Below are 72,089 nucleotides of genomic sequence, written 5' to 3'. Positions count from 1 at the left end.
GCCTGGGGGAGTAACAGAAATTCCCAGAGAACAGGGCAAGAACTGGCACCTCCCAAATGTGACCAGGATGATTACCTAATTGGAGAGTAATTTAAATGCCAAATTGGAGATGAGTTCAAATGGCTAAGCTATATATATTAAACAATGATTTTTGTAACCACATATAACAATAAATTTTATTAAAACATGTGCCTCTAAAGTTAATTTTCACAGGCATTTGGGGGTCCTTATAATTTTTAATGTGGTTCTTTGTGTTGATCTTTAAGTCCTTGATAATCACTTCTTAACATTTTTCTAGAAATATATGAAGTAATACGCCACCTAAGGCCTATATTACTTATTTTATATGAAGTGTGGTAACTGTGGGTGTCTGGTATTCTTAGAACTGTTTGTTAAAGCTCTCACTTAAAAATTCATGGAAAACCTTCAAGCCAGGTCACTGCGCGATATTGGTTGTGATAGAAGACAACACAAGGACTTTATTGACACACTGATTTTCAGCTAATTTTTAAAGGAAAACAGTATGTCTTTGTCCACAAATTATGTTTTCATTTTCTTTCCAAATCTGTTATTCTATGGATTCCCACAAAGTGTAATCCCTGTCTAAAAGATGGCAGTTTTAATCTTTGTTCTCTGGAGGTTGGGGGACTGAGTGTATATTAACAATTGCGGATAGGATATCACAAAGCCTTCTGGGTCTGTGGCCTCGAATCGCAGTGTGCTTGGAGATGTTTGGACAATCTCCCAACTAGTGAAAATGATACTTTCACAAATAGAAGGGCTGTAATAAAAGGTGAGATGGGATCATCTATTGAGAGGTTTTCTTTTGGAACTTAGCCTTGCTGTATGTAGCTGAATGAAGCAGTAAATAAACAATTATATACCTTCAACCTCTGTTATTTTTGAATACTATCAGTGGATGTCCATTGTTCTTCAATGATGGATACTGGATTTTCAAAGTAATATTGTCTTACATGTAATTCTCCATTATAAGCATAATTATTATTTACAACTCGCCAGAAACAGGACTGGGAATAGACCTAGTACGTAAGTGTTGTTGATGCTTCTGTTATTGGTTCACAATACAAAGAATGGTAACAACAACAACAACAATATTAACAATGACAACTATGCATTTCCAATAGTGCTTTATACTTTGGAGATCGTCCTAATGATATAATGAATGTGAAAGCACTTTGTAATTCTACAAATCCTAGTCTTCTATATTACTATCACTGATCTTTTGCTTCATTTAGGTCATTTGTATGTTACAGATGATGTTGTAGGAAATTTGGAAGGCAACGAAAACATTGGTCTTTGCTTTCAAGGAAGTTCAGTTTTACCTAAGGATGTAGGAAAAATAGAAAAAGTATAAAAACATCAGGAACTTGTGAGATATAATCTATATGTTTGGCGTGTGTTCAGAAGAGATGAGGGATCAGGAGAGATCTAGAATATAAGTTCCATGAGGTCAGGGAATTTTTTTACTCACTCCCATATCCTTATCACCTAAAACAATTTGTGGAGTAAAATAGGCGCTCAATAAACATTTGATGATTGTTTAATGAATGAGGAAAGACTTAAGCATTGAAAGATGGATATACTTTGTATATGTGGAGAATAGAGGGGAGGGAATCTAAGTAGTAAGAGAAAACCATATATAGAAAAATAGTAATCCCAGCACTTTGGGAGGCTGGGGTGAGTGGACACTAGATCTCAGTAGTTCAAGACCAGCCTGGGCAACATGGTGAAAACCCATATCTAAAAAAAAAAAAAAAAAAAAAAAGAAGAAGAAAAATTAGCCAGGTGTTGTGGCACATGCCTATGGTTCCAGCTGCTTGGAAAGCTGAGATGGGAGGATCACTTGAGCCTTGGAGGCAGAGGTTGCAGTGAGCCGAGATGATGCCACTGCACTCTAGCCTAGGTAATAGAGTGAGACTGTTAAAAAAAAAAAAGGAAAAATGGGCAATGAATAATATCTGGAGGAAAATCAGTATTGAAGGAGCAATTGTTTTGCAGTGACGCATGGAATGGCTCATAGACTGGAAAGAGCAGACAGTGGAAGAACAGTTGGGAGCCTGTCAAAATAATCCCACATCGAATCCACTACTATATCCTTTTAATTTATCCTCTCATATACCTCCAGGTTGCACCAGCGTCTCTCCATCACTACTGCCAACCTAGCTTTGTTAGTTTTCTCTCACCCGCAAACTGCAAACGTTTCCTAACCAGACCATTAGCATCCACCCTTGCCCTTCCCCCATCCATCTTTCAGACACTGCAGTTGGAATGTCATTTGCAAAATTAACATCTGATCATGTCACCCTTCTGCTTCTCATTGTTCTTATGATAAAAACAAAGCAGCTTGATGTTGAATCACGTTACCCCTTGCTTTTGTAGTTTCAATTGTAATGACCGTCTCTGAGTCTTCTAAATGTGCCACACTTCCGCCCACCTCAGGGCCTTTGCACACACTGTTCATTCTGTGTGGCAGACTCTCCCTCCACCTCATTCTTTGAAACTTTCCTAACAGTCATTTCCTCAGGGAAACATTCACTGACTTCTCCAATTTAGCCTGATTTCTGTTATGTGTGTTCAGAATCCTACATGTATCTTATTACCATTCTTTAAATCTAATATTTATTTCCATGATTATCTAATTAACATCTGCCTCCTCTACTGGACTATAAACTCTATGAGGGAAGAAATAAATCTTTTTAGCTTACCATTGTATTCTCAGTATATATATCTGCCTGGCACTCAATACATACCCTTTTTTTTTTAGATGAAGTCTTGCTGTGTCGCCAAGGCTGGAGTGCTGTGGTGTGATCTCAGTTTACTGCAACCTCTACCTCCCAGGTTCAAGTGATTCTCCTGCCTCAGACTCTGGAGTAGCTGGGACTACAGGTGTGTGCCACCATGCCTGGCTAATTTTTGTATTTTTAGTACAGATGGGGTTTCACCATGTTGGTCAGGCTGGTCTCAAACTCCTGACCTCAAGTGATCCACCTGCTTCAGCCTCCCAATCAATACATATCTGCTGAATGAGCAAATGAATGGATGGCTGACTGAGGGTTGGATCAGTGACGGTGACACTAGGAACGTGAAGGATGAGATGGTTGCATGCAGCTTTGGGAAGATGATCAGTGCTGTGCACAGGAAGGAATGTGGTTTTGGTGTCAGAAAACCAGGATTTGAGTCCTCACTTTTCTACCAGTTGACATAAATTATTTTGAATCATTTCCTTAGCTATTTTTAGTCTCCATGTCCTAACTTTTAAATGGAAACAATACCTACCCCCAAAAGCAGTGAAAATGAATGAATGTACACAAAAATGCTTTTTAAAAATATAAAGCTCTTTAAAAATGTATCATTTTATAGCCAGAAATGATATTAGAGAGAATTTTGTCAGAACTCTGGCTTTATGGATCAAGAAGACGAGACTAAGTGAAATTAAATGACTTGTCCGAACTCACCTCCCTGCTTAATAAAAATACGAATAATGATAATGATATTAACATTTGTGAACACTTATTATATACCAGTTGCTTCACCAATATGTTCCTACCTTACCTAATTTTTGCAACAACTGATGAAGCAGAAATTATTTCTATTTTATAATTAAGGAAACTTGTTAAGGAGCTCAGGGAAGAATAGAGTTGGGACCAGAGCTTAGCTGTTCTGGCTTCCTGTTTTGTGACAGACTGTTCAATTCCCTCACTGCGGGGAGAGGGAAGAACCAGGCACGCCTTCAAGTTTCCAAGCTTGGATTGGCCACTGTCGGAGTTAGCTGAGGAACTCAAGGTGGGAAGAATCAGTTTTATCTTTGTGAAGATAAAACTGTGATATTTTAATAGAACTAATTTTTGATGAAATGATTGAAGTTTTCAGAGAAGGAAAGACAACCCTTGGGAGTTATTTAACTGGCATTTCTAGTTCTTGTGTGGGTTTTACTTCCACTTATGGATGAGAAGAATAGAAGTGTTTATTATTGTGAGGTTCCTATAACAAGGCATTTTACAATATGAAATTTATAATTGTATTGCCATATTCAGTATAAAATGCAAGTAAATCTTGATTGTGAGTGAAGGAAAGGATAGTATGTTATTTTAAGAAGTACCACCTTTTTATCACAATACTGCAAGTATAGTTTCTAGCTTCCTCAATGATAGGACCCTATGTTCCTGCTCTCTCCCTTTTTCTCGTTCCTTCCTCCCTCTCTCCTTTCTTTTTTCTTCTATTTCTTCTTTATGTATCTTATCCAGTATGATTTTCTTCACCCAAAATGTGCCAGGCTGGTGCTAGGAGTAGCTATGAGCATTTCACTCATGTTGCCTTTCGGGGATATGGTGGGTGTTTCACAGCAGGAAGTGTTGCTGGGGGTTAGTAGCCTGGGAGTTCACTCACGCAACAGATATTTACTGGACTCAAATATTCTGTACAGTGATTAAAGAGGAAGGCAAAGCACAAGGTGAATAAAGGAGATGAGGGCAGATGAAGGGGTGGAATGGGAAATGGATGATAACCTTTTCCGCCCTGCAAACTACCACTGTGCAGTGCAGTGCAAGAAGCCCTGCTCTCTGGTTTTCTAGTAGTAACCTCTATAACAATAGCTAAAACTTACTCCCATGGGCGAGGCATTGTACCATGTGCATTTTAATTATCATAATGACTTTATATCATGGGTCTGATTTACTACTATAATGTGTCAAATGAACACATGAGGAAATGGAGGCACAGAGAGATTAAGCCCAGTTGGCCCAACTAATAAGCGTTGCAGGGAGAGATTTGAACCTAGGTAATCTGACACCTGAGCCCATGCTTGTAACCCTGTTCTATGTTGCCCTGGGTACAAACCACATCTCTAAGCATCAAGAATATACTGGTCCTGGCCAGGCACCATGGCTCACGCCTGTAATCCCAGAACTTTGGGAGGCCCAGGTGGGCAGATCACTTGAGGCCAGGAGTTTGAGACCAGCCTGGCCAACATGGCAAAACGCCGTCTCTACTAAAAATACAAAAAAATAGCTGGTTGTGGTGGCACGTGCCTGTAATCGCAGCTACTCGGGAGGCTGAGGCAGGGGAATCGCTTGAATCTGGGAGGTGGAGGTTGCAGTGGGCCAATATCGCGCCACTGCACTCCAGCCTGGGGGACAGAGTGAGACTCTGTTTCAAAAAAAAAAAGAATATAGTCACCCTTTTTCAAAGAGAGTCCAGGGAAAGCAGGAGAGGTTAGGAGGCCAAACTCTGTCTGAATAAAACTGCTAACCCAGGCCTGTTTTCTGAAATGGCTGTCATTCTTAGCAGCCCTCCCTTCCCAGGATTTGAGATGGCCTGTCACGATCCACCTGTACTTTCGACCTGGAAATGGGTATGTTCATTATTCACCCAGCCTTTGATTTGAGAGAGTGATGTGTAGAGGGGGCTGTTGGGTGGCTTCCTCCTGCCAGATTGTCTGGCTATATTTAAAGCCATGTTTGTGCATTAATATTTTATACTTAGCTAAATTGCGTACATTGCATTTAAGGCCAGGTTTGCCTTGTTTAAAAACATCCAAATTGGGATTAAGTATTCAAGCTGTAATCTCTTTAGTGGGCGTCTGTCTACTGGATTTGTATGACATAAAGAGGGTTATTGAAATACTGTAACTTTAATATTTTTTATCCTGTAGATAGAAATGAGTTCTAAATGAATTTAGAAACTAGGAAAGACATTGTACAGATACCAAAGAACAGAGCAGCCTGCATTATTTTTCAGACTAGTTATAGTAGAGACCACATCTGTGTAAGCTTCTCCATCCAGATTCTTCCTTTCAAGCAGTCTTATGCTATGCTCCTTGGTGCAGGACAGTAACTGCCCTTGAGGTCTCTGATATCTCCCTTCTCCCTGTTGTAATGGTGTTGTTCGAAGCTGACAAAGTTTCCCTTACTCTTTACCCCTGGGCTGCCAGAGAATTTGATTCATCCAAATTTAGACTATTTCCAGGAATGAGGCAGGGGTAGGGTGGAGTGGGGGTTAGGATGAGTGTCACGAAATTTACATATTTGTATCTAATTGAAGAGTGTGCAGCTCTAGTTAGTATTCTGTAAATATTGAATATGAATAATCAGATAAGACATGTAATAGTATAAAGAAACCAATAAATTTTATTTTTGTGGTACATTAAAATAAAATTCAGATAAAAATTTTAAATCATAGCATATCCAGAATAACCATTTGATAGCTATATATAAATCTATTTTAGAGATGTGCAAGCACAAATTATGGAATGCCACGGCAAGTTGATTTAGGCTGCTTTTTCTCTAATATAAATAATGCAGAGTGCCGCAAATATTCAAGTACACTTAACTGAACATAATTAAAATATTGGAATATATTTTAAAAATAAATAATTAAGTAGTTAGAAGTATCTGCAATACTAATTCAAAGTGATAGTCATATGGTGATTATATTATGCAGTTTACCCAGCACTTTTGCTTTAAAGTGCAATAATAAAACTTGCATTTAATAAAAATTATGATTCTGTAATATTTGAGGATATGGGCAGATTATATGTCAAGTACAAAACACCACCCTTGTCTCTCTGATCCACCAACAGATGGACTGAGAACAATTTTCAGCTAAGCTGAGCAGCTTGCCTGCTGAGACATTGTTTTCACCCATTATCACGTTTTTTAATGCCATGGGGGAATTTTTGTTTGCCTGTCTCCCTTTCTAAATAGTCAGCTCCTTGAGGGTAGAGACCTCTATGTATCTTTGTATACTCATTGCTGAGTACAATGCTGGTGAGTAGTAGGTGCTTAATAAATATTGCTAAATTAATGAATCCAAGGGTGAATGTTTGTGCCCTTCAGCTCCAGGTATTTGCCTCTTGCTCTTCCCTCTGTCTGGAAAGCTCTTTTCTCTTACCTCCTGCAGTCTTTGTTCAAATGCCACCTTCTCCATGAGGCTTTCTCTGACCATTCTATTGTAAATAAAATTGATCCCCCTCCCATTCCCCGCCACCACATACTCTCAAACTCCAATGGAATCACTACAGAAGATACTTGTTATTTACTTGCTGGTTTTGTATATTACCTATCACTCTCACTAAAAAATGTAAGTTCCATGGAGGTAAAGGAGAGGAGGGCCAGGATGTGAAAGGAGAGGTTCTGGGGAAAGAATGTGCCTTCCTGTAGCCCGCTCGTTAGACTTGGGAAGACATAGCCCAACTGAAGACTCCATTCTCAAGCTAAGGGAAAGCTTATCTTTCCTTCTGCCCAGCAACCGCATCAGTTTACTATCAGTCATCTCAACTGCTCTTGCTTTCTTCAGCTTTAAACCCTCCGCAGTCTGTTTGCTGCTGTATCCCCAGCCCTCAGCACAGTGTTTGATTTAGTAGATGTTCAATAGTACTTTGTTGTGGGAACAAATAAATAAATGAATGAGTTGAAGGTGGGGAAAAGGGCATTGCCTTGAAGGTATAAGTTGAATAAATGTGACTGTAGCCTATGTTTAGTGATTTGGGTTTCACAGAATAGATGAGGCACACTTGCATAGCTTTCTGCCTCACCTGCCAAATGGCTCCTCAAGTGGAGATGGGCATTTTTATTTACTCAAAATGCTTGTGCAATGTTCCATTGACTCTATGATCTCCTCTGGAGATCTGAGTCTGCACTGAAGCCTTGGCCCAGATGAATAACACTTAATTCATCTATTCAGGACAGTATGGAGCCTTCCTGGGGACTTCATTCACTAGCCTCCTCCTCTAGCTGTTTATTGTCCCTGCCCTTGTCTTGTAACCCTCCCCACACCCGTAACTCCCTTATAGCCTTGAGTCCTCATTGCAGCATTATCCTTGTCCCACACCCACAGATCTGGAAGCATTAAGTCCTGCCAAAAATTCTGAGTCTGTTGCCCTTGTGTGACCTTAAGCAACAGGGTAGATTAGAGATGGTTGCAAGTTTCTAGTTACTCTCTTTTTTTCAGAGGTGCTGTTGCATTTAGGCTGGTTTTGTGACTGGCTTTGACCAATAGAATATGGTGGACGTGCTGTCATGCCAGTTCCAGGACTAGGCTTTAAGACGACTGGCAGCTTCTGCTTCCTTCTCTTCACAGCCCTGATCCCCCATGTAAGAAGTCTGGCTTTTCTGCTGGAGAGAGAGGGGCCTTACAACTACATAAAAAGAGAGTTAAGTCCTGGACTTCAGCATCCCAGCTGCACCCAGCCTAGTGGCTGTCCCTTGCACCAGTCACGTGAGTGACATCTAAGCGATTCAAGTGAGACCGTTGGGAAGAAATGTCTAGCTGAGTCCTAGTCAATCCACAAAATTGTAAGAAATAATCAATTATTGTTTTAAGCCACTAAGTTCTGGGGTAGTTTTTTATACAGTAACAGACAACTGAAATAGGCAAGTTATACATCCTCTTTGAGCCTTTATGTTCTTCTCTAGAAAATGAAAACAGTTATCTCTACTTTGAGGCGCTGCTATGAGGCTGTAGGTAAGGTACCTAAGACAGCACCTGGAAAACATAATCATTAGTAAATATCAGTTTCCTTCCTTTTCCCTTGCCTGCGCAGGGCTGTAAGCTCCGGGCTTATCCTTCCAATTTTACTACTCATCAAAAACTTCCCTCTCCCTGCCCAGCCCATTTCCTTTTACAATTTATTCTGGGGAAGACAACTTGAAAAACTCATCCCAGAGGATAACGGACAACAGCTTCATTTGTTAGTGCTTCAGGGCAATCTGTACTTAGGAGAAAGCCTGGTAAAGCACAGATCTTTTTCCCAAGGATTGAAACTTTCAGCAGATTCCAGGCACAGTGACAGGGAGGAGGGCTGGAATGTGAGAGGAGAGGTTTTGGGGAAAGAATATACCTTCTTGTAGCCCCTCATTAGCCTTAGGAAGAGATAGCCCAGTTTAAGACTCAAGCTAAGGAAAGCTTATCCTTCCTTCTACCCAGTAACCACATCAGTTTACTATCAGTCATCTCAACTGCTCTTGCTCTTTCCTTAGCTTTAAACCCTCCACAATCTGTGCATTTTTGCAAAGTGTTGCAGAACCGGAAAGGAAGACAAACTTCATTTTACAGCTAGCCCTCAAGTCTTCAGCTGTGAAGCTGAGAATTTTTTTTTTTTTCCCAGAGTGAAACGGAGGAAGAAATGGAAGAGGCTTGGGGTTGAAAATGACCCACCAAGCCACAACTGATTTGTTTATTTTTTTCCCCAGGCAGATTTTCTCTGATGTATGGCTGAGGAGGACTTTGGGAGAGCATGCACAGGGACATATCTTGTCTACTTGGTAACCACTGACTTTTTTTTTTTTTTTTTAATTGTTCAGGGATACTGTTTCTGCTTCGGAGAATATACATAATATTTTTTCAATTCCCACCCCCATTTTTATAAAACTGATAGAAAAATATTAAAGAAAACTTTCCCATACCCCCAAAAGAAAAATAATTCCCTTGATAAGGATCAAGATTTATTTTCAAGTTAAGTCAATGGTATTCAAATCTGATATGAAACAGGTTGTTTCCAACATTGATTCTTTCTTCTGCTAGTGGGAGGGATGCATAACATGGAGAGATGAAATTCCCAGCAAATACCACAAACTTAGTGTACTTTTTTTTTTCAGTCAAAACTCTTAACAGGACGTATAGTAATGATGATCGAGGAAATTGGGAATAGTAAAAGAGTGGAAAACAAAAGGAAACATTAAAATCATTATGTAAAAGAACAGATTGTAAAAGGTCTGGATAATGCACCAACTACATAATTGGTCACTAAATAATAGTAAACTGGTTATTTCTAAAAGCATGTTTTTATAACTGTTCATAGTAGAGAAAGGAGTACAAAAGATAATTGTTTAAGATCTCTTCAGATTACAGAAGAGTATTTTTGTTTTTGAACTCATAGTTCAGATCAAGCTATCAGGCTAAGAAAAAGGGATATTTTATTGGTTTCTTCCAAACTTTGATTAATCGAATTTATAATGGTTTGGGGATATGTGTGTGGTGAAGGTTGATGGCTTTCTCATTAACCTTATGGTCATTGAGTAAATAGAAGCTGCAGCCTTTTCATTTCCTTGCCTTCAGCAATGTAAAAATCCTGTCCTCTTATCTGAGTGTGATAAGGGAGTTAGGGTAACTGGGTTTAAGTCCTGGGACTTTTCCACTTAATTTTTTGGTGTGCCCATTTGATCATCTATGATGTGGAAATAATAATAATTCTGTCCACACCTACCCCAGGGAGATAATGTCTGCATAAAAACGCAACACACTTGAAAGGGGTGAGTCTCGCCATAAGAACCATCCTGTGACTAGTGTCTGTCCCTGTCACCAATTAATATGGAAAGATGCTAGGTGGAAGCTGGCCACATAAAGTAGCCTTTCTACTTTCAACTGGGCCTTCTAAGAGCTTTCATTCTGCCACATGGCCTAGTTAGAACAGCCTGCCCAGTCAACGATGAGTTTTCCTTAGAACTACAGTGATTAATTCTAATTGGGTGGATGGCTCAATTTTTGTCAAAAAGAGATATTTCAAAATAAATCATTTCTTTTGGTCTTTGGAGATTGTGAAGGCACATAATCCAAAGCTTGAAAGATATTAATTTTAAATTAGAAAAATAATACAAATGCATGTAAAGAATGGTAAAGTGGGGAGTGCTATAAGATAACAAGCCACTCATAGGTAATAACTGTTAAAAGTGTTTAACTCTTTAGTTCTTGTCATAGTTACTGTTACAACTTCAAGTAGTGTACTTCTACCCACTAATTTATCAACTTTAGATCTATTGATTCCTTGCTATGCAACATGAAGTTAGATTAATTTACTTACACTTTCTTGTAATTCTTCTCTTTTTCTCCCAATTTTGATTAATTTTGTCATTTTCACATTGTTAAAGTTTACATTTACATTTTTGGTGATTATATGTTTTCTGTACTGAGTTCATAGTTTGACTTAAAAAATTAAAAAACAGTCCTATGGTTATGCAAATATTATTCACTACACAACCCATGAGTCTGTGTTTGGGTCTAAAGAACAAAAAACGAATCCTGGGTCACCATCGTATTTCCCTCAAGTGAGAATTCTGAGTGTTAAGGTCAAAGGGATTCTTTTAAAATGCCTTTTTAGCTGTATTCATGTCTTCTGGCTAAACTGGACTCTTTTTAAAAAATCTCTCATGTTGTCTATCTTTGACTTCTTTGTTTGTTTGCTTTTCTGAGTAATTTTTCACATAGAATTGATAATGGCAAACTTTTTAGCCTTTGCAGTTTTTCAGATATCTTTATTTTATCCCATTTCTCTCTCTCTCTCTCTCACACACACACACACATGCACACACACACCATTTAGTTGTTTCAGGGCTCAGAACACAATATCTCAAAATGTGGCGCTGTGGCATGCTGAGTACTTTGAACTGAAAGAGAAAGGAGAACTTCAGAAGCAAGGCCTTCCTGATCTCCCCACTCCCTTTTCTCCTTCTCTCATTCTCCCCAGAGACGGGTCATAAGAAACTAGAATTCCTCTTCCCCAAAGCAAGCCATAAAACCTAGAAAAATCACTCTCCAAAGTACCTCTTCTGAAAGTAGGTCATAAGGCCTTCATGTGACACATATCCTACTCCATACCTGGAGGTAAGAAATGCTACACAGGCAGGCCAAGAAGAATCTGAACAAACAGGCCTTGTGGGGTTCCTCTCTCAGTTTGTTACCATTTGATCATACCCTTTTTGTCCAGTCATGTTTCTCCACAACTAGCCACTTCTTTTATCAGACTCAGCATAAAAAAAATACAGTTTTCCCTGAATTTTTGGGGAAGATTCAGGGAAAATCTGGAGGCTCCTATACCACATAAAACTTTGTTGAATAAATTTGTTATGTTTTCCTCCTGCTAACCTGTCTTTTGTTATAGGAGTGTCTGCCATGATCCTTGCGATGGGTGAAGAAAAATATTACCTTTCCCTCCCACAGTTGAATACAGAATTCTAATTTTGAAATACTTTTTCTTAGGACTTTGAATGCACTACTCTACTTACTTTTTAGCATCAAGTATTGTTAAGAAATCTGTCAATCTACCCTTTATTGTGAATAGTCTATTTTTTCTCTATGGTAGTGTAAGATTTTCTCTTTATCCTTGGCTTCCTGAAATTTCATCAGGATATATCTTGAAATGGATCTTTCTTTTTCTTTCTTTCTTTTTTTTTTTTAATTCACACTGCTCATCATCTGGTCTGGCTTTTAAATCTGAAGACTTGTGTCTTCCACCAGAGCAAAAACTTCTCTTGTATTATGTCTTTGGTTATTTCTTTTCTTCTGTAGATTTTGTCCTATGTTTCTAGAATTCTGATTAGCCAGTTACTGACTCCATAATCTCTATTTTTTATCACATTTACTATCTTGTCAGTTTGTGCCATATTTTGACAGATTTCTTGGAGTTTTCCAGATCTCCATTTGTCATCCATAGTGTATTCATTCAGATTGTCCATTAAATTTCTTATTTAGATATTATGTTTTTCTATTTCCAATAATTCCTTTTTGTTCTCTGAACAATTTAAGAAAAACAGCACCTTGTTTTTGGTTATTGAATATGTTGTCTTCTTGAATCTCTTCTGAAATTAATTGAATTTTTAAACAATGTTATTTTATTTTTTGAATAATCTCTGTTCCCTATAAGGTAAATTGTTCCTCCTTCTTTGCTTTCATCATTTCCTTAAATGTTTAGTAATTCTTGGAATGTGTCTCTACTATATATTCTTAGGAGTTGACGAGTCCTAAAATTTAAGAGAATTTAAAATTTGGTTTTCATTTTAGTGACAATCTTTTAAAATATCAATTGCACATTCTGAAGTACCTAATATGACAAACATGTAAGAACCCACATTTGCATTTGTGTTTACTATGGCATCCAAGTCTTGTGTTGGACAAATGATGTGAGAACCCAATGTATGGATGATGATTTGAACAGACAGACAAGTCTGGGAAGGATCGAATCCTTATACAGTGCCTGGGCTTGGGTTTGAAAAATGTGGCTTCATTGTTTTTCACTCATGGATAAAGTGACTACATAACTTATAACTCAAGCTAGGATATATCTGAGAGTGAAAGGAAAAATGTTAATTGTGTGGAGATTATAACATAAACTGGAGCAATCTGAGTCACCCAGGATAACTGGTTATCTAATATTTAAGGCTGAGCCACCTTACATTTTACAGTTTTCTTCTTGGCAGCTGTTGCAGGAGTCCAGAATTCTCTCCAGCTCTACTCTGCTTCTACCTCAGTGCCCAGCCCCAATACAGGACCCCCATCTAGGCAGAATACTCCCCTTCTCTAGGGAGAAATTCTTCTGGCTTTAACTGGAAGGCAAAAGCCACTAAATTGTTAACTGATCTGCAGGCACGGGCGAGGGGTGTGGGGAACATTTGCCTCATTGGTTCAGCTGTTCCAAATGCAGTTCTTTTAATTAATTGCTCCATGGTTTCTCACTCCCCACCCTGCTACCTCTCCCTTCCCCTCCAGCTTTGCATTTGTTGAGCTTGGAACTTGTCCAGGACTTCCTTGCAGCTTCCTCAGTTCTCATTTCACTGTCATTCTAGTGTCATGTGCTTTGTGTTGTCCAGGAATTCCTCCATTTCTAGGCTACGTTGCATTCTACTTTTCTGGAACAGTTTTGGTTTCATTATTTTCAAAGACATCTTTTCTATAATTTCTATAGGATCTTTGGAGGAAGGGAAGGCAGATATCTGTGCTCAGAACATCATCATGAACCAGAGCTCTTTGTTCTATAATTTTGAATTTGTCTCTGAATATGGATGTATCTGCTCTCCTGGGTGTATGCACTACCTCAAAGTAAACAGCAGGAAAGACCCATGCAGGAGACTCCCGCCTTATAGTCTGTCCTCCCCTTTCCTAAATAAATTCCTAACCCTATACTCTATGAGGAAGTCAATTCTCAGGAGACACCTTTCTTAATTAGAACTCCACTCACTTTTTAGTTAACTGTCTTTTTAGCTCATACTTATCCTGTATTCAAGAAGGAATAGTTAAGTGGTTTAAAATAGAAGACTTTTTTCTTCTAATGTTCTTTGGGTATATCAGAAAACAGCCAGAATTTTTTTTTTAATTAAACATTTGTTGAGAGACTATTACAATGTTGGGCTGAGTAACAAAGGGAAGTATAACAAACTAATTTCTGTGCTCATTATGTTAATTACCCAATGGAGTTGCAAATATATGCAGGGAAAATTAGGGGAAAACAGAGATAAGGTAGATGTCAGTACCTAAGTGCCAGGTCAGAGGCCAGACCTTCAGAGTCATGAATTCACAGGTTGGGAACTCTAGGATTAGGGGCTCAAGGAAGCCTTCTTATGTCTGTAGGACATAATTTGTCCTTTGAAGAAAAAATAGAATTTTGACTGGTGAATAAGAGAGGCCAAATAATTGAGGCAAAGAATATATTATGGCCAAGAGTATATTATGGCCAAGAGGCAGAGCCTGCTGTATTCAGTGTTTGGTGGGTGAGTCGGAAAGCCAAGTGCAGAGTGTCCATGTGGTAACAGTGCAGGAAGTGGTCAGTTAGCAAGAGAGCTGGGAGCTTAGGGAAGTTCTGGAATACCAGCCAAGATAGTTGAATTATAGACTTGCCAGGAGATTAGGAGAATAAATACATAATTAGAGTTCTCCTTAAGAGGCTACAATGTGTTTAAGAAGCGTTTGTGAATCCAAGTTGTGAAGGAGGAAGAAAGAATGATGGTGCAAAGACCAGATAGAAGATTATTAGTTAATTATATCTTTGGTATTTATTACAAAGTTACCATTTTTTGTTATAAAGTTAACAGAAGTCTTTGGAAAATAAATTAGATGACAATATCACCAATTGTTTTACACCAAGGTGTACTTATTAATTGATAGGGTTTGGCTATGTGTCTCCACCCAAATCTTATCTTGTAGCTTCTATAATTCCCACATGTTGTGGGAGGGACCTGGTGGGCAATAACTGAATCATGGGGATGGGCCTTTCCCATGCTGTGCTCGTGATAGTGAATAAGTCTCACAAGATCTGATGGTTTTAAAAACAGGAGTTTCCATGCACAAGCTCTCTCTCTTTTTGCCTGACACCATCCCCATAAAATGTGACTTGCTCCTCCTTGCCTTCTGCCGTGATTATGAGGCCTCCCCAGCCATGTGGAACTGTAAGCCCACTAAACCTCTTTCTTTTGTAAATTGCCCAGTCTTGAGTATGTCTTTATCAGCAGTGTAAAAACACACTAATACAGTAATAAACCAAAAATTTTAATGAATTTAAGGTTTAAAATAAGCCTTCTTAAAGTTTGTTCCAAAATTTTTTGTAATGCCTGGGCATCCTGAGACTAAGGAATATAGCTTTCTCATATCATACCCCATAGGGATTCCAAAGGAACTTATTATTTAAAGATGTGTGTGTGTGTGTATGTGTGTGTGTGTGCGCACACACATGCATTTGGCCAAAATTATGTAAAGATGGACCAGTGGGTATGAGCACCACATTTATTGTATGTTGTGGTGCCTAATTCATTAGAAAAACTACAGGCATTTGGCAGATGACAAGAAAATGGGTAAGACGCACATTTTAAGATAGATTTTAAAAGCATTTTTGTTTATGTTAATGATAGGGCCTAAGAAGAAATACAAGAACTCCATCATTATAAATAAAGTTCTTCTGGAAGCAACGAGACAATCAAGGTGATGGCACTGTCTCTGAAATTCAGTAGCATATCAGATTTGGGTTTGCAGAATTAGATTTATAAAAACTCCAGATAGATTGAGGTACTTTAGTTCCAGCCTCTCTGTGCATCTTTGTTGTGCCAATCACTTTGGGAATAACAAAGTAGTTAAAGATAGGGTCCTTGTGCTCTAAGAGCTTGCCATTGAGTAGGGGCATAGAAGCCAAATTTTGTTATAATCTCAGAGTGGAATATTCTTAGGTTGTTAGCATATACTAACCGAATGGTCAAATAAAGCAACTCACTTACCATATTTCTTTACTTCCATCTGGTGAGAAACACAGGCATCTTGTTGATTTTCTGAAGCATCTCTCCTGTTGTCCTCTGCCTTGATAGAGTCCTGCTTTGTATATTTTTGCAATCACAGCATTGGATTGATTCAGGCCTAAGGAGGTAGGTGAGTGACCTTAGGCTCACATCTTGCCAGATCTAAGGTAAATTTAGGGTCCTTCTTTGGACACTTTATGGATTTGTTGAGCAGTCAACGTGGGTTCTCCAAAAACCCACTGGTAGCCACTACTGCATTGGCTGGGAAAGCAAAACAGCAGTGGCCAGTGGACACTGTATGAACTCTTAGGCTTTTTAAAACAGGACATTGTGTTCCCTTGTCTAGAACTTAGGGTATTTGATTGGCACTCAGAGAATCCATTCATTCATATATTTAACAAATATTCATTGGGCATTCCCATGTGCCAGGTACCAAGGACAGATAATGACCAAAGCTCAGTTATATCCACAAGTAGCTTTCAGCAGATGCAAGAGGCAGACATGTCGTATAGTGAATATATATTGTTTTTGTTTATCTACTATCTTTTTTTTTTGGTAATAAGATTCTCTTTCCTATGGAGAACTTCTCTTTTTCAATTCCAAGTGGCTTTGGGAAGGGTGGCAATCATAGTAGTTCACCTCTACTCCTCATGACACTGTGGTGGGGGACAGGTTACAGACTTCATCTCCATACCTGCGGCCACAGTGATTAGCCCAGGAATAAACCTGCAAACTGAAGCAAGCTCAATGAGAGTAGTTCCCTGGGGTTTACTGTGTGGCTGCTGGGAGAAGGCAGCTCCATTTCCTTGGAGGCTGTTGTGGTGATTAAACCCAGTATCCTCAAAGTCAGACTGTCCTCTAGCACTCTCTTCCCCCTTCTAGTTTCTGCTGCATAGAGGATAAGAAGCAGAACCACTAGGTAGAGAAAAAGTGAAAGAGAATGAGGAGAAACCAAGAGAGAATGTAAACTGGCCACATACTTTGAGTCCAGCTTTGCCCTGGCCATTGCAGATACCTGAGCCAATAGATTACCTACTTTTCTTAGCTTGAGTTGCTTCTCCATCACACATAATCAAAAGGGTCTTAACGAACACATAGTATAACTATCACTGATTGGAGTTAACATAGCTGCTGGGGGATCCAACCCTCATCTGGTCTCATGGAGGTAAGGGAGGACTCACTGAAAGCAGTGATATCTAAGCTGAGGCCAAGTAGTTTTCCAGGAAAACCAGAGCTGGAGGAATGGGGAGTGTGAAAGTTGAAGAGTTCCAGGTAAAAGGAACATCTCATGCAAATACCTGGAAATAAGAGATAAAATGGTACATTTGTGGTATTACAGGGACTCTGGGATGCCTGGAATGGATTGTGCACAGTCTAGCTAAATGGCATTGAACAATCACTAAAACACTGCCTGTTCTAGGTCCTCATGGGGCAGAGATAGGTGAGAAAGATGGTCTCCACCCACAAGGAACCTATGATTTCCCTAGGAATATTGTACACAAATATCTACAAAGTTAAACAACAACATACATTTACCTAAGATGATATACCAGATCACTGACTGTAAAGGGGACAGGAGCTACGAGAATTCAAAGAAGACAACCATCATTGATGATTCCAGAGAGGAGCAAGCACTGGGCTGGCCTGAGTAAAGCGCAGGGTGTGTATGGGTGTGGGGTCCAGTGCAGAGCAGAGCTGGTTTGGGGACCAGTGAGGACAACAGCTAAAAGCTCAGCAGGGTTAAGTTGGGGAATAGTAGAAAATAAGCTTGGAATGGTAGCTGGTGGAGGGCTTGGGCATCAAGAGACTGTAGACTTTATGCTGAAGGCAATCAAAACTAGCTTTTGAAGATCAGGCAGGATGAGGTATTCAGTGGGTCAGGGTAGGGATGACATGACAGCAGCATGCAGAGTGACCTGGGCCAACTATAGTCAGGAGGCCAGTGGCAACTTGCTTATGGCCTGTGCCAGGGCAGTAGCAGGGACAATAAGAAAGGATGGAAGGGAGACCCTTATGAAGACAAAAGAAGGGATGGACTTGAGTTCTGGGATGTGGAAAAGAAAGGAGAAGGATGAGCAGGGCTGCGCACCTGTCAGACAGCATAGCCTCTTGCTATCCCACAGAGATGGGCTCTGCCACCATGATCCCTGCACGCCACGCGGGGTGCTCCACCACACTCAGTCTCTGGGGAAATATGCAGCTGCTCCCACAGTGGCGGCAGCAGCCTTGCCGAAGGACAGGGATGGATGACAGAAGTGATTATGCAGCGATGCATAACAATTGAATTGCTGTAGGTTACACCTCCTGTGTCAATCTGCAGAACCAGTTTGACTGAATTCAGTGAAAAGAACACCTGAATTCAGGAAGACAACACATTTTCTGAAGTGTCAGCATGACACCAAGGACCCTGCCTAAACGTTTCAACTTTCTTTCTTTCTTTTTTTTTAAAAACAAAACAAAAACAAACAAACAAAAAACAGCTCTATTGTTACCCAGACAAATCAGAATAGTTTGGTAGCATGCCAGGCTACCGAGGCCAGCTCACTTGCTATATTAACATAGGTCAGTTAGCTCCCCATAGGCTTCCCCCTGTGGTGTCAGTACAATAAGTGTGCACTGAGGGCCTATAAGTGCCTGGCAAGTGCTAGTGCTGGGGCTACTGAAATGGATACAATAGGATTCCAGCCTCAGGGTGCTGAAATCATTGGGGGCAAGTGTGCCTTGTGGGGGCAGAAAGTCCTAATTTCAAATCCCAATTCTGCCATTTACTAGTTGCAGGACTTCAATCTTGTTGACCTTCAACTTCCTCACCTGTAAAATGGGGATGATAGTACCTCGGGTGAAAAGAGATATTTATGTGTGAAGTGCTTAGCATGGTGAGTGGCACGTGTGTCTTCAATAAAATGATGCCTATTTATCATACAATGTGGGCGATGGCGTTCCTGAGGTATGTGCATGATGCTATGGAAACACAGAGGGGGCACAGTTAGCCCAACTTTAAGGAGTTCTAGAAAGGCTACCTGGAGAAGATGACACCTGAGTGGAGTATTGGCGGTGGATAAGGATGGAAATAGGAGAGAGGAATTCCAGGCAGAGGACAAGCGGCGCCTCCTGACAGAGGCAAGTTGCCACCTGCTGATTAGTTAAGGCTGTGTGGCTAGCCCAGGGCCCACCCGCCACCTGGCTGGAACGGCAACTTCTGAGTTGTGCCTTGCTGAGCGTGAATCTGACTTTCACCCTGGGTTCCAGGACCTGCAGAACAATAGCCGGTGACGCTGGTTATGTTTCATCCAATCGTTTACAATCAGCCAGGGAAGCAGCTCTGCTCTGCCCCAAACAGTAAACTAGCCTGTGTCTGTCATTGCACTCATCCCACTGGACTCCTGAGGTCAAGGGGAAGCATGCGGAAATTGTTTAGGGAATGTCCCCCAGTTGCCTGACCTAGGTTTAAAAACCGGAAATAAGGCAATTAGTAAAATGTCCTAGTGCTCACAGATCATGGCTTTCTCTAGGCCCAGAAAGCAACTCCCTTCTTTTATGTATGTCTTGCTATTAATGCTCTGTAGATGGTTTCTTCGGGACCACATTGTTATGCCCAAGTTCTAGATGGGGCAATTAAAGACGGACAGTCGGGTTATTTTAGCTGCCTTTGGAAACAGAATTTACAGTGCTTGCTTGTCATTTTCAATTTTCCCCTAATAGAGCCGTTTCCTCCTTTCACCTTGGAGGAAGCAGCGCCTTGGTGGTGGAAGGAGCCTCTCACTGGGCTGGCTTTTGCAGGGGCCATGGCGTCCCTCTGGATGAAAGGCTCAGCGGAACTCTAAGTCATTATCGTGATCAAGGACGAAGGAATCGTTTCCGCGTGTAAATGCAGATGCTCTCTTGGTTTCTGTGATAGATGTGTTCCCAGTGCCAGTGCAGCAGTGTGTTGAATTCTTTTTAAAATCTGAAAGACCTGCAGGCTCTTCTCTCCTTTTCGTAAATCCATTTCCCCGTTGAGATGAAAAATGTAATACTTTTCAGCTTACTTTAGACTTTCTTCAAAAGTATTTCTGGAAAAGGATCCTTCATGTGGAGCATATGAAAACTGTCAGAGGATAGGAGAAAGCGAGGTTTTAAAAACACACTAATGGATAGACATTATGCCGTGGGGAGTTCCCCCGGAGAGCAGAAAAATACGAGCTGGGGAAGTCGGGGGTGGGAGTGAGTGGGGAGCGGAGCACAGAGCCTATGGGTTAACAGACGAACACAATTTAGAGACAGAAAAAACTGGGTATGTACGTTAGTCCCCTTATCTGTGGTTTCGCTTTTCACAGTTTCGGTTACCCGTGGTCAACTGAGTCTGAAAATAGGTGAGTACAGTACAGTAAGATATTTTGAGAGAGAGAAGGAGGGGAGAGAGAGAGAAAGAGAGAGAGAGGCAGAGAGAGAGAGAGAATGAACATTCACATGACTTATTACAGCATATTGTTATAATTGTTCTATTTTATTAGTTATTGTTGTTAATTTTTCACTGTGCCTAATTTAGAAATCAAAATTTATCATAGGTATGTATGTATAGGTGGGAACATAGTCTGCATGGGGTTCAGTACTACTCTCAGTTTCAGGTATCCACTGGGGGTCTTGAAGCACAACCTCTGCAGATAAGAGGTGACTACTGTAATAAGATGGGAAAACATTAATGGCCAAGATAAAGAACGCTGTCAAGGTTTCCCTTTCAGAGCGCTAGAAAACATCAGTTTTGTAGTCTGACAGATGGAGTTCAGACGCTGACTTTTGCATTTGCTAGCCATGACATTGGACAAGTTAGGTTTTGTGTGACTCAGTTTCCTTGCCCAAAAAATGGCCATAAAAATGACTTCTTCATAGGGTTTTGAGCTAATTAAACGAAGTAATGTATGTAGAGTGTCCATCTTATTCTCTGGTATACAGTAAATGTTCAGTAAGTGCTAGCTTTTATTATTATCATTATGGTTATTCTCGCTGACATGAGGAAACAGGTAGCATCATAGATAGCTTTCAAGGAGGTGGCCAGTCTCAATTCCCATCCAAGTAAATATGTGCATGCCTTTCATTTAGCTGACTGGCACCCTTCTCTCTGGCTGGCAGTGGATTAGCACACTGAATCCCATCCCTGAGATGTCCTGGCACACATCCTGGGCCCCTCTGTGAAGTGTTTGCCATGGCCTCGAGCCCCTCAGGTTGAGTGCACTTGTCTGCAAAGGGCTGTGTTCTACAGCAACATGGGACCCACGAAGGAAGCCTTATGATTCATTTTTCATCTCATCATTACTCGCCTTGCCTGTATGCCAAGGCTGGGAAGCAATGGGCCAGAGGTTTGTGCTCTGAGCAATTCTGAATCATGTGGAGAATATGAAGGAAAATGAGAAGTTTAAAAATACTCCATAGGAAAGAAATGGTAAGTAAGATGGTTTCTTTTAAACTTTCCCAATTCAACTTCTAGAAAAGGTGTCATAAACCTCTGCAGGGGTGACTAAGAGCTGGGACAAAGGCAAGTCTGTTACAGACGTCCCCGTAACTCCAGGAGCAAATCTCTTTCTTCCCCTCCTAAATAACTCCAGAACATTACATGGCATTAACAAGTTTCCCAGGACAGGAACTTCTAGTTTATTACTTGCTCACATTGTCATCAGAAATTAATTTTGTCCCTGAAAGACAAATTGGCTGGTAGCTTACGAAGTTAAATGGAAAGAACAAGTGCGCATCTGTTTCTTCTGCATTTTGTCTCCTTGGTGTCTTACATATAAATGAATCAGAGTGTTCAAACTTAAATTAAGATCTTTGGCTAGATAAACAGTTAAAACTGGTTCCCATAGCTACCTCTCACACATAGCTGTGATTGCATTATAATCCCCTAGTAATCAGCTCTAAATGAAAGAAAGATGATAAGGGTGCTCTTTTCAGTTTTCAGTACTGATTTTTATTAGCTCTCAATCAGTCCGGGACTACTCTGTCTTTCATCACATTGTGGTAGTGTTTGTAGAATCATTAGAGTAATAAAGTGTAAATCTTACTGAGGTGCATTTTTCTTGAGGTGTTTTATATAACGAAAACTCTGAAGATTACACTGGCTGGTACAAGGAAGATTTGTTTCTGTGACGAAAGTAAGAATGTAATGTATGCTATATTCATTTAATCTTTACCAGAGTCAAAACCTAATGAATTATCCGGCCTAGGTAAAGCAACTGCCGCAGAAAGCTCTTGGACTTAACGCGGCCAAGTATTGCCCTAATATAGATTTGCATGTATTTGGCTATTTCCTAATTTGGCTTGTTATCCTTCTTCAACACACTTCCAGTGTAAAACCCTCACATCTACAAATGCATTACCCACAAAACCGCAAGCTTTGCTATTCCCAGTGTGATTTCTCTAGCAAACGAGTGTAATCCAATAAAACATCATGTCCCACCAACATTGAAGTATTTATTGTGGAATAAATTTCAGTTTAAAAAAGCGTGCTTGCCCCCCTTCATTCTCATATATCATAGAATGACCAGTCCTCTCAGCTTCCTTTGGGCTGGGGATCACTAAGTGGGGAAAAGTGGCAGCTGGAGATAACAGCTCTCTGATGCTTCGCTGCATTTGTTCTGGATTTTTCTAGGCCTATCCAAGAGATGGTATCATGGAAAGGAACTTGCAGTGACTTTTCCAAAATGTGGGATTTTTCACAGATTTTACAGGTGTGCTACACATTTGCAATGAACAGAATACTTAATCCTGACGTGCCTTTCCCTTCCCGTAGGCTTTATTATAGCTGGAATATGTGACAAGGCATCATACCTATAAAAATGCCTGCTTGTTTTAAATGTTGGATTTTATGCATTTTATATTTATATTAGGATGAGAGTGTCCCTATATTTTAGTGACAGACATTTACGCTCATCCACAGGGTAAGAAACAATATAATGTAGCAGTATGTAGTCTCTGCAAGAGTTTATAGAAATGTGGTGGTTTTATATGTAATTTTAAGTTACTATTTTTTAAAGAAAGATTTTGCCTGAGATAATTATTACAGTTCCCATGCTCACATGGTGATAATGCGCACCTTTGCAACAAGCAGAGTATCTGAAAGATTCAGGTAGTCAGAGAGTCAGTTGGTGGCACTGTGAAGATTTTCGCCAGGTATCTTTTTGGTTTATACCATTATATGTAAAAATATGTGTAGGATTTGACCTGCAGATAGAATTTTTAGAGAGCAAGAGGAAGAAATCACTTGATTTGGGTGGATCAAAATGATAAGGGAAATTTTGTTTTCAGTGTTCTTTTTTAACCCTTATATAGCCTTGAAAGAGACTTCATATGTTATTTACTATTATATCCAAAAATATAAAAGCCTGAATACATGCATTGGCTCTCTCTCTCTTTCTTAAAGAAAGCAAATAAAATATTTTGCTGATGATGGCGCTTTTTATATGTGTTTGCATGTTGGTACTTAAATGCAATATGTCTGGAAGATGTTGCTATTTCACACTACACGCACAAGAAAGAGTAAATTGTAGGTCCTGATTATCAACAGATAACAAGACATACTGTATATAAATAAATGCTCAGCATCAAAACCCATTATTGGATTAGCTATATAATCATGTCTCAGGCTGTAAGTCTGTGCTGACAAATGAACACTTTTCATTTGGCTCAAGGTCCTCATCAGCAACGGAACTAATTTTACATTCTCACCCATTAAGTGAATAAGATGTGGAAAAAGCTGTCTGCTTTTTGAAGTGTAAATTTGCTGCTACAGGCTGTGCAGACCAAAGCGCTTTTGAAGCAGGCAAATGAGATCATCTCTAGGGACATGTGAACCTCACAAAGTTTAGGTCATTTCTGTTGAAGGGACGGGGCGTGCATCTGTGTGTTCACCAATGTTCATACGATGTAGGTAGCTGTGTACCTTGGGCTGTGTGGGTGTTCTTGGATGTAGATGATGAATAGTTTGTATAAACCTGGGAGAGAATTTGGAGCACTGTCTTCATGTTCTCTAGAAACCAAGGACCCAGAGAATCTGTGTGAAGCCTGAGATGGAACAGTCAGGGGTTGGCTTGTTTGACAGTCAGGATCTCAGCCCTCTGAGAAGAATGACCAACCCTGAGAAGGAGCAACAATGGCTCTGCACCTCAGTTGTTCTTGGTGACTTTAATTCCTCTCTACACTTGTGACTCCACATTTAAATCTCTAGAGCACACCTCTCCTTGGAGTTCCAGATCCTTATATGCAACTGTCTACTTGGTATAACTACTTGGCTGGTTCATACATATCTCAAACTTAACATTACCCAAATAAAACCATGGGAGTCTACCCCAAAACATGTCTCTATCCCCCAATTCCTTTTCATCTCCTCAATTGCATCAACATCTTCCTCCTTGCTCAAGCCAGAAACTGAAGTGTTATTTTTGCTTCACCCCTTTCCGTCACCAGTGAAATACAGTCTATCAGCAGTCATGCTGGTTTTAGCAACAAAATATCTCCTGGGACACCAAGCCCAGGCCCACATCAACTTTCACCTTGGCAGCAGTGACCCTAGTCTCCCAGATCTTGCCTCTGCACCTCCACTCCAATCACCCCTTCTTCCCATTCATACTTAGCAGAGACTAATCTTAAAATGTGGGTTTTATGGATTGACTTGTGTCCCCACCCCAAAATTATACGAAGTTGTAACCCCAGTACCTTAGAATGTGACCATATTTGGAAATAGGGTCATTGCAGATATAGTTAGTTAAGATGAAGTCATGCGGAATTAGAGTGGGCTCCTACCCAATATGACTGTTGTCCTTATAAAAAGAATGCCGCTTGGAGAGAAAGAGCCTTGTACAGAGAAAAGATGTTGAGAAGGCACAGTTGAGCACCGTCTACAAGTAGTGCCAAAGATTGCCAGCCAACCACCGAAAGCTAGGAGAGGGACCTGCAACTGATCTTCCCTCAGAGCCTACAGGAGGAAATGACACGGCCAACACCTGGCTCTTGGATTTCTAGCCTCCAGAACGATGAGACAGTAAATTTCTGCTGTTTAAGTCACTCAGCCTGTGGTGCTTTGTTATGGCCGCCCTAGCTAACTAATACAGTTGTAATCATGTCCCTTCACATCATAAAGGCCCTGATGGCTTCTTGTTTCATTCAGATTCAAATTCAAATGCCGCCCATCATGACGTATAAAACTCTTCATGATCTGGTTCTGGCTGGCTTCTCGAGTTTCATCTCCCACTCATGCTTCCTTCCTCATCTTCAGCCACACTGGCAACTCTCTGTTCCTCGGTCACACTGCACTCTCCCTTTCCCAGCCCCTGCACATGCTGTGTCCTCTACTTGCAGTGCCCACCTTCTCCCTCACTCCCTTTGCGTGGCTAACACCTTATCCTTAGGGTCTTCATTTACACATCACCCTTCCCCATTCCTGTTGTTATGCTCTGCCTTGGCCTGATTTTTTTCTTATAATTATCATGATATGTGTTTCCTTTATATTCTTGTGTACTTTCTTTCTTCGATCTAGTCTCTGAGGTCCACAAGACACATCATTCTGGTTCATCAGTGTATCTCTTGTGCCTAATACAGTGCCTGGCACACACCGGATGTTCAGTAAACATGTGTTCAGGGGGTGAATGCATGGAAGGTGTCTAGGAAGCCCCCTTCCTCAAGTCTTATGGCTGCTGAATTTATTGTCACATAAGCCTTTATCTTTTTGGTTACTATTTGGAAAAAGATGAATTTTACATGGGAAGCATCCTTTGATTTCTCCTTAGGTTGGAAATGCCTGGATCACTTCACATCCTTAAGGTTTTATGTCTAGTATTGGAGGACTTAACCAAGAATCTAGGTGTAGTGATACCACAGGAAAAATGGGTGGAGTCAGGTCTTTGCCCATTAATCGCACCAAGATATTTGTGAAACTTCTCACATAAAAAATGTGGCCTCTTGGCAGGCCAAAGAGTACATTGCTGTATAGAAATACTCCCTGGACTCAGCTTTTGCCAAATTGAAAAATAGGAAGTTGTGTGGGTGAGTGTGGGGGAGACTGCTAGCTGTCCACTAAAATCTGTTCTTTCTTCCTGGGCACACGATTAAATGATATATCCCAGCCCCCCTAGCAGTTAAGTGTGGTCACATGACTGAGTTCTCTCCAGTGGTTTGTGGGCAGAGGTGCTGGGTACTATTTTCAGGCCCAGCCCACTGAAAACCTCCCACACGCACTGCCCGTGATCTTTTCTCTCCGGTTGGTGGGGCTCTCAATGCCTAGGGCAACCTTAGAAACCATGGTTGAAAATGGAAAACCACCATCAGCCTGGGTGTCTGAAGACGATATGGAGAAAACCCTCCCTTCAGCCCTGAACTGACCAGGTGATCCTGCTGAGCACTTTATATTAAGCCACTGCAATTTCAGGGTCTATCTGTAAGTGCAGGTTAGTCAATCCTAACAGCATCATGACCTCTTCTTGAGGAAGATCACACTCATGAAAGGAGTGAAGCCATCAAACACCGAGTTGCTGATAATGCTGGCTAAAGGAGACAGGCTTGGGGAAGGAGGGGAGTGGACTGTTAGAACTGACTCAGGCAGGAATCTCTTCTCTCTCATGAACCACACAAAAAGGGTTTTGGAAAGAAACCATGTAAAAACTCATTTGTTTTAACACTCTGTGAGACAAGAGAGATTAAGGAAAAGATGACATCTGTAAGTATCTCACCATCTTCTACTACAGTCCCTGGATGCTGTGCCACTCTCGATTAGTCCTCTGTCTTTTCTGGCAATGACCCCTCTTGAAACCATTGCAAAAGCTTTTACGCCAACAATAGGGAGATAAAATTTGTGAGGTGAGCACTCAGGGCCTGGAAGGGGAAGAAAAGGGCAAACAAACTTTGAATGATATTCTGATAAGTTTGGTGTCTTCTGAGTGGTTATATCTGCCAGGAGGGTGGCAACTGTGGCTTATTGATCCTTGTATCTATATCCTTGTATCCAGTCCAGTGCTTGGTAGATCTTATGTGCTTAATGATTATTTGAAAAATGAATTAATACATTATCTTATTTGAATGTCACAAAAACCTGCTGAGGAAATAAGACTTTATTGCAGACATTGTTGTTTGCCTAATAGGGTCAGAACAATTCCTGCTTCATTCTCCTCTTTCCAGTACATGGGAGACTACACTTTCAGTTGGGTAGGGTCACACTCACTGGTTCTGTCCAAAGAAATATAAGGGAAAGTGACGTCTCCAGCTTCTCCCTCTGCTGCTGGAGTAAACCTGAGGCCTTGTGCTGATAGGATGGAGCCTCTGTGAGTCTGATCTTGAGTCACTCTGTGCAAAAAGAAAGAGCCCTTCACTGACTTGTGCTGGGCATGTAGTGCGGGCAAGAGATAAGTTTCTATTGGGTTAATCATCATGTATGTTATACTCCAGCATGGCCTAGCCTGTGCAAACTAACACACTTACCGAACGGCAACTTGCCCCTCTTCATTTCACATGCACAGAACTTCAAATTTTGCCAGCTCTTCTCTGGATGGCCATTGGCTCCAGGGGAAGCCAGGCCTCTCCCAGCCTCAGGGGTGAAATGTGGGTTGTCTCAGACAATCAGGATAATCTCGATCCACTCAGCCAGTGATGATTTTAGGGGTAGGCGTGTAAGCTGGTTCTGGCCAAGATGACACCTGGGGAATTCTGCTGGGGGACCTTTTGGGGAAATTTTTTCATACCCATAGACCAGGAGACAAGAATGCTTCCTTTTCGTGCCAAGGGGCATTATTTTGGGAAGGCATGAGGCTTGGAGCTGCTACAACCGTCCTGTGGCCATAAGGGGAGATGCCAACACATAGAAGGTGGCAGACTAGGAAAAGACAAAATTCTCTTTAGATTTTTTAAGTTGAGTATTCTGTTCCTTTTACCTCAGAGCATCCAAATAGATTATCTCTACTTTATCAATGAGGAAAATGAAGTTGAGAGAGTATAAATGACCTGCCCAAAGCCTGTTGGCTTGTAAGTAGAAATCAGGTCTTCTAACTTGGAGTTTTCTTCTCTTTGAATTGTTCTAGGGACAGCAAGAGTTTTCTTTCATCTCCGAACAACTGACTGGGGGTGCCTGCTTGGAGAGTTGTGTTGGGAAGGGTTGTAAGACCACATCCAAAAAGAAAGAGGGTTTTGGTTGATTAACAAGTTCGTGGGCGTGAGGTAGGGCAGCAGTGTACTTTTCCTCATGACTGTAGTATGCCATGAGGCAGGTCTTTCTGGATTATCTTGACTGTGGGAGGGATGGTGTAATAGTTATCTACTACTGAGTAACAAATTTAGCAGCTTAAGAAAAACAGGTATTTACTATCTCACAGTCTCTGTGGGATGTGGAAATAGAGACATGGATTAGCTGAGTGCTTCTGTCTCAAAATTGGTTATGTGGTGGCAATCAATTTGGGGCTGGGGCTGCATCCTTTTCTGTATCCTCAGCTGGGGGAAGGATCTGCTTCCATGCCCACTTGTGTGGTTATTGGTGGGATTCTGTTCCTCATGGACAGAGGGTTCTGTTCCTCTAGGACAAAGGGCCTCTGTGTTTCATTGGCTGTTCCTTAGGTTCTTGTCACCTGGGCCTCATCATGGGACAACTTACCCTGTGGCAGCTGCTTTCCTTGGTGTGAGCCAGCAGGTTAGAGAAGGCATCCAGAAGAGAAGCCACAGCCTTTCTGCAGCCCAACCTCAGAAGGGCCATCCCATCACTTGTACGGTATTCTACCCCCAACAAGCAACAGATGAAAAAAACATGCAGTTACTTCTTCTGTTACCATTTCTGTCATTGTCATGGTTGGCTATTTTGCTTCAAAAATTGTGATTTATCTTCTTGAAGCTCAGTCTCTTTCTGTGCATTCAGCAATAGTATGAGGGCCTGCCTCGTGTCCCCTTTCCATGTCAGGGGCTTAAGCATGGAATAATGGTATTATTGCTTATTATAATTAGTAATTTTAGTTAATAATAACCAATAATTTAGAAAAGAGTGCCACAGGGCAGTGAGTGCCTGTGGTGTTGGCACGTTCCCTCTCACTCCTGTCCAATCCCGTTCACATCACATGTGTGTCTGTTTTGAAATCGAACATGACCAGTGGTCCCTTCGCTGACTCTCTGGCCTCCTTCCCTTGCAGGACATGGCTGGAGGCTGAGTTTCAATCTTTTCTGCCTCTGGGAATTTGCCTGTTGAGAGAGGGCACAAGAAAGGAAAGGAGGAAGGAAGTCATCTGTGAGGGCAAGGCCCATTCTTTAACGTCCGGTGCTTCCTTAGGCACCAGGCACACAGTTTGGGGAGAAAAAGAAACTCTTTCAGGGACTCTGGATAAGAAAAAGAAGGAAGTAGAATGGGTTAATGTTAATCAAAGGGGCTGAAGAGTTGTGGGGCTTTTACTAGCCTATCAGGGTGGATAAGATGAGGGGAAGAAAACTGGACTTTCAATAAAGGGAGGCAGATTAAATTAATCATGACAGGAAAATGAGCAAGAAATGCTTTCACATTGTTATTTAATAAGAAAAATGTGTAATTAACTGATAAAAATAGTTTTTGCAAGAAGCAGGCAGTTAAATAGTTTATAAAGCCAGCCAGGCCCAATCCTCAGCATCCCTGACTGTTAGCAATCAGAATGCTTTTTATATGGTGTCTTTCTTTGGAAACGCACAAACCATCTCACCACAGACATTACCTCATTTGCTTCACAGCCTAATGAATGCTTTATGGCTGAGAAATGATGGAGGAAGCGAGTGAGACTGAAGAGATGAAGAAACTGAGGCACACAGAGAGAGACCCGGCCGTGGCATTCCCAGCAGTACTCAGGTTTTCTTCTTCCTAACCTCCTGCCCTTTAATTGTGTTTTAGGCATTGACTAATGAGTTTAAATGAAGCAATTGCTCATGTCTTCCAAAAGCTGCATAGAGGAACCTGGGCTGTGTATTATGGCCGATATGATACTAGTCTTCCGAATGGGAGGTGGGGGTGGGAAGAGATCCTGGCATTTGCCATCTGGTAAGCCTGTCTTTAATCCTCAGTAAAGTAATGGAATGGAGATGAGGAAAAAAATGTGTAAGAATCAAGAGCATAATGCCACCATGAGCAAGCAGCTGTCTGGATTTTTAAAGAGCAAATTCCATGAGACAAATTTAATTGCATTTTTTAATAGAATTAAAAAAAATCCACAACATTAGTGGGTGAAGGAAATGAAATGGATGCATCCAGAAATCTCACTTGAAAGATGAATTCAACGGGGCTGGTTCTGAGCTGTCTCCTGTATTGAAAGCTGGCTGGAAGGCCACGTGAGCAGCCGGTGGGCGGCCGTGGAGTGACTGGGAGCTGGTGGCCAGCGGCGTGCTTCTGGCAGGCTCTGAGATGGGCCGGCGTCTACAGAGCATCATTATTAATGACTTGCAGGAGGTGATGAGCAGAACATTAATTAAACATGCACATGTGGCCAAGTAGGAAATTGGCGGCGAAAACACCAGAGAGGCAGGCACATAATACCCAGGTACTTGTTTTTCAGCTTCTGTGATCTGGCCTGTGAGACTTGACTTTGCCTCCCCTGCTCTCTCCCTGCTGTCTTGGGCTTGAACGAGATTTTTGCACGGTGCCACAGGAGAAGTGGCAGAGGAGGTGCCCTTTAGAGCAGGCTCACAAATCCCTTTGCCAAACACCAGGATGCGTACAAGTTGCACCTCTAGCCTGATGTGCTGAGAAAGGAAGCCTGCAAAAATTAATATTGATATTAGTAGAGTAATGAAGCAGCTGCAAAGCTGGTTCGCAAATGTCTTGCCCTATTTTGTGGCATGTTTACATCTGCAAAAGGGAGAAGAAGCAAGAGAGATAGGGAAGTGGAGGCATCTCCTCTGAATCATCGTTAGGGGAGTCTGTTGGTCTAGCTCATCTTTCTCAGAGAAATCAGGATGGTTTGATTTCTGAATACATCCAGGCATTTGGAAATTAGGTGGCTGGCCCCAAATCCTAAAAAATACCATGCTGTTGAAGTGAAGGTCGAGCATTATATAGTTTTCACATTCAATCAACATTTAGTTCTCTTCTTAGGAGATCATCCCTAATAACTCTATTCATTTGGCTGGTCGCTTTGTCACAACTGGATCTTGGCACTGTCCCTATTGGAACTTATATTTATTTGAAAATTACTCTGCTGCCAAGGTAAAAAGAATAGCTCCAGGAGAATGCAGGCTCCTTGCTCTGCAATATCAAGTACTGTGTGTTCCAAGATGGTAGATTATCTTTTGTATTTTATTTAATTTGAGAGCCATTTGCCAAACTCTGTATAAACAAGAAGTCAGTAATGGGGAAGGTGACACCGGCCAAACTTATGTCATTTTGAAATTGTACTGTGGCCAAGCAAGTGTTTAGGAAGAAGGATAAAGACACTACCCCCACCATGGCACCAAAAACAATAACACAACAATAATGTGATTTCCAGCATTCACTGGTTGCTATCAGGCATTATCTAAACTGTTCATACAACAATGCTATGGAGGTAAGTATTATCATTGTTCCTATTTTACAAATCAAAAAATTGATCATAATTGAGACAAAAGCTTCCAGAGTGCAGTGTAAATGTCAGAGATCGAAGCCTGAGTCTCAAGCCCATTGCTTCAGCATTGTGTCCATCACTCAACCTTGAACCAAGGTTACTTGGGTGGGAGATTTGATGCCTAGAATAATGGGTCTAGAGTCCAGGGCCAGACAGTGAAATGCCACTCTTTAATTATTTGTTTAATGTTTCTTTAGAGAAGTTGAGGTTGACTTGAAGGATGTGCAGAGATGATGGGATGGTGGTAGCGCTCTGCCTGCTTTCTACTCTTACAAACAATTCATCTCTGGTCCCAGACTTGCATAATCTATCCAGGAAGGCAAAAGTTCTGAGTTGCCTGGATCTACTCTCCTGAGAATGTACTTCAGTGACCCTCTGCTGTTACTTAAGCATGCCTCCTTTTGAGTCTCACTTCCTACCTCTGAGAGTCTATCAAGCCATTCGTTCCAATGATACACTGCATGCTGCCTTAGAGGACTTCTGATGTGTTCAATTTTCTCCATATTATTTTACTTCCGGTAATTTTATTTTAGGTCTAAGTGTTAATTTAGCACCCTATATAGATTGATACCCCAAGTCACTACCTTGCTGGCCCTGCCAGAGCCACATCCACTAAGTCTTTGAGTGGGATGGCAGGAAGTAGGTATTATAGGATTGCACTGTGTGAACAAACAACTTCAGATCAGGGCAAAGAATCTGTCAATGAAGACAAAGCCACTTTTGGCCTTAAAGCTGATATTGGATATTTTAGATACCATGCCATGGGAAGACAATCAGAGATTTTTGTCCCCAGTCGCCAGTTACAGATTTTATTTTGCAGTAATATCCCCATCCTACATATCTTCTAAAGTGTGACTTTGCACTTTGCTATTTGAGAGGAACCTAATATCCCTCCTTTGAATCTGGGTTGACCTTATGACTTGCTTAGACTCAATAGAATGAAGTGGAAGTGACACCACATGACTTCCAAGATTAGGTCAGAGAAGGCCATAAAGCTCCTCATAGATTCTCTTGAGACACTTTTTCTAGGAGAAGTCAATGTCATGTAACTGGTCCGGCTGCCCTGAGACCACCATGCAGGAGAGGCCAGGTGTAGGTGTTCTGGTCAGCAACCACAATGGAGCCCAGCCTTCTAGCTATCCTTAAGGTACCAGACATGTGAGTAAAGTCATCTTGAAACTACCTACCCTTATGCCAACTAAGTACCACTCAGTAACCTCAGTTGACTTCATGAGGAGCAGATGAATCACCCAGCTGAGCCCTGTTTGATTCCTGACCTGACAATTCATGAAATACAATAAAATGGTCATTGTTTTAAGTCAGTAAGTTCTAAGGTAGTTTGTTACACAGGATGGAGACTGGAATGTTTCTTACTACTCATATTTAATTCCATTCAAATCCTGTACATCATTTAAAACACAAAAATAAAACCAAAAATAGACATTTTATCCTGTATTAGGAAATAAGCTGACTTTGGCCTGCATCACCATTGCCCCCTTATTAACATGCCCTTTAGTAAGGAATTGGGTTCATTTCATGCATGATTTCCTATCTTGCTTTCTAGTCAGTAGAACTGGCTTGGTGTGGAACCAATATTTTTACATGATCCATGACAACACTCATGAAAGTTCTTTATGCCCCATAGTACGGTCTATATGAATTAATCAGATTTTTTAAATGGCATAGGTAAAAATACCAGGCTCAGAGCCTAAAGATTCAATTGCTAGAAAACAGTTGGATTAGAGAATTATTTTCTGAGTTCAGGACTGTTTGGAGTTTCACCAAATTTGGATGACCACTGAAGGACAGCAGGCTTTGCAAATAAGGGTGCCAACTATGAGGAGCCCATATGGAAATGACTCCTTCAGAATGCAGAGCATTTTAGTAGAAATATTTTTGTGAGTGGATTAGCATTTGTTTTTCCAATGCGGAATCTGTGGGGGATGATAGTTCTTTTCTGACTGAGAAGAAGGCCTTTTTACCTTCTCACTCTGTGCCAAGGCTGCCTTCTCTGAAACTGTGATTAACATTGCATAAGAAGGGCTCTTAGGCAGAGTCCCACTTGCTCTTCAGCAGCAGCCTCTTCCTTTCCTGTTCTTTGGGCCCCATGTCTAAGCCATTCTTTTCCCATTCTCTCTCCCCTTCTCCCCTACCACACCTTTCCTTTTGCATCCATCCCCTTCTCCTGTGCATCCGCCTAATTTTTCTTTTTCCTGTCAACTCCCCTTCCATCTCCTGAGTAGGGGAGACACAGGAAAGGGAGCTCATGTGTGCAAGGCGATCGTCCTGTGGGGTGCTGTGCTAGAAGCTTTATAGATGTGATCAGGTTTTAGCGCCTGACAAACCTTTGAGCTAAGTAGTAGTATTCCTATTTTTTCAGATGAGGAAACTGAGTCCCAGAGGAATGGAGTAACTTGCTGAAGTTCACCCAGCACATGGTGGAGCTGGGTATGTTTCTAGAACTGTCTATTTAAAAAACCACCCTCTTTCCATTGGTGGCATGACTTGGGGTTTGGAGGAGAACCTCATTTACAGCACATAGTTATGTTTAAATGAACGGTTTAGTAAACCATAGAGTGTTCTTCCACACTAAGGATTTGATCAGTTCAATAAATCCTTTGTTGTCTGTATAAAGTCTAGAGTTAAACAAACAACACAGAGCACAATATCGAGGTTTTGTCAAGTTTCTGGTGAACATAACAGGCAAATATCTAAAAGTTTTCTTTAACAAGGTTTATTTCCATGTGAGAGAGCTGTGGGTTACACTGATGATGCAGGAGCTTAAGGAAGTGAGTATCTATCATAAGCTTAAAAAGTGTAGCATCAAAATGGCAGTAACCAGTAATAAGTGTCCAATACATATATATATATATATATATTTTTTTTTTTTTTTTTTTTTTTGAGACAGAGTCTCACTCCGTCACCCAGGATGGAGTGCCGTGGTGCGATCTCGGTTCATTGTAGCCTCGACCTCCCAGGTTCAAGCGATTCTCCCACCTCAGCCTACCAAGTAGCTGGGACTACAGGCACACACCACCATGCCCGGCTAATTTTTGTATTTCTAGTAGAGACAAGGTTTTGCCATGTTGGCCAGGTTGATCTCAAACTCTTGACCTCAAGCGAACCATCTGCCTCGGCCTCCCAGAGTGCTGGGATTACAGGCGTGAGCCACCAAGCCCATCCCAGTAAGCATTTATTGAATAGATAAATGATTTTTTTTTTGTTTTTGGCTGGGGCATAGCTGATGTTTTAGTTTCTGCTGAATTTTGTGACTGTACATCCCACTGTGAGTGTGTGGTGGGGTGAGGTGGAAGCATGGAGGGCAAGGGTGGCTGTGGCTGCCTGGAGAATTGTAAAAGGCCAGGCCCTCACATGGGCAAACCATGGTATCAATCTGGACCTTGATTTTCTCATTTGCAAAGTAAAAGTTGGAGTGAGATGATCTTCTGGGTCGCTCCAGTTCTGTATGTGACCATCCAAAGTGTTACATGGAGACAGAGATATATTATTCAATGTGGAATCTGGGAAACTGGTAGCAAGAATGCTGAGTACAATAATACAGTAGGATTTTTTAATCCAAACATTATTTATCCAACACTAATCAAAAATGCAATGAAATGATTTAAAAAAATAAAGAGCAAACTGAGAAACTGCCAGACTATAAAACAAACGCTTTTCCTCTCTAGCTCTTACAGACTCATTCTACCATCTGGGGGATTTACAGGTGTTAAAATTGCCCCTGAAAGGAGCCTTTTTATTTCCTGGGGTGATGGAAATATATTGACAATTACAGGGGGAAATGAGGTTTTTTAATAAAACAATTAAAAGGGCTTAGTGTTTAAATGAAGGAGAATGTAATTTTCCTTTATTTTATCTATCATTAAATTGATATTACAAGCTATTATAAGAGTTTAGTCAAGGCTGATTTTCAAATATAATCCATACTTATGTGGATAGTCAGAGAAGAGGTGGGAAAAGCTCAGTTCCCGTGCACACACGTGTACACACACACACACACACACACCCCCCTCGGGGGTTTGTTAATTTAAAAATTACGAACACTCAAATGGTGACCAAGGAGTGGCAGAATGTGGAATTAGGGGCATATGGGGAACTAAAGGAGCAATCTCTGTTTCCTGTAAGGAGGCTATTCTTGATTTAGTGAGAATGCTGTACAATATTTCCTTTTTTTTTAGTTGTAAGTGCATGACTTAATTTGTAAGCACCAATATGTGACATCTGAATACATCTGAGCAGATTTGAGACTACTGTCAGAGGCGCCCTGGGCCTGTCACATGACTCTTGATTGCTCCATTCTCTTCCCAACTCTGTGCCCAGAGTTCTAACTACCATCACATTGGTAGTTAGAAATCGGCCAGGGTGGTAGTATTGACATCATGGAAATCAGCAAATGATACAAATCAGGGATCTAGTTGTGATTTAACTATAATTGTTAGTATATATTTATCAACACATCACTGATCACAGTGAAATAAAACACAATAAAATTAATGGGACATATTACATTTGTTATTGTTTGCAATAATAATTAAACATGAATGATTCATATCCATTTGTATGCAGAACCAGCTGCCCTTTACTGAGCCCCTACTATGTGTCAGACCCTGTACCTGTTATACCTGTTATAGATTGTCTGTAGTCCTCATAACAGCCCTAAGAGGCCAGTGTTATTGTCTACATTTGACAGGTAAAGAAACAGAGACTCAAACTGAAAGTCAAAAAATTGCCTGTGGCCACACAGGTAGCTAATTGTTCAATCAGAACTAGAACCCAACACTCCCCACCTGCATTGAGTGAAAACAATGTTGCTGAGATCAGCTCATGAGGTTGCAGGGAGGGGATGATGCTGAGGGAAACTAAAAACCATCAATGCTTCTTGCAAGACTCAAGGATCTCAAAGTTTGGAGGCTGAGATTCGCCTCATTTCTGCCTGTGAAGAGTGTCAGATAAGATGCCAGCATCCTAGGAGGCCTAGATTCCCAGCAACACTGGTAGTGAGTGCTTGTGAGTTTCCACAGTGCCGAGAAATAGTTCTGCTGGCTTAGCTCTGGTGAAAGATTTTCTTGCTGCCCTTGCCTTGATGTCTTTTTCAGAGGGGTTTTCCTGCAGACCCCCAAAGACTGGTTTTTTTCCTCTCCTTGAACTCTCTCTCTTCCTTTTCCCTTTCTTATTTGGCCATCTGTGCAGCCCATGTCTTAATCTGCCTGTTCAGTTCCTGCTTGCCCTCCCTCCCTCTTACGTAACTTCGTTTGCTCCCAGTGACGTCTCAGCAGAACACTCCCTCTTCCCGTGTTCTGAACAGTCCCAAGGTTTTCCAGGGTAACAAGATAGAGAAAATTTTATAATAATTGACAACAGAGTTTCTTTAAGGGAAAAGAGTCTTTGGTTCCAAGAGATGACTGATGGGTGCTTGGGGAGAGGAGCCTGGACTGGCACCCAGGCCCCTGGGGCAAAGGCAGCTGCTGGGCATGATAAGTGGATGAATGGAATCTAGAAGTGAAGACAGGAAGTGGAGGGAGAGAGCAGAAACCTGCCTGGGGTGGTTCAGTAAAGTTTATAAAACTGAGCAAGAGCTGGGTGAAGGATTTTTTCATTTGATTGCAGAAAAGGAAGAAAGTACCGGATTCCACACTGGGATTGATATGTGTGGGACAAAGGTAGCTGGTTCAGAAATTGGAGCTAAAAACCTTGAGAAGAGGCCCCTTGGAAGTGGCAGCAATCTGGAGGAGAGCTTTGGGTTTCCAAAGGCCACAGAATGGGTGGGAGGTAAGTTCTGGTCAATTTTCTTCATACCCACAAAGAGCTGGGGAGCCTCTGGCTGGCATCTGTGTTACCCTCAACAGCTACAGCTTCTCCAAACTAACTACCAGCCTGCTCTGGTCTTGACTGGCTCAAATATTCTCTTGCTCCTTCTCCCCACGTGTCTACCTGGGCAGTGTGTGTAGGCGTAAGAGAACCAGCTGGTAGTATGAGGATGCTGGTAAGGAAAGATGGAGCACCAGGCAGTGGAAGAGAGACAGGGTCCAAGAAAAGGGAGAATCAGTAAAGAAAGCAGAAGCTCCATTTCATAGCCCTCCCTCTACCATATGAAAGAAAGCAAAACAAATACATGTCCCAAGTCAAAACTGACAAAAAAACTGATCCCCCCTGCCAAAAAAACCATCACCACAACAAGAAAACCCCACTTTCCAGTGGTAAGGTAAAGGGAGAACAGGCAACAACAGCAAAGTGTGGGTGATCTCATTGCACGTGGCACAAACGATGAGCTAAGATGGAGTTTTAGGCCAAGACAGTAGAAGGTGGCCACAGGGATATTTCATGCCTTATTCAGTGTTCACAGGTACACCTAGTGAGAACCCATGTCTTAAATTCTGTCCCTGAGTGTGAAGTTGAAGCAGAAGGCCCATTAAAAAGGGCCTTTAAGAGTGCTGTGGAGAGTTGATAAAGGTGTGAGAATCCTGCAATGGCTGACATCACAAAGAGAGAACTTGAGATCCCCTTTCAAGTCCTGGCTGAGGGTTTTGAACTGGAAAAGCTGGTTTTAAACACTGACATTATGAATGCTTGGGATGTGAGTAAAACACCTCAAATTCTTCAGCCAATTGTGAATAGAGGAATAGTCCCATTTTTTAATGGCTTGCCTTAGTCACTGAAGGTGATTTCCTAAACCCCAGAAAATTGTTACAAACCGTCAGACTGTGGGTGCCACAGCCCTTAGTCAGTAAAATAGCCCCACATGGTGGGAAAACATTCCAATCTCTCCAAAATGGGAATAAAGGCATTCAACAAAATTACTCGTACTTTAAAAACACAATACCATTTCTCACTTTGCGTTAGTGTAGTAACAAATTCTAATGGAGGTAATTCTCAAGTATGCAATTGTATAAACTTGCCTTCTGAATGGAAAGATTGGAATTAAGGCAGCTGACCCCTGCTGTGATGTTTATGATCAGATCCAAGACAGGGCTGTTTGCCTGTCATGTCCCAGTCGGTACCACCCTGCCCAGCATCTATGTTTGCTAAGGGTGTACATATACAGCAAGATCTGAATCAATGAAAACATATCCCATGTCTTTATGGAGTGACCCAGAAAGAATAGCGTTTATACTGACCAAGAATATGGTTCACAGAAGTTTAAGGAGATTTATTGGGCTGCCATTTACTAGCTGTAAAATCGGGATTGTCATAGTCTCTACCTCATAGAGTTGTTGGGAGAATCAAATATGATCACTGTCATAAAACTTTAGGCTAGAGCCTGACACTCAGCAAGTATACAGTATACACATAGGAAATGGTACTAGAACTTTTGTTAATACGTGATGGGAAGTTTCTATGGTGTGGAAAAATTTTAAATGAATGAAACACAGTCCTTTCTTTAAGAATCTCACTGAAGAGGGAGTAGAAGAAGACAGGTCAGTGGATAATTATCATATACAGGTCATAGTAAATACAATGTATAATAATAGGAGTAAACATTGAGTATTGCTTTAGGAGACGTGTCAGTGCTCTGACATAGGGAATCATTAAGGGTGAAAGGGCCATCTCCTTGCATGAAGCCTGTAAATGTGAAAGACTAGGTCCTAGCAAGGCCAGCATTGCCATTCTGCTGTCCTAATGATGGATGGGGATTTGTGAGCAATTGAATTGAGCCACTGCCATTACTATTGATTTTTGGGATAGACTTCTCCATCAGAGCCAGTAGGCCACAGTCTGGGTCAGTGGCCAGACTGACATAGGTTTATGACCTTTCATAGGCTTCCCATGTGTCTCACCACACACCCATCTGCCCGGGGCCTAGGATCAAGCTGGTGGTAAAGGACTTGAGAAAATGAGGCTTGAATTAAGTGACCTCAGATCTAAACCAAATGTGGCTGGAACCTCTTTCTTGTTTTGAGAAGGATTTGTTGTTGTTGTTGTTGTTGTTGTTATCAGAGCTTTGTAAGCAGTTTAATCAAGGGCGTAGATGTGGAAATGAGATGCATGTAGGTTTCAATAGTAGCTCCTATTGCCTTGCACTTTGACCTTAAGAAAGTTTCTTATCCACTTTGAATCTCAGTTCGTTGTCTACCAAACAGGGAAAATGAGACCTACCTTATTAGGATTTGGGGGTTTTGTTGTTCATAACAGCTTCTTCGAGATATAATTTACATACTATAACATTTCACCCTTTTAAAGTGATTTCAGTCAGTGATTTTTTAGTATATTTAGAGTCATGCAACAATTGCCACTATCTAATTCCAGAATATTTTCATCACCCCCATAAGAAACTCATACCCATTAATAGTCACTCTCCATTCCTCCTTTCACCTATCCCTCCCAGCAACCACTTATTTCAGTTTCTCTGGATTTGTCTATGCTAGACATTTCATGTAAAAGAAACCATACAGTATGTGGTTTTTTGTGACTGGCTTCTTTTACTTAACATAATGTTTTTAAGATTCATCCAATCTTTTACATGTATCAGTACTTCATTCCTTTTTATTGCTGAGTAATATTTCATTGTATGAATATACCATATTTTGTTTATCTATTCATCAGTGTATGGACATTTGGGTTTTCTTTGGCAATTATGGATAATGCTGCCATGAACATTTGTATACAAGCTTTTGTATTGAATTATCTATCTTCATATCTCTTGAGTATATGCCTAAAAGTGGAATTGCTGGAACTGAAGGTAATTCTATGTTTAACTTTTTGAGAACCTAATTATTTTCCAAAGCAGTTGTACCATTTATAGTCCTGCCAACAATAAATAAGAGTTTCCATTTCTTCACATCCTTGACAAAATTTGTTATATTCTGTCCTTTTGATTTTAGCCATCTTGGTGTGAAGTGGTATCACATTATGATTTTTATTTGCATTTCTTTAACAACAAATGATATTGAAGATCTTTTGCGTGCTTATTGGCCATTTGTATATTTTCTTTGGAGAAATGTCTATTAAAATTCTTTGCTGATTTTTAATTGGGTTGTCTTTTTATTGTTGAGTTATAAGAATTATTTATATTCTGGATACAATTTCCTCATCAAATATATGATTTGCAAGTATTTCCTCCTATTTTATGGGTTCTCTTCACTTTCCTAATGATGTCCTCTGTTGCCCAAAATTTCAAAATTTTGTTGAAGTTCAATTTTTCTGTTTTTTCCTTTTGTAGCTTGTACTTTTTGTGCCCTGTATAAGAAACCATTGCCTAGCCCAAGATTATAAAGATTCAGTCCTATGTTTTTCTCTAAGAGTTTTATAGTTTGATTCTTACATTTAGGTCTATAATCCATTTTGAATTTTTGTATATGGTGTGAGGAAGGGGTCTACCTTTATTATTTTGTACATATATGGATATGTCATTGTCCTGGCATCATTTGTTAAAAAGAATATTCTTTCCCTATTTAGTTATCTTGGTGTCCTTCATTAGGTTTGTAGTAATATATGATATGATCTATGTAAATTTCTTGGTATATGATAAGTTTCAATACATGGTAACTATTATTTTATTACAGTCAGCTTAAGATCTATTTAAGGTTTGCAAACAATAATAGCAATAGCAGGAGCTAACATTTTATTGAGTACTGCCTATTCACCTGGCATTTTCCTTCAACAAACTCAATCATGAGATCAGTACTATTTTAATCTCTTTTATTCAGATGAGGAAATTTGAACTTAGAGTGGCCAAAGAACTGATTCAAAGTCACACAAGTAGCAAGCCACAAAGTGGATAATTTAATTCAGACAGTCCTTGGTTGTGATGGAAATGAATCTCATGAGATATGAGTAAGAGGCTTGTTAGAATGAGAGAAACACAATGACGTGTCGAGTGACTAACATAGTTAACATGACTACTGCTAACAAGCAGTAGAAGGTGGCTAACAGCTAGATCATGTGGGTTTGAATCTTGGCTCAGCCACTTACAAGCTGTACGACCTTGGGCAGCTCAATTTGTTCAATATATAATGGGGCTACTTGGACTTCTTTTTGCATGGGCTTGCTGTGAGGCATCAGTGAGTTAATATGGGTAAAGCACTTAGAACAGTTCCTGGTAACATAGGAAGTGCTTAAAAATTGTCAGCTGTGACACTGATGGAGAGCTCTAAATCTGAGCCCAAGCTTGTGTTCCAGAATTTTTCCTACTCAGGGCTGGCTCCATAGGTGTACAAACTATGCAACTGTATAGGACTCTGTGCTCAGAAGGGCCTTGGACTTGGTTTAATGTTCTGTTGTTAACATCTTGAACTTCTTAATTATTTTTGAACAAGGAGTTATTTTCATTTTGCACTGGGGCCCACAAATTATGCAGCCAGTCCTGGGCAGGGTGTAGGCCTGGCCGGACGAGTTCCCTCCTCCTAGTGATGCCTAGCACAACCCACGCAAGGTGTCTCTTCACAAACACTGTAGAACCTCCTTGGCTGCCCTGAGCTCCAGTGGATCTCAACATGGAGGATAGTGCTGTTAGGTTTAAGTTTCACGTCATCGAAGCCCACGCACATCTACTTGACATTCCTGATTTATTACCTAAAAGTAAATGAAATGCATCGTGGGCCCCGAATCTTGCCTCTATTATTAGACTGAAAACCTCCATTGACTTCAGCTGGCAGCCAGCACCACTAATTGAGGACAGAGTTTGGCCCCGCGGGTTTTATATAGAACATTTTTCTTTATTTCTTGTTTTCATGGTTGTGTGTTGTGGGCTGGGGATTATTTTTATGTTTTTCCACTTCCTGATTAGTTTTAGGACTTGTTTATTTGGAGACTGCTTTAATAAATTTGCACAGCAGGGTGAGTTAGTAACAGAGTTGGTGTATTTAACCAGGAACTGCCTTCATTTCAGTTTGGTGTTTGGTGTTTAACTTCAGTCACTTTGTTTCAGTACCAAACCTCTGCCAAAGATCACCTATCCTTGATCTACACACACCTTGGTGGTTTAACATAAGGGCAGAGCTCTGCTCCCCCAAGGCCCTGTACAGCTCACCACCACAGTGCATCCCCATCGCACTTCTAAAGTGTACTTGAGTTCAGATAATATTTTCTTATCTGCTTACCCCTCTAGGCTGTGGAGCCCAAGGTTGGGGGGTCTTGGTCATTGGTGGAGTTTCTGCGCTTTGTACAGCTCCTGTTACAAAACCCTTCATTCGAGGAATATTTCCTGAGCATCTATTGTGTGCCAAATGCAGATGCAGATGTGACACAAGCAAGACAAATGGTCTCTGCTCTCAAGGGGCTTACATTCTATGGGTGAAACACAGGTACAGATAGGCAAAGGATTGTAGCAATAATTGTAGAGTGAGATTGTTATTAAAAATAAAAGTAAATAATAGAATACAGGGATACAGTGGTTTGTGGTGTGTGTGTGTGTGTGTGGTGGTGGTGGTGAAGGAAGGGCTCCCAGAGGAGATGACTGCTGAGTGGAGACCTGAGGCAAGAGGGAACCAGACATATGCAAATTGGCACTGCAGGCCCAGGGTGCAGCTGATGCAAAGGCCCCAGAGCTACGCTGGCTTGGCTTTGAGGAGCAGAAGGGAGGTAGGAACACAGTGAGCATGAGGAGAGTGTTCAGAGACGACCCTGGCCCTGGTAAGGAATTAGGTTTATTCCAAGGGCAATGAAAACCTTAGGGAGAAATGCTGCATTTTCAAAGAGCACTACGGCTGCTTTGTGGAAAAGGAGCTGTAGGTGGGGTGGGCAAGTTTGGGAGCAGGAAGATCAGGAAGGGGCTTTTGTGGTAATCTGTTGAACTGACTGGATTATTTCCAGAAAGAAACTGGGGCTTTCCTTGCCGAGGCTGGTAGTAGAAAGCGGAAGTGGAGTAGCAGATCAGGGTTCACAGCGTGTGGCTGAGAGCCAGGGTGACATTCCTCTGGACGTTCTTCTGGACTGAATCCTTGCGTCATCTACATTTAAAATGAACCTCAGAAGCCCTGGCCCTGTGATGCTGATGCTATTGAGGTTGAATTCTCAGGGAGCGAAGAAAGGGCCTGGCTGAGAACAGAGAGGGAGGAGTCCCACATCAAGGGATGACTTCACTAAGGAGGGAAACTGGAGAGAGGTGGGCATTTCCAGGCAGAACAACAGCGTGGCGGAGAGTGAGGGAGCTGATGGCAGCAGTGATAGCTGGTTTAATAGAGGGTGCGTTGCGGCGCTATCAGCAGTGAGGAGTGGGATGGCGAGGCTGCATGCTGGAACTTATTTAAAGAGGCTATTGTAAAAGTCTCTGAGCCAGTTAATTACCAGTTTTTGTTATGTCAGGAACTCCTTGAGTTAAAGCAGAAAGAAACCATTCACAAGTATGTTCCAGTTCTGTAGTTTAATGGGACATGTAAAAAAAAAAAAAAAACTGATATAATGATTTAGTTCATGGAAGGATTGAAAACCATCACAAGAAAAGCTGAAATTACATATTGTGTTCCATCTCCTCCTACAGAAGCTATTGAAATGGCTGCAGACTTAATTGGACTAATGACCCATTGCTGTTATGCACAAAACTCTGGTGTTCACAGAAAATTGACAAAGCCGTGGAAACGGTCCACAAATATGAACCCAGGTGAGCACAAAGACCCAGATGGGCTTTCTGAAGCACGTGTCCAAAGGTAAAAAGGAAAAAAAAGATGGAAGCAATGTGTACACACAGCTGGGAAGCCTTCTATGACTAGGTTCCAATCTAACTTGTGGCCCAAGACCTGAGTGGAAAACAAATTAAAAAAAAAAGAAAAGAAATCCATATTTTCAACCTAAGACAAATTTTTGAAGGGTTGGGAGGTGCAGGTTCAGGATGAAGGGAAAGAGGAGGATTTTTAAAATGTGTATAACCTAAATTTATCAGGTAACAAGTGTAATTGTATAAAATGAACACTTGAGATAAGAGGAGGCAGACTGTGAATATCTTCTTCATGTCTAGTTTTATTTCTTGCTCACCTATTCTGGTTAACTCATGTCTCTGTTTGGGAATGCATCAAATCCCAGAAGTAGATCTCTGCAATGGTGGTTGGAGAAGACACATATTCATGGAATTTGCCTCCAGATTTTACTCACTGTTGTCACTGGAGTTAAATGGATTTAGCTTCTGGCCCTGGTTCTGGCACTTACAGGGGTGTGATATTGGACCGTTTCTACTATCTTCTCATCTATCCAATAGAGACAATGTCCCCTCCCCATGGATGGGCCTGGTACTAGGTGATGGGTGGCCCTGGAAGGATATGGAGGGTGCTGAGTAGGTTGCCTGCTGGAGGACCCTTGTGGGAACAGCTCGGCAGTCTGAGGCCACCTCTGCCAGCTGTCTCACAGAGCTCCTGGAGCAGCCCCTTTCAGCCAGCAGGCATGGTCCTGCCCCCACCTGAGACAGTTGGATTCTCAGCAAAATATACTTTATATTTTAATCTTGGTGGTTATATGAAAGAAAAACTAATAGGGGCTAAAGAGGAACAAGGGGATTTTAAATTAGCTTCCCAAAGAAGAGCTGGGTCTTGCTTTATTTTGTTGTTGTGAATCAGAGCGTCTTCTCTGAGGGGCCATCTAGGGGCCTGGGGAAGGTCTTTGCAATTTGCAATGAAAGGGTGAAAGTGCCATTAATAACTAGGCCTTCCAGGGAGTAAACAGAATGTCAGTGACAACTGCAGAGGATACTAAATGTGTCCGCCCTGGTGAAATGGAGAAGCAGCCCATAGGGTCCAGTTGAGGAGGACTGGGGGTAGAAAAGGGCATGAGACTCAATGAGAGAAAAGACAAAAGACAAAGATGTGCCTGGGCAGAGGGGGCTGAAGGCTAAGACGTAGAACAGTGAAAGCACTGTGCAGCCTATGGGGCCACTTCAGGATGATGCCGGTCACCATGAGGCTCACTTTGTCCGCATGATTTGGTGATCTGACTGCAGAAGCATGCTTGGAGGGGCCACTTGCTCAGCCCTTGACCAGGAACTTAACTGAAAAAGTAGCAACTTTGTGATGACTGCAAATTCCAAAGAGAAAGAAAATGAGTGGAAATGCTTCAACAGGGAATGTAGAACTCTTGCTACAAATTCGACGCGTGTGGTAACCTGAATAATGGTCCCCAGACACATTAACTTCTAATCTCTGGAATCTTATATGGTAAAAGAGGCTTTGCAGATGTATTTAAGTCAGGGATCTTGAGATGGGGGAGATTGTCTTGAGTGATCAGGTAGGTTCTAAATGAAATCACGAGTGTGGCAGAGATTTGACTACAGAAGAGGAAGAAGGCCGTGTGATGATGATACAGGGAAAAAAGGTAACCCCTCACTATACAAGAATAAGTTTGTGTTGTTTTAAGCCACCAAGTTGGTGGTAATTTGTTACAACAGCCAGGGGAAACTAATATAGAATAATGTGTGACTTTGGCCTCACTAAGCCTCGGTCCCCCCAACTGTAGCATGGAGGTATTACTACTAATCCTTTCCCTCTCATGGGTTTGCTCTGAGGTTCAAATGAAACAATTTATGGTAGTGCTTGCTATTAATTATAATGCACTATATACATGTGAGTTAACAATGTTCTTGAAGGACACTCATGATGGTCGCTCTTTTTAACAATATGAATCCTGAGCAATGAGGGGATCAGTGAAAGTTAGAGGTGCTCCAGGATAGGGCAGATGACAGTGATGGTAGAGGGAGAGGAGAAAGAGATGGGAAGAGGGTAGACACTGGGGCTCAGGTACAGCCTTGCCACAGGATGCCCAGGGCCCAAGCCTGGCTGAGGGGAAGGTTTCCCAAGGTTTAACCTGGCACAGCAGCCAGGCTATGGCTTCAGATGTCTCCAGAGGAGTTCACCAGTCCTCAAGAGCCCAAGATTCTGTGTTGCTTGGAAAAAAAAAAAAGGGAGTAAAAAGGAATCAGTGATCAGGGAGGTATTTTCTTAATTGGGGGCAGGGACAGGCAAAGCTTCCTTGATTAAAAGAGGCATCTTGAACTTCTGGCCCCCAGAATGGTCAGATAATGCCTTTGTTCTCCACCCACCCCCCCACCAAAAAAAGGAATTGCTGCTAGAGCACATTTGAAGACCTTGCAGAGCTGACCTGGGATACTGAGGTAGTTTCTTTCTTTCTTTTTTTTTTTATTTAATTTAAAGTTTCAGGATATATGTGCAGGACATGCAGGTTTGTTACATAGGTAAACGTGTGCCATGGTGGTTTGCTGCATTTATCAAGCCATCACCTAGGTATTAAGCCCAGCATGCATTAGCTATTTACCCTGATGCTCTCCCTCCCCCGCCCCCTGATAGGCCCTGGTGTGTGTTGTTCCCCTCCCTGTGTCCATGTGTTCTCATTATTCAGCTCCCACTTAAGCGTGAGAGCATGCAGTGTTTGGCTTTCTATTCCTGTGTTAGTTTTTAACTACTTCAGTTTTTAGGGGTCCTTGTCTATCCAAGACTTAGGTCTAACATTAATGATTGTGTTTATTATAACATAAACTCAGAGGGTTATTCCACTGGATATCTTGAAGTCACCCTATTACTATATGCCTTGTCAGTAACTTAAGTGAAATATGATGTTTTCTTTATTTATAGTTTAAACCCAGCCAGTACCCAGGAAGGTTTCATAACAGCTAGAATAACTCAAATATCATGTATAAGGCCTTGATTTCCCTTAGGATACTTTGTAGCTCTTCACAATATATTCTCCAACAATCCTGTGAAGTAGGTGGTTCATACTTTCACTCCCATTTTCTCTAATAAGCGACTAGTAGGGCTTTATAGGATGTTTGCTTTAATGAATGGCTGAGATCTTCAGGTCCTCTGTGTCCCAGTTAGCACTGCGACTTGGCTATCTGATATGTAGGGTCATTGTCATCCCTGCATTTCATGCACGATCACAGGTCCTCTTCAGTAACCACTTTCTCAAATGGGCAATAATCCAATCCAAAAATGATCATGGTTTCACTGTGTCTTAAATGAACAGGTTCTCATCTAAATTAAGGTTATCTATGGCAACAGAGAAAAAGGCAGGCACCACCGGCACAGAACAAGGTGATGGATGAATGAAGTGAGGGATTGGTTTTCCAGGGTTTGTCAGTTGTCTTGACAACAGTGTTTTACAGATGTGTGCATACAGATCTGCATGATTTAAAGCAATGAAGTCATTTTTGTATTTTCTCTTTTCATTTTGCATTTCCAGGAAAGGTTCTGTCAGTAGGCTCAGCTTATAGCCACAGGGGACTAACTATCAGATGTAGTTTCACTACTGTCTGGACTTGCTTCTGAGCTGCTTCAGAGAGAATGAGGTCCACACTTGATGGCTCCATTTCTTCACCTCTCCTTCACGCCTCACTCCACCAGCTGCTCCTGAATCCACTAATGAAGTGGATTAATTGCCAAATCTGATAGACAATGTTTGGTCCTTACCTGATCTGACCTTTCTGAGGACTCTGACTCTGCCCGCCATGCATTTCCTTTTTCAGACTGTTTCTCTGTTGACTACCAGGACAGTGGTGTGCATTTTTGCCTATTCACCTCCTCCCTGCTGGGCCTCCTCTCTGTCCAACATTGTCCTCCCAGGGCTCTGAGCTCAACCCTTCTCTCTCCTCCCTCTGTACTCTCTCTCTGCAACTCACAAGCACAACAAGGTTTCAAACACCCGGGACCTGTGAATCTTTACCTCTAGCATGGCTCGCCCAGATGGGTTTCTCAACTGTCTGACCCTACCCCAGCCACTTACTCCTGTGCCCTTCCATTACCAACCCTGGCAGCTGTTCTATACTCTCAAATTACTGCCCCACTCTTGGCCCCCAGCTCCTATCTTTCCAGCTCATTCTTTTTTTTTTTTTTTTTCTTGAGATGGAATCTTGCTCTGTTGCCAGGCTGGAGTGCAATGGCCTGATCTTGGCTCACTGCAACCTCCGCCTCCCGGGTTCGAGTGCTTCCCCTGCTTCAGTCTCCTGAGTAGCTGGGACTATGGACATGTGCCACCATGCCTGGCTAATTTTTTTGTATTTTAGTAGAGACAGGGTATCACCATGTTGGCCAGGATGGTCTCGATCTCCTGACGTCATGATCCACCTGCCTCGGCCTCCCAAAGTGTGGGGATTACAAGCATGAGCCACTGCGCCTGGCCTCCAGCTCATTCTCTTTAGTACCCATGCTGAATGATGCCCTTGGCCACGAGGACCATACTCGATTGGTATTTCCACTTTTTCCCTGTCCCTCACCCCTTTGGTGTCCCCATTCTTCTTACTGAGCTTAAATCTCAGGCTCAATCCTCATAGTCACATCCTGCTATATCTTGTTGACCCCTCTTGCCCCTTTCTCATTTCCTCAAACTTATTTAGTGAAACCACAATCTTGGTTAAATCCAACTTGCTTCCTCCCGCATCCATGCAGCTGAATATGACTAGAGAAAAACACAGCCACACGGACTGGTCTCACTTTAAATTCATGACCATGAACCCTAAGTGGGTCCTTAATGCTGCCAGGCAATCATTCTGTTAGTTCCTGGTCCTTTCATTCTCCCAGTTAACTACTTTCCTCTCCCCATACCCACTCTCAGCTAATGACCCTGCTTCGTACTTCACTGAGAAAACTGAAGCAGGCAGAAGAGAAAGTCCACAGACTCCTGCCCTACTTCCCCCTACCTACTACCATCTGTATCCACAGACTCCACCTTGCAGCCTGTTTTTACAGATGATCTGTCTGTGCTCCCTTCTGAAGCCAGTCCGTCTGCCCGTGCAGTATGCCATGCCTCCCTCTTCTACTCAAGGATATTGCTACAGCACTGTATTAGTCAGGGTTCTCTACAGGGACAGAACCAATAGCATGTATGTGTGTGTGTATATATATATACACACACACACACACATATATACACACACATATATACACATATATATGTATATATATGGGAATTTATTAAGTATTAACTTACACGATCACAATGTCCCACAATATGTTTTCTGCAAGCTGAGGAGCAAGGAGAGCCAATTCGAGTCCCAAAACTGAAGAACTTGGAGTCCGATGTTCTAGGGCAGGAAGCATCCAGCACAGGAGAAAGATGTAGGCTGGGAGGCCAGGCCTGTCTCTCCTTTTCACATGTTTCTGCCTGCTTTATATTCACTGGCAGCTTATTAGATTGTGCCCACCAGGTTAAGGGTGGATCTGCCTTCCCCAGCCCACTGACTCAAATGTTAAATCTCTTTTGGCAACACCCTCACAGACACACCCAGGATCCATACTTTGTATCATTCAATGTAATCACATTGACACTCAGTATTAACCATCACAAGCACCTCTCCCTTCTGACATTTGCAATGTCTTACTCTCTACTGCAGCATTCCTGTCACCTCAGCTCCCTTGCCCTCAGAGTAAAAGCCAAAGTCCTCACAGTGGCCTATATGGCCCTTCGCAATCCAACTGCCCCATAGGCTCTCTCTGACCTCACCTCCTGATTCTCTCTCCTTGCTCCTTTCCCTTCAGGCTCCCTGGTCTCCTTGTTGGTCTTCCAACCTTAGGACTTTTTTTTTTCTGTCTAAGATGCTCTTCTCCGAGGTATCTGCTTGGCTGACTCCCTTACCTCCTTTGAGTCTTTGTTCAAATCTCACTTCTCATTGCGGCCTGCCTTGGCCACCCTAGTTAGAACTGCAACACTCCCTCCCCCAACTCCTGACCCCCTTACCTCCTGTACTGTTTTTTAGTTTATCGTTGGCCTTATTATATAGTTTGCTTATTTATTATGTTTATTGCTGCTTGCCTCTCTGCATTAGCATGTAGTCTCCTTAAGGGCAGGTATCTTTGATTTGCTCACTGATGTATTCCAGACATCTAAAACAGTCCTTGGCATAGAGCAGGAGCTTGAGAAACCTTTGTTGAGTGAGTGAATATCTTCTGGTCCTATCCATGTGGATGCTTTTTTAGTTCTCTCCTCTTCTAATCCTTCTGGCCTGATTTCCTACAATATCTGCTCATATAATGGATAGCATGTCATTTCTCACATATCATACAGCCCTTCCTCCCCATCACCCTATGGAGTTAACTTAGATTCCAGTCACACAGACGTTCTGGCCATTTCCTGCACGTGCCATGCTCTTTTGCACTCCAGACTTCTGCCCTTGTTCCCTTTCCCTGGAGTGCTCTCCACTCCTTTGTCTGATGTGGACTTCTACTGCGGAGTTGGCCCAAATAACTTTTCTTTTGTAAACACTTTCTGGAAGTTTCAGGCCCTACCCTGGGGTATTAGAGGAGCTTGTGTGTAACTTTATTACAGGGGAAGAGACTGTCTTCCTCCTCTCTGTGGTGCCAGCAGCTCCTCAGTGCTTGGTACTATGTGAGTGAGTGCTTGGTTCATCAGTAGAACTGACTAATGATACAGGCGGTGGCTACTAACCAGCAAAGATTGTAGGCATAGCTCCTGCTCACGTTTGTCAGACCATGTCTGGCTCCTGACATTTGCAACCCTTTTCTCCCTCTCCTGAGGCCCCTCCAGCAGCATCTGCTGACTTGTACCTGTACTTCCACCATCAGGGTTGAGGAACATTGTTGACCATGGCAGAAGTGATAGAAGAAACTTCTTTCCATCAGCTTTGAGTCAAAATAATGCCAGCTCTATCCCTTGTATCCTGAAAATTGATCCTTTACCTTTTTTTTTTTTTAAAAAAAAGAAAGACCTAGTTTTCACCTTGAGCTCTATTTTACCTGTTCAGAAACAACTGTAGAGTAAATCAATACAGTGCATTTCTGTTCACATTGTATTGGCTAGATCTAGTCATAACACTCCATCTGATTGCAGGAGAGATTGTAAAATGTAGTTTAGCTGTATGTCTGGGAATAAGAGGAGAAAGGGGATAGTAGGGGTACTAGGGTCCCCTCCACACCCTTTTTTTTGTAACTATGAATATTTTCCCAAGGAATAGATATTTCATTAATAGCTAGGGTATGGCTTTAATTACTATCTGGTTTGCTCACTTGGTGAACTGGGATGGAGCTCGTGGAAGAACAAAGACTAGTTTTGACCTATAAGCTTAAACCCAAGCCCTTTTCCTCTACTGCTATGCATGCCTGTTTAGTCTTCCAGGTAATACTATGCTAATGGCTAAAGGAGAAATGAATCATAAGACCTCTTTCCTATACCTGCTAGTTCTTTCAGGGATAGGGGCTACTTTCAAGTGGGAGGGGACCAAATCCTGTCTAATTGCAGCTGCCATAATACTGAAAAGACAGAGGAGAGGAGAAAAAGCTGTATTAATTAGGAATATTGCAGTTACAGGTGATAGAGGGTTAGGTCATAACTTTATTTTAAAAAAGGATATTAATTTGCTCAGGTACCTGGGAAGTTCATGAGAGACAGCCAACTTTAGGAACAGTTGGATCTAGTGCTTCAAATAAGGTTTCTCCCTCTTTCCATCTCTATCTCTATCTCTAAACTCTCTCATCTCTATGCCTCTGCTTGGCTTAATCTTCAAGTAGTTTCTCTTCATGAATAGGTAAGATGACTGCTGGCAGCCCCAAATAATTATATGTCTCAAGAACTCTGGTAAAATACCAGGAAAGGCTGATTAGTCTGATTGAGTTGTAAACCCACTTCTGCACCTGTCACCATGGCTAGAAGAGTGGAGGAGTCTATCAACTAGGCGTAAGGCAACGCAAAAGTCCTTCTGTGTATTTCGCGGGGCACAACTTGTGGGTATGTCAGCCCTACCTGAACTGAACAGATTGAGCCATGTTGTTATAGAACGGGTAACAGATGAAAAGAAGGGAAAATAAAAAATAAATGTCCACAATAGAAGCAATCTGAAACAATCAGACTGTGTGGAATAGAGAGCTTTTGCCCTTTTTGTTACACAAATATGCTCAATAGATGGTCGTTTTTAAATCCTGTACTTGAAGCTTCCCAACCGCCTGGTCTTCTCATCTTCACTACCTCTAGGGTTCCTTGTGGAACTCAGGTGCCTGTGTTCAATGCCATGATAACACTGATTGTTGGTTCGGTGGCTGAGTTAAATTCCACATCCTGAGCTTTCTCCATCTGCCACATCCCATTGCTGATTGTAGGTCACGTTTAATTGTGTCCTGAATGTGCACAAAACCAGGGTTGGTACCTCTGTTTTTGGTGTAAGGGTGAGTTTGATTTTTGAACATGTTAGCACATCAGTGTTTCATCTAAGATGATTATGAGGATTATGAATACTTTTTTTGTTGTTTAGGGATATGATTTCTTTTGCTTGAATTAAGCCTTCAATGTAAAAATATTAATATTTTGCGCAACATTTTTTTCTGATGATAAATACATGTTTATTAAAGAAAATCCAGGAAATACAAAAGAATACAAGAAGAAAAAAACTACAATTTCTCATCCCAGTGAGAATAATATTAAAATTGTGTTTGATTTTTAAATGTGTGGTGTGTGTATATGTATGTGTAACTAATTATAAAATTAAAACCATAAGATATATATATATGCCTCATTTAAACCTGTTCTTGATTTAGCATGAAATATTTTCATTCATTAAATAATCTTCTAAAGCATAATTTTTAATGGGTGCAGAGTTCATAATATGTAAGTGTTGCTAAATGTATTTAATTCTCTTTTGGACATTTAGGTTGTTTACGATTTTGTATTGTAAATAATACTGTAATATGCATCTTTCATTTTTCAAATCTTTGATTGTGATTTTAGATAAATTCCTGGACATTGACTCCTGAGCTGTTCTAGGATTTTTATACATATTTAAGTTCATGTCAGAGAATTTATACCGCTTTACACTTCTCACAAGTATGAATGAGCATATACATTTCCCTCACCTTTTCCCACAGTAGTAACATTTAAAAATTGATAGTTTGATAATGGAAAAAAAGTACCTGGCTTTTGTTTTAATTTATATACGTTGATTTCTGGTGGGTTTGCCCATTTTTTTGCATTTATTAGCCATTTGTGTTTCTTCTGCTAGATGTCTACTCATAAAGGACTGTGCTTATGTTTTTTTGGTATGTTCACCTTTTTCATTTTGAACAAACTTTTGGTGACAGACATACTGGCCTGAGAGTCAAAATTACTGGGTTCCGCAGTTTCCTTATCTATAAAATGGGGATAATGTCAGGTGGATCCATAGTCTATTCTAATAGGTCTAAGTAGCCAAACATTAGCCTTTTCAGAAAGTTCAACCTGTACTTATCTTACTTCTCTCACAGGGAGTTTAAGAGACTCAAATGAGCTGAGTGTGCAAATGCTTTATAAACAACAAGAATGAATCAAAGTGAGGATCACTATTTCCTCCATAGTGATCTAGGCACAGACATTTTACTTTCAATATCTCACTTATTTCTCACCACATATTCTTTTCCCCATTTAGCAGGGGAGGAGAATAAGGCTCTGCCAGTTTAAGCCACACAGCTTATGAGGAACAGAACCAGATGCTAGCCTGGGATGGCTGACCTCCTGTCCCACCATCTTTCCACTATGGGATCCTGCTTCCCTCCAAGTCCGTTAAAAGGCGGATGAATTTACTTCCTCCTAGGCATAATCTACTTCAGTTGTGCACCCAGTAATAGACATTTGCCAAAGCTGTGCAGACATAGCCTGGATCAGTGTGGTGACCAACCAAGTCTCATTAGCAACATAAAGAGCATTATTGAGTAGTAATTATTTTCTTTGGAAATGATTATTTTTCAGAAACATGCAATTCTGGGCTCCTGGAAAGTGGAATCATGGCCATCTTGGGTAATTGCTTAAGTCATCCTCACTTACCGTTGCTTACATTATGACGAGTCAGATTCACAACTCTTAAAGTGCAAGTTGGGAGAATGAAACTTTTAGCATTCTGAAATTTCCAGAGGTATCATGTTCTTCATCGTCCCTTTGCTCTCCATTCTGGGCATGTGAGAATAAACATAAACCCTGGCAGAATAATATTTCTAGAAATATGAGGAAAAACTTAATTTCTTTCATTTTACGTCCAGATGTTTTCCAGCAGGAAAGAAAATCTCCATAGAATGCGAGGTTCCCAAACAAATAAAACTTCCAAAAGAATCCTCCTTTTAGCAGATCACATGGTATTACTTGCAAACTAGCTGGTGAATAAGAGAAGCTTTGAAGTTTGCATAGTCAATCAAAAATGTTTCTTAGAGATAAAAAGACACATAATCTATCAACAAGTATTTTTTTCTTGGTATCTTCTATGTTAGTTAATCTTTATATATATAGTATTTTTTTTTTTTGAGACAGAGTTTCACTTTTTGCCCAGGCTGGAGTGCAATGGCACGATCTCGGCTCACCGCAACCTCCGCCTCCCAGGTTCAAGCGATTCTCCTGCCTCAGCCTCTCAAGTAGCTGGGATTACAGGCATGTGCCACCACTTCCAGCTAATTTTGTGTTTTTAATAGAGATGGGATTTCTCCATGTTGGTCAGGCTGGTCTCGAACTCTATATGCAGTATTTTAATACTCAAAGCAACGTTTGGAATTTATGAACAAGACCCTGGACCAGGTAGCATGGAGATGCCAGAATGAACAAGTCTTGGTCATTGACGTAGGTGGCCTTCCAATTTAGGAAAGGGGTTAAATCTAAGGCAAGAAACTTGTAATAAATGTTAATACATGACAAATTTTATAAAAGAGAAACAAACAAAGTTCCATGGGAGATAGGGTGGGAAGAGATCATTTCTGCCTGGAGAGATCATGGCAGACTCCATGGAGGAGGTGGCATATGGGATGGAAGGCTTTGGGCAGGCTGGGAGTGGGTAGAGAATTCCAGGCAAAGGACACAGCAGAGGCCAAGTCATGGGGTTGCCACAGCATGGGGGCAGGGAAGCTGGATAGGAGTGGCATCTGGTTGGCTGCTAGGTGGACGGGAGAATGGGGGCACCAGGAAAATGAGCACTGGTGCTGCCATCAACTTTGCTCCTTGCCACACTGCTAGTCCTTGGCACAATGCCTTTCTCAGGAGGCTCAAGGATATTGATGAACTCCATAAATGAACAAATGAAAGAACAAGACCCAGTGAGCAATCAAGGAGCAAAAGCCTTCATGTTGGTGGCAGCACATTCTTTTGTCTAATTCACTGTCTGGGTGCATTGGTATATTTACCTCTTAGTACAGTAGAAGCCCCCTCTTCAGTCTAGGGTTGGTTATGTGGAAAAAATTTAGTTGAAGAGGTAAGCCATGGAAAAGTATGGGTTTACACCTTAAATGTTTTTAATTTATCTTAAATAAATATACTTTAATTCACCATCTCTATTATTTTTATTATTACCTAGGGCTAAGACTTTTCCTTTGAGTAAGCACCCACTGAAGGAAGCTCCCCTACCTCGTTTTGAATAAACCACACCTGTAACTCAATAGCTATGATTTTATGATTTCCAGCTTAGGTTCTTTTAATGCAGAAGGCAAACATAAATAAACCTGTGAAGCAATCTGAATGCAGAACCATTTCGGGCTTTTATGTTTTCCCCAATCCTGTACAGTTGTCTTTCTCATACACCATTAGGCAATATTTTTTTTTTTAGCAATAGCCTTTACCAATTCTTTTCAAATCATTCTACTTAGTTTTCATGCAAACAGTCCTTTTTTTCCCCGAACTCATATTTCATCAGGTTACATAATATTGATCAAAATTATGTAATTATGATAACAAGGACATTTGGAATGAGGAATTTGAGAACCATCACAACTACCTCTTGATCAGAACATAATTGAGGCTGTGGGAGCACAAACACACAGGCTAAGTAGAGAGACCTCTTCTTTTAGATGGTTGCATGTGCCGAGGGCCTCAGTTGTGTGTCCTCCAGAGAGCTGGTTAATCCTGAGTTCAGAGAGCTTCTAGCATTCCACTAGCACCTTTTATCACAATGCACTGAAACCTTGGCCAACGCAGAGGCATGTCTGCAAACTGGACATAGAGCTGGTCTGCCCTAGAGTACATCTGGGGTGCCTTGCCTTAGAAATGCCAAGGGGATGGCTGCTGTAACACTTTTACTATCATGAGGTCCCATGGGGGTCCCCTCCAGCCGACTTCAGGAATGAAGCTCCAGGGTGTGTAATTGTTTTAGCATAAATCAATTCAAAGTGGGGAGGAAGGCTCTCGGGGATCATGGAACAGTGCTTGGCATGTGGCTAATACGTATTAAATAGCTCCAAATAAAAATGGACATGGTTTTCTGCTACAGTAGGCAGATTGCTTGACTCTCTGGGAGTTGAGTACTTGGAGGAGAAAAATGAAGGTTTCCAAGACTCTGGCTGTTGTCCTAGCAAGACTCATCTTCCGTTGTCGAGGTGGCTGGTTCCCTGTGGGAAGGGAGGGAAGCCAGGCCCATCTGAGCATCTCAGGCCAATGCCCAGAGCCCTGACCCTGCACCAAGCATGCAGAGTGACCTCGTGGGGAGAAGACTTGGGTAGGGGTCAGGAGCCAGCGGTGTTGTCCTTTCTTATGCTTAGCTGGCCACATAACCTAAAGAAAATTCCTTGATCCCTGAAAGGCTACTTTTTCTTCTTTTTCTGTAAATTGAGGGTCAACTGAAAGCATTTGTGAAAGTCAAAAGCCAAGAGTCATGCACTGTTCAAGACACTACAAGGCCATGGGGTTTCTTAAGACATAAATCACTCAGTTCATTCAGGGGCAAGAGACATGCCACATCTGTCTCCTCAGCCTCCCTTCACTTGAAGGAACTGAGGACGATCTGCCTGATGCCTGTCACACCATCCATCCACCCACCATGGCTAATTAGTGTCTCTGCCCTTGAAGATGATCCCACCCCTCAAGATTAGCCTTGGGACATGAAGATCATTGCCTGGAAGAATATGGTGAGTCAGGGAGTTGAAATAACTGAGATTTTTTTTCCCCCTATCTTGTGACTACACTGAGGATTTTAGATTCTTTTCACCAAACTCCCTCAGTCTTCTATGAATACCCACCACCCCAGTCTTCCTAAAACCTCCTACCGCAGAGCAGATGTTTAGAGCCTCCCGCCAGGGAATAAGCCTGGCCTTTCTGCGCATCATGTTAAACTGTCATGAAGTCAGACAGCAGAACAGGCAAAATGGGGACCCAGGTCAGCCAGTGCAAAGCTCCCTCCAGGAACCCCAGGCTTTGAGATCTCCTGGAACCTTCCTGTGCTTCTCTGTTATGGGACAAGGAGTCCAACAAGCTTATCATTGAGTCAGCTGGTGAAATGGCCCTTTACGGTGTGCAAAATGCCACCACCACCAGTAAAACAAGCAAAGGAAAAGCAAAAGCTCCGTAACTAAAGAAATGATTTCTTTCCAATAAGTGGATGGTGTTTAAATCTGATAAGGAACAAGTGAACCTGTGGTTCTTCCTGGTTTGTTGTGACTCAGGCCCAGAAAAAGGCTTAGAATGTGTTTCTGGAAGTGGTATAAATGAAGCCTTTCTTTAGGGCCACCTTTGAGACCTGGGCAAGTAGAGGAGGGGTAAGAACGGGAGACCCAGGCCAGTGGATGGAGCTCTGAGGGCTGGCAGGGATGGAGGCCTGGGGCAGCAGGGACCGAGTGGCACTGCCATCTGGCTTTGGTTGCGTGGGCTTTGGAAAGTAAGTTGGTGTTCTGAAGGCAAGGCAGGAGGGATCCCAGTGCCAGGGAACAGAGTAAATGAGAACTTGTCTCTAAGCCACGGATTCTGGAATTTCCCATAATTAACATTCCAGCTGAATATTCAAAAGGCCCGGGCTTTTGGTAGGCCTGTAAATTAAAACAGAATAAAGTATTTAGGGTCTACTTATGAGGGTAATGGTCTGGGAAACCATGGCTTTTGTTATTTGTGAAATGTGACTCAGTTTTTGCATCTGTAAAGTGGCAATAGATTCAGAAATTTTTAAAATGTTAGTCCTGAGAGGGATCTTAGAGATAATTTAACTCTTTTTATTTTAGAGAAAAGGATCCTGAAGCCAGAGAGATTTGTTACTCTAATGGTATTAATATTAATAATGGTGTTGACTATGCTGAGTGTCTGTAGTACATAAATTCATTTAATCCTCACAAATTCTTTCTGAATAGTTATTACTATTATCCCTACTTTACAGATGAGAAAACTAAGACTTAATAAGGTTGCGCATCTTGCCCAAGGCCGCACAGCTCATAATGGGCATAACTGGAACTTGAGACCAAGTCTGCTGGATTCTAGATTCTGAGTCTTAGAGAAGTAACTCACAGCAGCTCATATAAAAACTTTTCTTCACTTTAGGAGGCCGAGGCAGGCAGATCACTTGAAGTCCGGAGTTTGAGACCAGCCTGGCCAACACAGTGAAACCCTGTCTCTACTAAAAATACAAAAAAAATTAGCCAAGCATGGTGGCACACATCTGTAATCCCAGCTACTCGGGAGGCTGAGGCAGAAGAATTGCTTGAGCATGGGAGGCAGAAGTTGCAGTGAGCTGAGATTGCACCACTGCACTCCAGCCTGGGTGACAGAACAAGACTCTGCCTGGAAAACAAAAACAAAAACAAGGACAAGGGGTTTACAACCATGGAGTAGGGTGGGGGTCAGTGGATAGAAAATTACTAAGAGTGAACATTGAGAACAAGGGGGTTTCTGGCTAAACCAACTTGATGGGATTATTGTTGAAGGCAGGCCAGGGTGATTGGATACCAAGGGCTGAGGATTTTTCCTTTTTTTTTTTTGACAGGGTTTTGCTCTTGTTGCCCGGGCTGGAATGCAACAGCGCGATCTGGGCTCACTGCAACCTCCACTTCCTGGGTTTAAGCGATTCTCCTGCCTCAGCTTCCTGAGTAGCTGGGATTACAGGCGCCCACCACCATGCCCGGCTAATTTTCGTAATTTTAGTAGAGACAGTTCACCATATTGACCAGGCTGGTCTCAAACTCCTGACCTCAGGTGATCTGCCCGCCTCAGCCTCCCAAAGTGCTGGGATTACAGGAATGAGCCACAGCGCCTGGCCGAGGATTTTTGTTAGTAGGATTCTTGTTCAAAATGGATTCTACAAACACAGAGAGGGAAGCCCAAGTTCAGGCCCAGTCAAGCTGAGGACTCAGAGGAGTCTGACTAAAGTTTCAGTCAAAGGAGAGAGTCTTCGTCAAACTCTATGACATAAGCAATATTATTCCCATTTTATAGATTTGTAAACTGAGGCACAAAGATGAGTCAAGGTCACACAGTTGGTAAATGGTGGAAACAGGATTTAAACCTATGGAGTAGGATTTGAACCTCTGTGCTATATGTATATCTAACGTGCCTATTATTGACATGTACTTCCACACAACTACCATATAATGACAATTTATGTGTAATATGATGCCCTTGATCATTAAAGACAGATTAAACATAACACTGTGTCTTTGTTGGGAGATTTATTCTATTGTATTCAAGTATTTTGGGGATCAGTCATCCATCTAGTTTCCAAATAACATTTGCAGATTATTATCTCAATTCCTGGCCATTCATCCAGAAGGAGCTATTTGCTTAAGTGGACGGGATTGACCTGGCTACAGCTCACCCTTGTCCTGCCCTTTCCTCTTCAGAATTGGAAGGGAATCCTGCCCTGCCGTTAGGCACTGCTTTCTCCCTTTGACTGGTTATATTGGAAGTCATTTTGCAGATAAGACCAGCATTAAGTTTTGTGAAATAGTGGCGTCCATTGGTGTTGAAAGGTGTAGAATGAAATCACTTAAAAGTAGAAGCTGTTTTCCAAATGATTTCATGTCTCAGATCTAAATTATTCATTTGAGAAATTAATCAGTTTGGATTTTAAGAGTTACTGTTGGGTGATGTTTTTCTTCTTCTTTTGCCTCTAATGGATAATTTGAGGGAATCAGCTTTTATATTAAGAAGATAAAACATGAGTTTGCAAAGTTGCCATCTGATCTTATTGCCTGGTGGGCCACCTAGGAAAAGGAGTCTGTGATGGATATTGGATCCTGAGGTGCATGAGGGCAGGAGCTACAATAGACAATTCCCTTTGTCTTTTATTTAATGCAAAGCCTTGCACGACTGGGCACCACACATTTGCCTGCTAATGATATGTGGGAGCTGGAGAGTTACCCCCATTCTTCATTCTAAACATCTCTCTTGGCTTTCTTTGTCCCACTGCCTGCCTGAATCTGGCCCTGAGCAAGATGGCCACCCCACAGGACATAAGGTATGGGTTTGGAAAGTTGAGAAAATGATCTGTGTTAGCTGGCTTCTGTGTTCCATGTACATTTTATTGGAGCCTGTCTGAAGATAGTGCCTTGCTTTTGGAATGAGGCCTACTGAGTCATGCCAGACTGTTTAGCTTTTCTTCTTTCATGGTAATGCCTTATCTCTGAGCATGAAATTGGCCCCATGTTTGTCTATCTGGTCACTACCATGGTTCCCAAGCCCATAAACATCCCCTAATCTTTTTCTTTGCTACTCATGCAGTTTTTCTACTCATATTCAATACTTTAAGAAACTCACTCTTTCATTCTGTATTACTAACCCATGACCCCTTCCTGTTCCTTCTTCACTTTAGTATTTTCTTTTTCTGAGAGGAGATCTTGGATGAAAGTTATTATAGCTATAATTTATTAAACGTCTTCTGTGTGTCTGGGTCTGTGCTTAGAACTAATAATTATTTGTAACAATTGTCGTCACTGTACACTTACTATGTGTCCAGCAGTGCTAAGTGCTTTGCAGACATAGATTCATTTAAGTCTTATAACAAGCTTATGACACGAATACTATTAATAAACCCATTTTACAGATGTGGAGACTGAAGATTAGTGAAATTAATTAACTTGCCCAAGGTTACTAAGCTAGTAAATGGCAGTCTTGAATCAGGCAGTCCAACTCCCAAGCCCTACTCTTAATCACTACAATATATTGTCCTTCTTTTAAGCCTGTGGCCTTTCCTATTGTTCACAGGTATCCCGCAAGGGCAGTGTTTTGCTGTGCAGACCTAATAAGATCCATGCTTTGACCTCAGGCTTGTCTGCCTCCAAAGCCCAAGCTTTTTCCACTCTCCAAATTGCCTTTGAGGAAGATAGACTCTGAGTTGCCCGCTATCACCTCACCAGTTTTTCCTTTCTTAGGCATGGAGAGAATGATGTAGGATTAACTACATCACATATGATATCAAAACAAATCCATTGGTTTACTCCAGTGGCTTCCCAATGTCTTTATCATCCTTTCTTCACATTTTACATGGTACGAGAGATCGAGACCGAGCTACTCTCGTTGAATTCACAATAGGGGACCTGTGCCCTCTTGTGCCCCTGCTCTACCTCCCATGAGCCATGGTTTCTGCAGTTCCTCCATCAAACCCTGAAGGACACCTGAAAGCACAGCTGTAATATCAGTTAACCTCATCTTAAGTCAGGAACACATACCAACCTTCACTAGGTGGATAGTTGTTTATTCCATTTTTGCATTTATCAAGTATAACATTATTCCAAGACATCTATGGTTAAAACAACAACAACAACAACAGCAACGTTTTGTCCTCATTCCAGCCAAAAATATATTTTCTAAGCCCATCTTCCTATAATTACCATTAAAAGAAACATATTGGTCAGATCAAATCCATAAACACTTGTCTAGTGCCTGCCAGCCCTGGGGAAACAAATCTCAGTATGACATGGTAACTTCTAAGTTATGAGATGATGATCATGATTATTATTATTCTCAGTTTTCTGAATGGCTTAAGCCCAGGCAATTAGGTCCTCTCTAAGATTATAGCAAAACAATCATGTGTTGGATTTCTCTTCCCACAGGAACTCCAACATCCAAACCATAGACACAACACTAAGGCAGGTCACATTATGATTTCACCTAAGCAACTAGAGTAAGCCATGGCTTACTTTCTTCCTATAGACAGTCCAGGGCACATGCTAGCCATGGACTTTAGCTGCTGACACCCAGGTATGAAACTAAAATGAATGATAGACAACTCATAGCAAGATGTAGAGTACCATGAAGCCAAATCTAAAAAGTTTTCTGGATGTATCTGTTATCTTTGCCACTGTATTATCAGACCAATGTTTTGAATTTTGATCTTCATATTTAGTGGAAGGAAAATCTGATTCCTCTGGAGTAAGAAAGGTGAAAAAGATGACATACGTGTACGTCTTTTAGGTTATGAGTATGGAATGGTGGCAAAGAATACTATGTGTCCGCCAATTCCTATCGCTTTGCCTTTTAGGCACATACCCAGACTATACCTCCAAGCGTTTTTTGTGACTAGGTGGCATCATGTCAATGAGTTCTGGCCAATAGATGTTGCCAGAAGCAATGTGTACCATTTCCAGGCCTGGCCCACAAAATCACCCTATGCAACTCTCCATGGTCTCTCCTCCTGTATTCACTGGTTGAATGGAGAGGACTCTGTAGATTTGGAGTATAGTGGACCCAGAGGAGAGAAAGAGTGTAGATCTCTAAATGAGCAAAGAGTTTGTAGAGTAAGACCTGCACTTGGCTGTGAAATAAGCAATAACCAATTTTTTTTGTGTTAAGCTGTTGAGATTTGAGGAATGCTAATTACAGAATTTAGCCTACCTTACTAATACAGAGGCACAGTGAATAAGAGCCTAAGTATTAGAATCAGACAATTCTGGGTTCTATACAAACTTTTCCACTTACCAGCTGGGTGACCTTGCACAAATTACTTACCCTCTCAGAGTTTCAACTTCATTTGTAAAATGGGAATATAATAACACTTACCTCATAGGATGGTGGGAGAACTCTATGAAAACATATGTATATAATGTCTGTTACATAGCAGGTGTAGCAAGATTACAAATTCACTCACACAATCCAGTTGTGCAAAGAAAATGTACTCCTTTATTTCTCTATAACTGATTGAATTTTCTTCAAGATCCTCCAGCCCTGGGGTAGCAGGGAAACAAATGTGAACTTTAAATGAGCCAATTAACAATATGTCAGTCTCCTTTTGGTTTAAAATAGTTCCTTTCAGGTAACTGCTCAGGCTTTCAGAATCCTCACCCTCAAGAGGGTCGATGGGTGAGTTTACTCTGTAGCCCAGAGGTGGCCCCAGAAGTCTTTGTGCAGGCCTCTGGCTGCTCTCGGAGTCCTCACTGGTCCTGCTGGGTTGTGTCCTTTCCCTGTACTGTTAGTGCTTGCCCATGTGGCAGCTGCTGCTGGAAACTTGAGAGCTCTTCTTTTCTCAGCTTAGAAAGGGCTTGGTGGGCTTCTCTTTTGAGCCAGCTGGTGCTGTGTGTCCTTCTGAGGCCTGGCTGTGACTACCACTTGCTCTCTGGCCTTGGCTGCCCTTGGCCACAGGGTCATTTTGCTCCCCCATGGTGACCACTCTGGCGAGCTGACTGTTCAGCAAGTCAGTTACTTTCTCGTTCCTCCTAAAGAGCATCCAGGAATTTCTGAGTATTTTCCATACAAGGATGGAGACTCCAGCAAACCGACTCAGGCCTGCTTTCAGCCTAATCATGACTTTGCTCTGATACGGCCACCACGTGTTGGGTGTGGGGGTGGGGACAGTACCCTGCAAGGTTTCTTCTCAGAGACTCAGAGAAGGACAAGGGCCTCTTTGCTTTTGGTTTTGTGGCAGACAGGCTCTAAGGTGATTCCTTATGATCCTCACATCCTGGTGCACATACCTTTGTATAATCCCCTCCTCTTGAGTTGTGGGGGTGGGACCTGTGATTGCTTCTAACCAATAAAATATAAAAAATGGATACAACATCACTCTGGTGATTATGTTACATTATATAAAAAATTTCATCTTGCTAGCTGACTTGCAAGAGACTTTGCTTGCTGACTTGATGGAGTGGCCGTTTAGGGAAAGCCAATGTGGTGAGGAACTGTAGGTTTTGGTTACCCCTAGGAACTGTGGGTGGCCTCTAGGACCTGAAGACAGCCACCAGCCAGTAGGAAGCCAGGATCCCCAGTTTTACAACCACAAGGAAATGAAAACTACCAATAACCTGAGTGAGCTTGGAGATGGATTCTTCTCCAGTCATGCCTCCACATGAGAATGCAGCCCAGCTGCCATCTTGGTTGTAGTCTTCTGTGACCCTAAGCAGAGGATCCAGTTAATCCTGATCCACAGAAACTGTAAGATAATAAATGTCCATTGTTTTAAGCTGCTAAATTTGTGGTTTAAATAACAAGCTGCTAACTTGTTATGCAGCAATGAACTTTGGCTGAGAGAGAGTCGGAGGCATGCATGTCCATTATTTCTCCTCCTCCAGCTCTTTTACACTTCTCACAACCTGCTGGGGGGTAGAAGAGCACACTTGCATTTTCCCCCTTCAGTCTGATGGGAGGACCCCTCCTGCTGTCCCCAGTCACACACACATCATCACTTACTCCTGATGCCCAAAGTGGCATTTACTCACTCTGTTTCTTTGGGCTCAAAATGTGGAGTGGCTGCTGTGAGACATAATTTAGAAGAAGAGGTAATAAATACAAAAAGAATTAATATTTTAAGAATATTATCCCCGTTACAAAGATCATTATATTTAGTTTCTGTATTAGTCTGTTTTCACAGTGCTATACAGAACTACCTGAGACTGGGTAATTTATATGCAAAAGAGATTTAATTGACTTACAGTTCCACATGGCAGGGGAGGCCTCAGGAAACTTATAATCATGGCAGAAGGTGAAGGGAAAGCAAGGCATGGCAGCCTCTCTCTCTTACATGGCAGCAGGAGAGAGAGAGAGAGAATGAGGCGGGGAACTGTCAAACACTTTTAAACCATGAGATCTCATGAGAACTCACTCATTATCACGACAACAGCATGGGGAAAACCACCTCCATGACCCAATCACCTCACACAGGTTGCTCTTTCGACTTGTGGGGATTACAGTTTGAGATGAGATTTGGGTGGGGACACAGAGCCAAATCATATCAGTTTCCTTCCCTTTAGATTCAGTTGGTTGAGCCTCATTGTTTTCCCAGATCAGGAAGTTAACAAACCGTTTTTAACTCTAATATTCTCTTTAGTTTTTCCCTATTTCAAACTTCTCCTGGCATAGGAAAGGCCATTAGGGCTGGGTGGCCCACCTCCTTAGAGACATAAATAGGGCTTGCTATAAATGCTTGGGGAGTCTGGTTTCCCATGGGGATGCTGATCCTGATAAGTAACTATCTAGTTAGGGTCCACGGAATACAGTCACAGATTATTAGAACTGAAAGGAGAGCTATAAAGTCCAAATGCTATCATTTTATAGAAAAGGAAATCAAGGCCCAGGGAGGTAAAATGACTTGCAAAAAGTCACCATGTTGGTTATTCCAAAGCTGGAACAAAAATCTGAACATTCCAATTCACAGACCATGCACCAGTTATCTTAAGATATCATGTACAAACTGCAAATTGATATGTAGCAGAAAATTCTTTAATGAGGCACGTTTTGCCAGAGGGATTATTTTTTAGATTCACTTTATTGAAACCTCTTCTTTTGCAAGAATTAAGTTTTTATCCTTTTCTGCTGATAAAAGAAAATATTTCCAGGTAAAACCAAAGAATATCATCTTTCCTCTGACCTGCTAAATGGTAATAACAGCTGTTAGGAATATGTCCCATCAGGCCCCAGGGAGTGAGGTATGGGGCATTTACCAACTTTGGGTTGCATTTGGAATTGTCTGAATCTGGGCAGCCTGCTGACCTTGGTTGGAGACAGACCTTTTAACTGTGCTTTTATGTATCATCACTTCTTCTCTGTATTCTTTTTTTCTCTCTTAAGAAGGGGAGCTAGTCTTTACTTTTTCCCCTTTCTGGCCTTTCAAGACAAAGCACTTGAAATATGAATATGATCTTTGTGGAAATTGGTGAGATTAAAAAAAATTCTTCTATCATTTTGCAGAGATTTTTCTACCCCTGGAATTAGAAAATGGTTTGGGTCATAGAGAATGACCTTTTAAAAGCATGTTGTTATTTTATTCCTAATTCTCATAAGCGAGCTTCCTGCAGATGAGTAGCTTGAGACACTGCCACCGCTGCTTCATGTTACTGTTTCTCAGTCCTGACAGTCAGTTTACGATGTCAAGCATGGCACTACATTTCAGCTTTGTGAGAAATGCTGTAGTGTGGTGGGGAAGGACTCTAGTAATGGAGTTGAGCAGACCTCAGTTCAGAATCTGTGATTTGGGGCAAGTTACTTAACATCTTTAAGTCTGAGTTTCCTCACAGGTAAAGTGGAGAGATTAATAGTGCTTACCAGATATAGATGTTGCATATGTTAAATGAGATAAGAATATGGCACAGCTAGCACATGCCTGGCACATAGTGGGTGTTGTCATAACATGCAGGACACTGTATTAGAATTACTGTACATGTTCATAATCCCAGTCACACTGAAAACTCAATCAGAGGAGAAACTATGTCTGTCTCGGTGTAATCCCAACTCTCAGTTTAATGCTTACTGTATCATAGGTGTTTATATTTTTGTGAATTAACAAATAAATAAATGATCAAAAATTGATAATTATTACTAGTGTTCCCCTTAACTTGAGTGGCGCACCAGCAGATGACTCAGACTAGCTGAGTCATCTCGGCAATACCTTGTTGACTAAACGCATTCAAGCTTGCTCATACAGCGATGCAGGTACCAGTTGCTTCCAGGCTTCCTACCTTTGACATATTTAGTTCAGGTTTAGGAATTTGGAAAGGCATTTCTTCATAATCTGGCATTGACTGGAGCTTACAGAAAATTCTCAGTCTGAAGTTTATAAACCAATATCTGAAGAACTAGAAAGGGCAAGTGTTACAATAATCTAGTTAGAAAAACAAAGTTTCTTCTAACTTAGTTCTTAAAATTCAAAACCCAATGTGAACCCCTCATGAGTTCAATAATTACCAAGGAAACTGAGGCTTTTAATGTTCCTGTTCCATTATAGATAATTTCCTTCTCATAGGAGACCTCTAACAGCAGTCAAGATGGAAATAAAAATAGTCTGAGGAGAGACAGTGGAGAAATAAAAAAGGAACATAATATGGAGGAAAGATAGACCCCTAGGAGATGGAGAGTTTTGTAAACAAGCTTTCTCTACACAGAGGTTGGATATGCCTTTGTGTCTCCAGGGCCCAGCACAGAGCTTGGACGTGTGAGCTGCTCCACCCATATTCGTTGGGTGAAAGGTGCCTAGGAGATGGCGTGGCAGAGAAGGAAAATGTGCTGGAGTGGAAGAAACCAGAGCGAGAGAAGCTAACTTGCCAGAGTCCATTGCCTGGCCAAAGAGCAGAAAAAGGAAGACAAATGCTTGGAAGGAAAGAGGGAAGGACAAAAAGCTGGACTGAGAAGTTCTACTTTCACTTTTTGTTGTTTTTGTTTCTTTATTTAAGAAAAGCAACAAGGGGGCCAGGCACGGTGGCTCACGCCTGTAATCCCAGCATTTTGGGAGACTGAGGTGGGCGGAACAACTGAGGCTAGGAGTTCAAGACTAGCCTGGCCAACATGGTGAAACCCCATCAGTATGAAAAATACAAAGGTTAGCCAGGCGTGGTGGTGCACACCTGTAGTCCCAGCTACTCAGGAGGCTGAGGCAAGAGAATCGCTTGAACCCAGGAGGTGGAGGTTGCAGTGCACCAAGATCACGCCACTGTACTCCATCCAGGGCAACAGAGCAAGACTCCAAAACAACAACAACAACAACAAAAAAAAAAAAAAAAAAAGAAGAAGAAGAAGAAAGAAAAGCAACAAGGGAGAAATGTCAAGAGAGTGCTAGAAGGAAGTGAAGGCAAATGTGGGAGATAAGAATTAATTCTTTGTTTCTCTTTTCTCTCTGAGAATGTTAGACCTCTATCTAATTCTCCACCGCTTCCTGCTCTTTGTATCTGTTTTTATTATTCTCTCCCATTAAACCATAAGCAACTTGAGGGCAGACAATCAGTTTTACTCCTTTTATATCCACCACTGGACCTAAGTGGGTGCCTGGTTCATTTGATGCTTAATGAATTAAATTGGCAAGAACAGATGATACTTGTTAATGGATGTATCTATATAAAGAAACTCCACTTTTCCATGAAAGTGGGACAATCAATTCTTTCTCCTCTCTCTGTCTCATGAGATATACACAAGAAACAGAAAAATTGAAAATTATAGGGATTTTTTTTACAGTTCTACACATGATGTTGCTGGAATTCACTGGAATTTAATCAAAATAATATACTACAACATATGTCAACTCAACTTCTGTGGTTGTTAAAGGAAAAGTTTATCTCCAAGTGAGACAAAGTGCATTTGGAAATATGCTCCAGTGTTTTATTATAATCTACTAGTTCTCATCTCAGATTAAGTCACTCCATGGTGTTGGGTAATCTACTTTCTTCCAGCTATAAAGTCTAATCTATTACAAGTCATTGAATGTTAGAAATAGGTCAAGTCATGTCCAGGGATATGGCTGGAACACTGGAAAAATAGAATACACAGGAGGTGAGCTGGAATGGGAGGATATGGAAAGAGAAATAAAATAAGGACACATGGAGGACAGAAAAAAATAGGAACCAAAAAGGATCCTTCAGTGGAGAATAATAGAGCTTCATTTCTATTTCCTTTGATATTTATGATCGATCAAGCCTACATTTCTTCATACTGAGGAAGGAAGATGTGACTTAAGACAATAAAAGTTGCAAGTTGGCCTTTGAGTAATGGGAAAAGTATATCACATAATTCTGTGTGAGACCAGGTTCTTAGTTTTTTTCTGAGTCCATAGAATCACTTTAATAATCTGATGAAAACTAATGAATCTTTCCCCCACAAAGTGCACAAACATCTAAAATTTGGCTTGTGATTTTATTTTGAAGGCTCACAGACTCCTGCAGCCCCTCAATTAATTCTGTGCAAGACTACTTCTGGTAGATAAGTTTTCTGTGTCCCTTACATCTTATATTGGAATTGAGCTTTCAGTTGCCGTTTACCCCAGAGAAGAAAAGATACAAGTGCTCCCATCTGTGGGTAGGGGTTATCTGGTGTCTATGTTCTACATTTTTGGTGCAAGCAGTTGGCCTTCCAGAAATGGGAATAGCTATAAATAGCAAATGTTTGGCTGAGACAATCTGAAGCAGTTTTCTCCAAATGCTCTATGGGCAACATGAATGAGGGAACCAAACCAAACACAAATGGTTTACGTAAGTCTGTCAAGGGCAACAAGGGGGTTAGTGGTAAAGGAAGGGGATGAAGAGGACACGCATGAGTGCATGATGCCTCAGAGCCAACATGTGGCAATGTTACTGTATGATGTGGCACATCTGTTTGCAAGCTGTGTATGCTTCAGAATTGAGCAAATAGGTGTAGCAAAAGGTCAAGAATAGCAAATAGAATCCATCTTCCTTACCAATTCCAGTAGTCTGTATTGCAGTCTGCTATATCAATTTCCCCCCGTGGATCAACTCTCCTGGTATTGACACCATTGTGTAACCACCTCCCCTTGAAGCTGGGCTGTTCCTCTGATTTGCTTTAACCAGTAGAAGGTGGAAGAAGTGGAGTTGTGCCAGTTCTGGCCTAAACTTTAAGAGGCCCTGGAAGTCTGCTTTCTGCTCTTGGGAGCCCTGAGCTGCCACAGAAGAAATCTGTTTGCTGTGCTACAGTGACCATGTGGAGAGGCCATGTGGAGAGGGAGGGAACCTGTGACTCCATGAAGGAGAACTGAAGATCCAGCCACCAATGAGAACTGAGGATCCAGACACAGGACCGCAGGCAAGTCATTCCAGCCACCGCCTAGCCCTTTGAGCCATCTCACCTGAAGCACCATCAGACATGTAAGTGAAGAAGCCATTTTGGATGATCTAGTCCCAGCAGAAGACATGAGAAGAAGAGATGAGCAATCTCTGCTGCGCTCTATTGAATTACTGACCCACAGAGTTGTGAGAAACAATAAACGTGGTTGTCGTTTTAAGCTACTAAGTTTAATTTTTATATTTAAGTTCCAGAGTTCATGTGCAGGATGTGCAAGTTTGTTACATAGGTAAACGTGTGCCATGGTGGTTTGTTGCACCTATCAATGCATCACCTAGGAATTAAGCCCAGCATGCATTACCTATTTATCCTGATGCTCTCCCTCCCTCTCCCTCCTGACAGGCCCCAGTGTGTATTATTGTCCTCCCTATGTCCATGTCCATGCATTCTCATAGTTTAGTTCCCACTTATAAGTGAGAACATGCTGTGTTTGGTTTTCTATTCCTGTGTTAGTTTGCTGAGGATAATGGCTTCCAGCTCCATCCACGTCCTTGCAAAGGACATGATCTCATTCCTTTTTATGGCTGCACAGTATTCCATGGTATGTATACACTACATTTTCTTTATCTAATCTATCATTGATGGACATTTGGGTTGATTGCATGTCTTTGCTATTGTGAATAGTGCTGCAATAAACATATGCGTGCATGCATCTTTGTAGTAGAATGATTTATATTCCTTTGGGTATATACCCAGTAATGGGATTGCTGGGTTAAGTAGTATTTCCGGTTCTAGATCTTTGAGGAACCGCCATACTGTCTTCCACAATGGTTGAATTAATTTACATTCCCACCAACAGTGTAACCTCACCAGCATCTGTTGTTTCTTGACTTTGTAATAATCGACATTCTGACTGATGTGAGATGGTATCTCATTGTGGGTTTGATTAGCATTTCTCTAATGATCAGTGATGTTAAGCTTTTTTTATATGTTTGTTGGCTGCATGAATGTCTTCTTTTGAGAAGTGCCATTCGTGTCCGTTGCCCACTTTTTAATGGGTTTTTTTTTTTGTAAATTTGTTTAAGTTCTTTGTAGATTCTGGATATTAGACCTTTGTCAGATAGATAGATTGCAAGAATTTTCTCCCACTCTGTAGGTTGCCTGTTTGCTCTGGTGATAGTTTCTTTTGCTGTGCAGAAGCTCTTTAGTTTAATTAGATCTCATTTGTCAATTTTAGCTTTGTTGCAATTGCTTTTGGCAATTTTGTCATAAAATCTTTTCCCATGTCTATGTCCTGAATGGTATTGCCTAGATTTTCTTCTAGGGTTTTTATAGTTTTACATTTAAGTCTTTAATCTATCTTGAGTTAATTTTTGTATAAGGTGTAAGGAAGGAGTCCCATTTCAATTTTCTGCATATAGCTAGCCAGTTCTTCCAGCATCATTTATTAAATAAGGTATCCTTTCTCCATTGCTTGTTTTTTGTCAGGTTTGTCGAGGATCAGATGGTTGTAGATGTGTGGTCTTGTTTCTGAGTTCTCTATTCTGTTCCATGGGTCTATGTGTCTGTTTTTGTACCAGTACCATGATGTTTTGGTTATCATAGCCTTGTAGTATAGTTTGGAGTCCAGTAGCATGATGCCTCCTTAAGCTACTAAGTTTTTAATAGTAATGGACTACTAAAACAGTAACTTTTACCTAGAAGTGGGGCACTGCTGTAATAAAAACCTAAATCTGTGGCACTGGTTTCGGGACCAGGCAATGAGTGAAATTCAGAAGGTTTTTGAGGAGGTTGTTCACAGAAACTAAAATGACTGTAGGAGAACTGTGTTGGAGGCTGGAGAAAAAGGTGATTCTAATTATGAAATGGTGGTTAGCGGCAATGCAATAATATAAAATATATGTCTAATGAACTTGTGGATTTTCCTGAGATTATCAGGCAGAATGTTGAAAGGGCATGTGATAGCTTTTAATTGTGCCTGATAAAGTACAGAGATTAAAAAAAGAGATAAATGAAA

At 41.5% G+C, this 72,089-nt stretch overlaps 1 long non-coding RNA gene across 2 annotated transcripts; it reads left to right on the top strand.

The window, feature by feature from the left end:
• The first annotated feature begins 20,229 nt into the window (after window positions 1-20,229).
• LINC02801 (long intergenic non-protein coding RNA 2801) lies at window positions 20,230-44,989 on the top strand. Of its 2 annotated transcripts, XR_008626379.2 has the most exons (5): window positions 20,230-20,359; window positions 21,087-21,426; window positions 29,700-29,814; window positions 37,184-37,345; window positions 43,992-44,989. It is a non-coding gene; the product is annotated as a long intergenic non-protein coding RNA 2801 (long non-coding RNA). The 2 variants fall into 2 exon arrangements; XR_008626381.2 differs by lacking the exon at window positions 21,087-21,426 and having other exon boundaries at window positions 20,258-20,359.
• Window positions 44,990-72,089: the final 27,100 nt, after the last annotated feature.

Source organism: Pan paniscus, chromosome 1 (assembly GCF_029289425.2).
Source record: "Pan paniscus chromosome 1, NHGRI_mPanPan1-v2.0_pri, whole genome shotgun sequence".
NCBI lineage: Eukaryota > Metazoa > Chordata > Mammalia > Primates > Hominidae > Pan > Pan paniscus.
The sequence above is the reverse complement of the archived record's forward strand: the minus strand, read 5'-3'. Positions and strand labels throughout refer to the sequence as shown.